We start from the raw sequence: 70,176 nt of genomic DNA, 5'->3' as shown, positions 1-70,176 counted from the left end.
TGTACATTTTTTTTCCAGTAGAGCCTCTTTACATCTTAAACATAGTTATGTTATGTCGTCTGTTAATTCCAAAATTGTTGTCATATTTGAGTCTGTTAATTCTAACATATGTGTCCTATTTGAATCTAGTTGTGATGCTTATATTGTCTGTCCAAATCTATATGTTCTTGCTTTTTGGTGTGTCTTGTAATTTTTGGTTTAGAGTTGAATGTGTTGTGTGGAGTAACAGTAACACAGATAATTATGCCTTGTGTCGTTTTATGTTAATCTAGCTAGGAGTTGGGTGTTATTACTTGTAGCTATAGGTGCCAGAGGCTTTGATTCCTCCAGTGTCCTTGTTTTTGTCTTCTCTCTTGTATTATGACAAATGTACAATAATAACATAAGATGATGACAAGAGGGGAAACTGGATGCAAGGTATGCGAGAGTTCTCTGTACTATCTTTATAATTTTGTAAATTGAAAACGTTTTTAAAATAAAAAATGTAATAAAAGTCACTCATTGGACCCCATTGGAAGTAACAAGGGCAATCACTTCTTCCTCTGAGAATTGACCCTCCAAGGGAAAGAATTAAATTTTTATCTTGCTTTTCTTCTACTAACTGTACTACAGGATAGTGCAATAGCTGTAGTAAATGCAGGAGAGTTCTTACTGGAGGATTCTAGGTGAGGTAAGTGCATGGCATGATAGGAAAAAGTAAATGACCATTTGCAAGCCCAGGAGTGTAACTGGTGTAGTCCATGATAATTGATGGATGCAACCATTTGGGGAGAGGTTGATGAAGCACTCTACAATGGAAGGATGAAGTGTCACCACCTGAATCCTCTGTTCAGTGACACTCTGATCAACAGTGGAAGAACATGAAGTGATATGCCTTCTTTTAGAATGTACTAGGAAGCACACAGTACCACCTAGGAGTAGGTACTTTTCTCCCACAAAAGTTGAACTTGCTTCTGTCCTGGTGCAGGGGTGAACTTGCAATGACAGGAAATACAGCTCTCTGTTAAAGTGACAATGACTCTCCATGAAGGCACAGGGCCTGTTCTGTCACAAGAGCTCTAGGCATCAGCAGAAAGGTGTTTGCTTTGTTCTGTACCCAGTCTGCTCAAGAAAGGCCCCCTTACCCTGCCTACCATAGTGATGCCACAACAGAGGCCAACAGCCTTGCCTACTCCAAGTCAATATGTCTGCCTTTCCCTTTATCCTGGGAGAATGGTCCCTGGATGTTTAGACCTGCATTTACTCCCTATCCCCTAGGTCAAGTCAGAAACCTAGGATAAAAACCTGAATGCAACAAGCCAGTTCACTGTACCAGTGTCACTGAGCTTGCTGCAAGGTTACCCTTGGCTGGGAGGATCAGGCTGTCGGAACTAGCCTCTCTAGCGCTCTGCCTCTTACTCTGTGTTGCAGGGCCCTGAGCTACTGCATGTGTTGTTCTCCTCTGGGCATTTGCTTTTGTCAGGCTGCCAATATTCCTCCTGAGACATCCTCAAATCTCTCCCTCAATGTCACCTTTTCCATGAGTCCTTCTATGAGTACCTGATCCTAAATTGCAATCCCTCCTCCCACTCCAACCCCAGCACTCCTTATTCAGTTCTGTGGATTCAATTTGTTTCCATAGCATTGATCACTATTCAACCTACTACACCTTTTACTTTATTTCATGGTTCAAGTCTACACCCTTACACACACTAGATTATAAGCACTACAGAGGCAGCGAATTTGTTCAATGCTGTATCCTTAGGGCCTTGAGCAGTGCCTGGCACATAGTACATGCTCACCACTCATTTTGAGAATGAATAAAGAACTGCCAGCTAAAAGGTCCTAGTATTTGGAGCTTCTCTTCCCTAACCCCCCTTGGCATTTCTAACTCCCTCAACTACCCAAACAGGCAAAGTCTGAATGCTTTCCACCATCCTCTAATTATTGGATCATGGACAAGGTAAGCAACTGAGCTTAATGGGGACTCTGGAGACCCCTTGTCCAGTCCCTGATTTGTGCTCCTGGTATTCTGGGGAAGTCAGTGTAGCAGGATTCCAAACACCTATGGCTGACTGAACACTCTCCTGCCAGCAGACAGCTATGGCCTTCACCCCTATGCTCTGCTCCTCTTTCCTGTTGGCTTGGATCTACAAGTTGCTACAGTCAAGGACTCACATATCCTTGGGTTTGGGTTGGGCCACAAAAGGTTTTACAAATAGCTAGTTCACACAGCACATGCCTATTCGTTCCTGGGTATGGTCTGGAGAGCACACTCATATTCACCAATGACCTTGATGAGACTTCCCTAGACAGAGTAGGAAGGGGGTAGCCAAAATGGTTTGCAAGGTTATTTTCAAACCCCAACCACTCCAACCACTAGGATTTCTCCCCATCGCCAGAATACTGATGACTTTCTTGCCTTTGTACATACTGTTCCTTGCATCTCGAGGTGTTGGAGATACTGTACTTGCAACGAGAAGGGCTCTTCCCCTCTGTGCTGTCCTCCATGATAATGCCAAAGGCCAGCCTAATCATGAGAAGACATCAGACACATTCAGACTGAGGGACATTCTACCAAAACTGGACCAGTACTCCTCAGAAATGTCAACGCCATTGATATAAGCAGAACACTGGCCTCCCAGAGATATACACATCCTAATGTCCGGAGCTGGAATATGTTAAGTAACACATCAAAGTGGAATTAAAGTTGAAGATGGAATTAAAATTTCTAATCAATTGACCTTAAGATAAGGAGATTGTTCAAGATAATCCAGGTGGACCCAATGTTAATACAATGGTCCAAATGTGGAAGAGGGAGGCCATGTGAGAAAGCCTCAACTGCCCATTGCTGGCTTTGAAGATGGAGGAAATGTCTATGAGTCAAAGATCATGGTCACCCTCTGGATGCTGAAAAAGTCATGAAAACACATTTCTCCCTAGAGACTTCCAAAAGGATCACAGCCCTACTGACAAGTTGATTTTAGCCCAGTGAGACTATTTTTGGACTTCTGACTTCCAGAACTGTTGCAGAATACATTTGTGTTGTTCCACTAATAAATTTGTGTTGTACCATTAAGTTTGTGGTGATTTGTTAACATTAGCATTAGGGAAGTAATACAGTTTCAATGAAACTGGAATTACTAAGAAACTATCACAGATTGGAGGACATTAAGTGGACATAATGACTGCATGTGATGTGACATCCTGGGTTGGAAATAAAAAGGGCACATCCCTGCCCCTTTGCTCCCAGGGGTCTTGGCCACTCTGTGGTCCCTCCGACTATACCACCCCTCAGGACAATTGCAGGTGCCCAAATGGGTCATACACAGAGCCTGCAGCTGAGTTGCAAAGACAAGACCACTCATGAGGACAGTGTACACCTCTCCCCACTTTCCTCCTTGTAGGTTCAAGCATCATTTCCACCCCAGTAAGAAAAAATGAGTGACAAGGATGGAGAACTGGGTCCTGACAGTTGGAGAATGTTGACCATGAAGTTGGGGGCATAAGAAGCTGCATGCGGCTGTTTCTGTAGAAAAAGCCTCAGGAGCCATGGGTTTCATTACCACACCATGAGATCACAGAGCACAGTCCACTCTGTTCAAATACTCAGGGACTTAAGTCATGCACATATGCTTTTTAGGTGTGAGACTCCAGATTCTGCACCCTTAAGGTGCAAGGCAGGGGGGAGGTGTTCAAAAAAGAAGCTGCTCCACAGGAAGCTGCCTGCAGGAATTGGTGGGATACTATCCATACTCTCTAGGGACCAGAGCTGCACCCATCAGTCTCCTGAGAACCATAATGTCCAGCAAGGCTCAGGACAGGCATCCAAGTGGCCATGCTGGAAAGGGGGTGTCCTCCACCTGGGGCCCAGCTGGCAGCCCCCATCTCCCTTGCTGCCCACACTGCCCAGTCTCTCCTGAACCTTGCTTCAGTCTGCAAAGCTTCGCGCTTTGTCCTCCTCTCTCCCCACTGCCAACCTCTCAGTCCCCAGTGCTGATGTTCATAAGCAATTACCTTCACTTGACAATGTAGGGGGGAAAGGCCCTTGCACTATTGCTGTGGTTCACGTAGAGCTGGCATGACTTGATGTAGCATCTTGGTGAGTCTCCTAGAAGTTGGTAAATAATAATCATTGCCATGTGACTGTGTGACAAATCACTATGATTATGAGTTATTTTCTAATAATTCCCCATGTAATACTAAATGTTTGATTAAACTGATGGCCTTGTGAAGGTGACTCTGAGGCTTCGCTTCCTCAGACAGAGCCAGAGAGGGGGTGTGTACCTGTCACCCATCCCCAGAGCCAGCTGGAACCCCGGTGTCTGCAATCGGGCCGTTGGAGCAGAGGAGAGACTAGCAGAGGGCACCGGTGGTCCCTGGGACACTCCCACACACACCCCAGACACCCCCAGACTCAAATGAGGAGTTTGAAAGCAGCCGAGCAGGAGGGGGCTTTGGGTTCCCAGGCGGCAGGCTGTGCAGAGGGTCGGCCGCCCCAGGAGATGTGGAAGGAGGCGCACGCCCACCAGATCCCATCTGGACAGCCCTGGCCGGAGCAGGGGAGGCTCATAGGAGTGCAGACGAGACCGAGGTGAGCTGGAGCCTGGGCGACATCATGAGCCGGGTGCTCCTGGCCCACGTCCCAGGACGAGAGCCCCTGGGGCACTCCAGGATGGAAGCAGGGACACTGCATGCTGTCCTTGGAGGGAACGGACTTGGAGGGTGTGAGATGAGGTTTGATCCAGGCCCTCATGGACTGCTGGGATGTAGCCCTCAGGTCGCCCCCAGCCCCAGCACAAGGGACCCTCAGGGAGGCATGTCCAGGGTGCAAGGTTCTCTGCGTGGTGTCTGTGCTGCCACACATCACCCAGGTCCCCGGCAGTTGTGGCCAGGGTGGGGCAGACCAGACAGGAGATCCTCTGACCATTAGCAGGAAGATCTGATGTTCTCTAGATGCCTTGAGCCTGCCCCCAACAGACTGGTGTGAGGCATCTCAGCCATGGTCTTGCTTCTCTGAGAAGTCCCCATCCCTCAGCCATGACAAAGCCTGCTCTGAACTTCAGCCTCCTTGGCAAGGGGCTGACTTCCTGCCTGGCTCTTGCCTGCCCTCTTCTCTGGCAGATATCACTGGCAGCTGCCATAGGGCTCTTCATGAACAAGTATGGGGTGTGACACCAAGGGACATCCACAAGACAGCATCCAGGGGCAAAGTCACACCTACCTAGCACTCAGATAAAGGGTCTTCTCCAAGACCCCTTCAGAAACTCTCCTTGTAGGGATGCAGTGAGAGTCCTTAGACCCAGTGGGTGTGTGTTTTGAACTGCTGGCCTGCTGTGTGCCTCACGTCCAGCCTGCCCGGGGGAGTGAGCCTACAGGAGAACTTTGGGTTACCCAGCCGGCTGGGAGGGAAGGGGACCAGACTGGACAGGTGAATGGGAGAGCAGGGGCCATGCCTGAACCCCAGAGCAGCCTTCAGTGGCCATAGTTCCAACACTCACCTCCAGGTGGAAAGTTTATCCTTATACCCTCTGTCTTAGAGCCCACTGCTCCTCATCTCCATTTCAGGATAGATGGTGACCCAGTGGGGTTGGGAAATGACACATGAGCTGGTCCAGTATCTGGCTTTCAGTTTCCTCTTCTGTAAAATGGGGAAGATAAAACGGTACAGCCTCTGCGCCTTGATGTGAGATCGTACTCATTTCCTAGGACTGCCTACCAAGGTACCACAAAGTGGATGTGGGGGGATTTCTTCTTTCACATTTATGGATGCTCATAGTCCACAATCAAGATGTTGGTAGGTCCATGCTCCCTCTGAAGGCTCTGGAGGAGGTTCTATTCTTGCCTCTTCCAGTATCTGGTGTCCCCAAGTTTTCCTTGGCTGGTGGTCACATCACCCCAGTCTCTTCCTTCTCACATGGCTGTTTTCCCTCTGTATATGTGTATGTCCAACTTTCCCTCTTCCGTTTTTTAAGATTTTATTTATTTATTTGACAGAGAGAGAGACACCCAGCAAGAGAGGGAACACAAGCAAGGGGGAGTGGGAGAGGAAGAAGCAGGCTCCCAGTGGGGCAGGGAGACTGATGCGGGGCTCGATCCCAGGACCCTGGGATCACGCCCTGAGCCGAAGGCAGATGCTTAACGAATGAGCCACATAGGCACCCCAAACTTTCCCTCTTTTTATGAGGACACCAGTCAGATTCATTATGGACCACTCTAATGACCTCATCTGAACTTGAGTACATCTGCAAGGATCCTATTTCCAAATAAGGTCATAATCCCTGGTCCTAGGGATTAGTAGTTTAGCATAATTTTAGGCAGAGCATAATTCAACCCCTAACAAAGTTTATACAAGGTGTCATCTGTATATAAAATGACTGGCTCAAAGTAGGTAGTCAGTAAGAAGGAGCTATTATTACTAAGCATCTAAGATGTACGTTCTTCCCCACATTTTAATGTTGTTGAATCAGTTTATGTCTTACAATCCACATGTAAATTGATTGATGCAGTGTTTTTTTCCTTTGACAATCAGTTAGCAAATGGATGGCCCATCTCAAATGGATGGTCATGTGCAAACATGGTATAACTTACTCTATAACAAGACTCTAAAACCCTCAGCGTGTCAATGACCTGGAGAATGTGGTAGGAAAAAGGGAGAGTGGGAGTATATAGATCATGCCTGCAGTTACTACAAACTGAAGAATAATAAATCATTGCTCTGGCAGATGTTAGGGGCCCAGTTTGAGGCATGGGGGAGGGAGGCCTGCTTTTTTGGAAGGGATCTTGGGACGGTCTGACTCATGCATTCATTTCATGAGCACTCCCTGAGCAGGCTTCTTGAGCTGAGTCCTCACTGCCCATAGGCCTAAGCTTGCAAGTAGGCCTGGGTGGGGGGAGCGTGCTGTACATTGAGCCAGAGAAAACAATCATTTTAGGAGGCCACAGGATCCCAGGATAGATTGGAGACTGAGACAAAGCAATCTACCTGTATTAGAAATGTATGGAACAATCTCACTGAGATGCTGTTTCACATTGCCTGGTTCTGTATGCTGTGTTTATACACAGAATCTAGCACGGCCTCAGTTCTGTTCCAGGAGTCAGTCTGGGGAAAACATTTTTGCGATGAGCTCTCAGAGCCCAGATTAGAGGGCGTACCTGAAGGGAGGGTGTTCCAGAGACTCCACAGAGAATGAACATAGAGGACATTTTTCTCCTGAAAGGTCCACCTGCCTCCACTTGCTGACTTCTGTGCCTTTGCAAGCATTGTTCCTTCTGCCTGCAATCCCCTTTCTTCTCTTCCTGGCTGGAAATCTTCTGTGTCCTTTCAGGTTCAGCTCAGCGGTTCTCCTGTCCTGGAAGCTTATCACATACAACACTATGTGTTAGCAGTGTTTCCCACAGCACCTGACACAAAGTGGATGCTTCAGAGAAGACGTTAGCTGAGGGTGACAGAAGGAGCAAAGAAGGTTGCAGGCTGCCCCAGCCAAAGGGGTGCATCAGGAGAAGACATGGGGAAGGAGGGGCATCTTATTAGTAAGGGCAGAGGGTGCCAGAGAAAAGTGATAGAAAGTCAATGTGGAAGCACAAAGGACAAAAGACAAGCAGTGAGTGGAGATGCAGGAATGAGAACAGGACACAGGGAAGGAGAGAAGGGAATTGTGTGGACAGCTGGCTGGTGACCTTCACAGGCATGTTTCTTCTGTCTGTCCAAGAGGCCTGGCCACATGTACTTGACCTGGGCTTTCCAGGCACATCTCACTGGAGGAGGGGATCCCAGGAGCCTCCCTGCCCTCCTGGGAAGCCTTCCTGGAGCCCCTGGCGACAGCAGAGCTCCAGGAAGGATAGCACAGGGATATTGTGGTGGTTCTGTGGGCTCAGACACAGTCTGCCCACTCCATCGTCCAATAGGAAATAGTCCCTTCTTCCTTCACTGGGAAGCTTGCTCTAGAAAGGATGCTGACTCACTTGTTTCCAGGACCACCCTTTGTGACAAGGGGGCCAGTGGAGCTTTGGGACTGCCTTCCCTTCCTCTTATCTCTCTGTAGGTGCAGTTTGCAAGTCCTCAGGGACACCTCCATGATGAAGAGGGGCTCCTTCTGGGCTCTTGAAGAAGACCAGGGGCAGCTGCAAATCCAAGCAGAACCATATATATTACCTTCTTGGTTTCTTCCATTGCTCATAACCTCCACCCCAAGTTCCTCGAGCCCCCAAATCCAGCTATGTATTCTACTGCACCCCTGTCCAGACTCCAACCACCTCCCGGGGAGATCTCAGGAACAGAAAGACTACACACTTACCCAGGTCAACTTAAAGTACCCAGAAACAAAGGGCCCTATCAGGAAGCAAGGGGTGCATTTTGCAAGTGGAGTCCTGGGGACTCCAGTGGTTTTCTAATTGGTGGAATTCAGGGTGTGGACTTCGGGGAACTTAGAGTGGAGAATTTTGGGTTGAGAGAGTGTCAGCCTTCAGCTGGCACCTTGCGTCCCCTGGCTGAAGAAGTTGCCAAGTTGGTCATGGAGCACCCCTAACCCAGGCACTCCATGACCAAAGTGTCTGAATGTACCAGGATTCTTTCCTTCACAGCCCTGCTCTTCAGAAGCCTGCCCTCCACCCCATCACATTGGAGCCAATGTGAATGTTGAATTGGACAAGAGGCCAACTCAACAGAAGGGTGTTACAAATCCAAGGTAGTCTTCAAAACCATACACTGATGCTTCTGGGGCACTGTAACATGTACCCACTCCAAAGCCACATGGGTGTGCTTTCTGGCTTATTTGGGGTCATGCTTTCTCAATCCTGAGCCATTCCATGCCTTTGTGTAAGGAATGTTGAGAGTCTATAATAAGATGGCCCTGAAATTTGGTGGCAAGTCAAAGTTTGCTAGGGGAGATGATGAGGGCATCAACCTGTCTATGGCCCAGAGTCTTTCCTCAATGTCTGGGTCACTCATGGGTCTGTACATCAGGCCAGTGAAGCTGTGGGCCTTTGCTAGGAGTGGGACCCGGAGCGAGGGTCTGAGATTGGCAGCAGATTGGCAGCAGTGTCTTCTGCACTTGCTGGAGAGAGGACAAGGGGGACACCTGGATATTCTGATGTTTTTTAAAGATTTTATTTACTAATTCAACACAGAGAGAGCATGTGCACAAGCAGGGGGAGCGGCAGACAGAGGGAGAGGGAGAAGCAGGCTCCCCGCTTAGGTGGGAGCCTGACACAGGGCTCAGTCCCAGGATCCTGGGATCATGACCTGAGCCAAAGGCAGGCGCTCAACCAACTGAGCCACCCAGGTGCCCCTGGATATTTTGATATTGATTTCCATAAGAGTACCAGTAGCATACAGGCCTGAGCCTCCAGGGAAGCTGAGGCAGTCTGGATACACCCACTTCATGAAGAGTGGTGAGATGAGGCCTTGGGGTAGTCCAGTTCTTCTCTTATATTCCCATGGACAGGCTTATAAGCTCCCCTCGGCAATTTGGCTTGTCAGAGCAAAAGATTACATTGACAATTGGTTTGTGTATTGGTGTTCTGTTCCCTGGGCTGGGCAGGCCTCATGACCTGGTGGGTCAGCAGTGGGTCAGCTCTGGGACTCATTGGGGCCTCACCAAAGTAGCACATGCTCTCAAGACTCTGGACTCTGAGCAACCTGCCTGGTCTCTGTAGGTGAAGTTTTTGAAAGGGCAACAGTATCTGTTGTTGAACTATCTTAACTGACAAATGATCTCAGTCTTAATGCCTGTTTATGGGGAGGTCACCAGTAATTAAGATGGTGCTAGCAGTCTGGCCACTGACAAGTCCCTCTTCTTCGCAGTGTGTGGGCTGCAGTTTCAGTAGGACCCCCAGTTGCCTCTTTGTTCCTGTACCTCTACTAGCTGGGTAGCTCAGGGAACATCAGACAAGCTTCTCTTGCCTCAGCTTTCCCTTCTGGATCCAAATGTTCACTGGGAACCTCCTCAGGGGTAGACATTGGACTCTACCCAGAGGATGGACAAGGGAATGGGACCAAAAACTCTGGGACTAGGGTCTGGTGCTTCAGCAGCTGTCAAAGCTGATTCAGGTTACTCATCCTTAAAAGCAGCTCCTATAATAATATCCATCCTCGTGTGGGGTTGGAAGCCTAATTACCACTTGTAAAATGTTTTCAACTTCTCAGAAGAAAGGTGATACAGCACGGCAAGGTATGACTATCATAATAATCGTGATCTTCTCAAGCTGCCCCCAGGGCTAACCCATAGAAAAACTGCCATTCATGGAACTGTTATTGTAACAAAGTACAACTATTATCCATAATGATACTAGACTAATGTCCAAGGTATTGCTGTGCTCATGGAAAATTCTTAAAAAAGCCAAAGTGAAGAAGGTGGACTAGATCACCTGTTGTGAACTTGTCCAGCTAATTCCAAAAGTAAATAGACTTCTAAGGAGATAGGAACTCGAAAGAGCACCAGAGAGCAAGAGCATTCTCTGAGCATTTGGTGTGAACCAAGCAGTGTTACGCACACTATCTTATCCAAGTTTAGGAAGTCGGTTTTATCTTCTCCATTTTGCAGAGGAGAAAAATTGAGTCCAAAGATGTTGACTTGTCCAAGGGAGATGAACCTTGTAGTTATAAATAGGATGTCCTGGAGTGGAGGAAGAGGCCAGGTGGGAAGTGACCACAAAATCTAGGCAGGGGCCAAGGAGTCTCTGAACTAGGTTAGCAAATGGGAGGATGACTACCAGATTTCCAGTTGGGCATGCCCCCGTGAATAGGTCTGCTACCAAGGGAGAGGGCAACCCAGGAGGGGAAGGCAGTTTGGAGGAAAGACGACTGTGGCGCAGGGTAACCCTAGTGTGGGACCGCCAGCATGTACCCATATGCAGGCCTGGGCCTTGGGAGGGAAATTGAGATGCAGGCTTGGGAGTCACCGACGGATCCAACAGGTGAAGCCTGGGATAAGAACGCCAAAATGCAACGAGTCACCGTGGTCACTATCCCCCTTCCCGCCCAGGCTCAGGGGAAATTTCCCGAAGGGCAGAGCGGCCTAAGGTGACAGGTGTCTGTGAAGATCTCCCTGAGGGATTCTTGGGTGGTGCGCTCCCTTCCCGCAGGCCTGCGCCCAGTCAGCTTCCCTTTTCGTCTCTCCCCCGTCTCCCCAGGATCCCCGTCTCTCCCAAACTCCACGCCCCCCGCCGTCCGCAGGGCGGCCGCCGCGCGGGGAACCCAGGGCCGCGGCCCGGAGAGCCGCCAGCCAAGACGGCGGCGTCGCACGCGGCTCGCCTCGCTTCCCCGGCCGGCGGGGCGGGGCTAGGGCGCATGCGCCGCCGTCGTACGGAAGCCCGGAAGGACGGGTGGGAGGCGGTAGCTCAGGTTTCTCCGGGCGGCGGCGGGGATTACGCGGCTCGCGCCGGCACCATGAACCCGCTGTAACGCGCAGGCTGCGCGGCGCGGGGGGAGGGGGGAGGAGGAGGCCGCCGCGGCGAAGTTCTCCGCCATGAACCTGAGGGGCCTCTTCCAGGACTTCAACCCGAGGTGAGGCGCCGCCGGGGGAGGCGCGGCGGGCGTGAGGATGCGGCGGGCGGCGGGGCAGCCCCCCGTGGTGCGAGCGGCTCTCCGGGCAGCGCTTCCCGCTCCCGCGCCCGGTGCCTTCATTGCCCCCCCCCCCTCCCCCCGCCGACTTCGGCCCCGCGGGAGCCGCGTTCCTCTCGGCCGGCCCACCCTGGTTGCTGGCCCAACGCCCCCTTCCTGTCCCCTGTTCCCGCACCCCGCTGCCTGCCCTCCGCTCCCCTCGCAGGGGCCGTTTCGCTTGACCCAACACTCCTACCCCCCCACCCCCACCCCAGCTGTTTCCTCCAGTTCCTCCGAGCCCTTGAGGTTTTCCTTGGATGTGTGCCCACCCCTCGCTCGTTTGCTGCTTTGTCGAGTGATATCTGAAACGACCGTTGAATCTTCGGAGTTGGTGTCAGGGTATGGCAATACCTTACATAATGCCTCTGGGGGTGAACCTGACGATTTTCCATACGCGGTTTCTCTTCAGTCTTCACTGTAAGTTTATTTGCAGGAAGCGGATACTGTTGTCCTGTTTCCCAGCTGGGGAATATCCAGTGGACAGTGTGGAGAGAACACTGATTAAGGAATCAGGCGCCTGTCCTTGCACTTGCCCAAGTGTTCTGTAACTCTGTTGCCTCCCCCAGGCTGGGTGCTTCCTGAAGCAGAGACTGTCTCCTGCACATCTCACTATCCCCAGCACCTCCCACGGTGTCTGAAACAGAGCAGGCCCTTATAAAATGTTTGTGGAACTAAACTGAGCCGAAAGATCTGGATTGGGGACCGGGCCCCATGTGACTGAGTTACATATTCTCTGCTCATCTGAAAAATGAGTTGGCCTAATTGATCTTCCAAGTCCACTAGTCTGTGAAGGGAGTACCTGTTTCCCTTAGTTGCTGGTGCGAAGCTGTGCCCTCAATCAACCTTTTGTATGCTAGGTCCAATGCGAGGTGCTTCAGATGCTGGGAGGTCCCAGCTTGTGGATGGAGAAAGAGATGTAAATAGATGATTTACAGCACTGTTTAGTGTTGGTCTGTGGGAGCCCAGTGGAGACCACTGCACTGCCTGGGCTGCTTGTGGGGGATGAAGAGAAGTCTTGGGAGAGATGGAGAGAGAGTATTGGGAGTGCAGTCTTCCTGGGGACAGTGACATTTTAAGCTGTAAGCCACTGTGACTTCCTAGGTGTTCTATTCCTCTTTGAGCACTACTGAGTTCATATTCTAGTCTGGAGTGCCAATGTTAAAATCACAGTGCGGTCGTTATCATTGTTGGCCTTGAAAGCATTCTGCATCGAGGAGCGTGTTGAGAGGAGGTAAAGGAGAAGGGACTGCAGCACCTTCCTCTGCTGCTCCTAGGGGTGAGGACTGATCTACAGGGTAGCAAGATTGGCACTGGAGTTGGAAGGGCCTTGTGTGTCTACGTTGTTTGGGGAGGGTGGTAAGAAAGATAAGTAGAACCTGAATTGTTTTGTATCCTTGGGCTACTCGCTTATCTGTTTTATCTGTAGAATGAGTATAATCTCAGCAGGATGGGAAGCCAAATGAATGATTGGTTGCAAAGTGCTTTACAAATAGATAGTTCAGGACTGTTTTGCCAGGTGACAGATATTTCAGAACCCAAGAACTGCCTAACAGTTCTAACTGGCTAACAGTTGCCAAAGCACAATAGTGCTGCACAGATAACATCCTTAACCATTTTCTTTTCCTATAGCTTCTCCCCCAGCCCCAAAAAATTGGTATATGAAAATTAAGATGAAATATTAGGTATCTAAACAGATTTATAGTAATCATCAATATATTTATCAACACTTTAATTCTACTGGATTGAAATGCATGTCTAAGTTTAAAGACCTTTTATAGGGCATCAGTTTCCTGATACAGTGTTGCTTCAGTGGGAGTGAGCAGTGTTGCCTCACAGTGGTGACTGCTAAGACAGTGGTCAGGTAATATTGGCAAGTCTGATTTTTTAGCTAGTGATGTGTCATGTTTCGTGGGCACACCTAGTTGTTGACATTGTTCTTTAGTCTTGTTCCATGCTGAGGAGGGCCTTCTGGACAGCTGGAGTGCAAACCAAGGGGTGTAGACAGGAAGATACCTTGTGCCAGGGCCTCTAACCTTGGTGCTGCTGCCTTTCTCCCTGCCTCTAATTTGGAGCCAGTTCAACATCTCCCTCCTACCCCAGGACCTTGGCACATGCTGTTCTCGTTGCCAGGGATGTTTCCCTCTCCTCTCCTCCTGACCTAGTTAACTCTTATTTATCCTTGAGATCTCAGCTCACTAGTTACTTGCTGAGGAAAGCCTTTCTGACTCACCTAAGTCCACTGATATCTGTTTATAGGATCTCTGTAGCATGCTGAATTCTTCCATCATAGCATTTATTTGTACCCTTATATCTGTGTGCTTATTTGATTAATGCCTGTCTCCCCTACTAAACTATAAGCTCCATGGGGCCAGAACCATGATTCTGTCCATAATGGTATCCTGTATACCTGGAATAGTACCTGACTCATTAAATATTTGTGGAATGAATGGATGAATGAATGAATGAATGAATGACTCTCCAAAGCCTATAGGAGAAATCTAAAGTGGCTTCTTCCAGTCACTGCTTGCTTGGTGGTCTGTGGCCTGGTCCTCTTTCTTCTCATCTTCTTTCCTCCTTCAGAATGCAGCCATTCCATTAGAGAGACAGGAAGGACCATGACACTAAGGCAGAATGTGGCTGCCTTTACTTTGTGGATTATGTGTGTCACAAAAATAGTCACTGTCATGGTTTTGTGGGTCCCAAGGCATGGGCCATGGCTCCAGCTCTCCTTTCCAACCTTTTGATCTTGGTGAGTCTGAACCCACTGCTGTATTGCCAACGCTCTGGAAAACTGCAGTAATAGAATGATTCACAAATGTCAGCACTCAGATGCACAGGGCTGCCAGCTGACCCTCTGCCTATTTCCATCTGGCACAGAACTAGTTGATTGTGAACTTTTTAGTTACACAGGTTAAGACTCACTGAAACAGGCACACTGGACCCACCAAGTCCTTGTTGGAATGCCTGAGGCTTCCTAACATAACACCGAGGGCCTTATTCATTGAATGGGCAACTATTAGCAGTATACAGGATTGGCAGACTGATTCTGAGGTGCTTGTAGGAGGCGGGGATCTGGGAGTAGGTGGCATTAAGCCAGCACCCTGGCCACACCACGGAGCCTTCGGATTTTCTGCTAACTTGCTGGAGTTGCTGGCTTGGAGAAGGCCCTTCAGCCCTGGGAGCCAGCAGTGCTGGAAGGCTGTGAGAACTCTGCAAGACCCTCTGAGTCATCTGCAGTGAGCTCCTGACAGTGAGGTGCAGCCCACGGGTGTGCTGGACTGGGACGAAGGCTGAGGGATGCTGCTCTGAGTGTTCTGTCATGGGAGCATGGAGTACTAAGGAGGTCAGTAGCATTTAGAAAGTTCCATATGCTGCAACTTCTAAAGCCATTCTGTAGTCTATGTAAGTTATCTTGTCTCTTCTTTGAATTTAGGAAAAATGGATGTGATTTTTGGTAGTTGTTAACAAAAGACAGCTACCTGGCCTTTACCAGGCATTTGTGAAGTGTTTATATTTAAAGCATTCATTCATGAGACATCTCCCGAGTTCCTACTGTGTGCCAAGAGATATGCTAGGTGCTCTAAGTACAAAAATAAGTGAGATATAATTCCTCTCTATGCTCAAGCCTGGCAGAAGTAGAAATGGGAAGAGAAATTAAAATTCAACACAGGATGAGGCATTCCAGAGACAGGAACCAAATGCTGTGGTAGCGCAAGGGGCAGAGCCACCAATTGTCAGAGCAGTCAGGGAAGATTCCACAGCTCAGTCTGGAAGGATATAATTGTAGGGTTTTTTCAGACCAGAGGGCAGGAAAGGCAAGTTAGGAGGGACAGAGGATGCAGAGGCACAGGGTTCATGAGAGGGCCTAGTATGCTCAGACAGTGGTGAAAGGTCAGTGTGGTGGCAGCGCTGCAGGTGGCACATGTCATATGATTTAAAAATAGTACCTGTAGTGTGAATGATTACTACAAATATCATTTGCATATTACTGGGTTTTTTTTTTTAAGCCGGCTCCAGATCCATTGGTAGTGAATGTATGTTGGTACTGTTCATGAACTACTCACCCACCACCCAAATGTCTGCTTATCTGTCGTTCTGTCCTCTTAAGCCACCTAGAGTAAGAAAAACCTCCTGATTATACTGAGGTTATTATTAATAATAGGTGTGACTCATGGGGCACCTAGCACCGGTTGGGCACAGTGTCGGTGCTTTTGGCGTTATCTCAGATCTTCGCAACAACCCTGCAAGTTAGATGATCAGCCTTGTTTCACAGGGTCTTAGCGAGCTTCTGACTTCCCTGAAGTCGCACAGGTGGCAAGGGGCCAGGTCAGGATTCTAACGTGAGTCAGTCGGTCTCCTTCTGAAGCCTGTGCTCATTCCTGCATGCCATGCGACCTCTCTAATTTAGTGACAGGCCCGCCTGTGACACAGTGGGTCCAGTATCCCAAAGAGCCTTCTATTTATGAGTTGTGATTACACAAAGCAAACCTTATATCTGAGCTTACACATCCAAATGCGTGTTACCCCTCAAAGAAGTTACTTAGGAAAAAGAGGAATATGTATATTCCTATTCCACTGCTTGTATTCCTTGTTACTCATCTGAAATTTCCTTTGGAGTCAGATTACAAATCATATAAGGAAATCCGTCTCATTGCTTTATTTATAATCATGGATCATTTCTGAACCAAAATAGTGCCACCTAGTTTGATCGTACATCTTATTCACTAAACTTGGCTCTCACTGACTTTTGGCCATTTCCAGAAATCGAATTCACTCTCAGTGAAGAGTTGGCACCATTGAGGATATTCAAAAAGACAGACTGCAGGCTCTCAAGGTGATTCCAGGAGGAAAGCTCCAAAGGTGGTTTGAGCAATGAAGTGGAATTAGCTCATGGCCTCCCCGGGACTGTTGAAAGGAGACAAGTCCCATTCGAATGCATAATTTTGGGTTTTAAAAATATTCCCATTTGATAATTACACACACACAATATTTTTCTTGTCTGTGAGCTCTTTGAAGTCCAGGTTGTTGAGGCATTCGATAAATGTGCTGAGTGAGCGGATGCTGAGTACAAATAGACGTGTACATTGGAGACTCTGTTGTAGGGGAGAGACAGTGGGTGTGAGGAGTTTTAGATGGTTTCCTAGGACTCTAGGAGTATTGAGCTTGGGGTTTCTAATTGCCTTGCCTGATCATAGGTCATACCTGTACTAGAATTCAAGATGAAAGCCTTGAAATGAACTTGAGATAGGCTCTTTATATCTAATGATTCGTACTTTGTCCGCTATGGCCTAGTAGTGAGAAAAACGATTGCTAAATGAAATTGTTACAGCTTTTCTCTTGTAGAATAGTAGTAGCAGCAAAAAAATAGGTAAAATTGATCATTTACACAGGGCTTCCACATCCCTCAATCTTAGTGAATTAATATGTGAGCAAACCCAGGAGGAGATAGGCTTAGGGAGAGAGTGACACCCCCACCCCTCGCAGTTGCATAGCTGATAAACTTCCAGCCTGGCCTCATTCTAGTCCTCCTTAAGAGTGATTTTTTTTATTGGGCTTTTGTGCTTTCTTACATCTTCTGGTTAGATGCCCTTAAACATTATTCGTCTTAATATAACCAGTTAAAATTGCCACTAAAAGAATTTAAATTTTGTCAGTAAGGTTCTGCTCAGTGTAAGAGATACAGTCCCTTTAACAGTTTGGGAGAGTGTCACTTAGCAGTTTGTCAGTTGGAGCCATTCTCTGAAGTTGTAGACAGAGAGGCGCCCACAGGGATGTGTCACCCAGAGCGTGTGTACGCCACGCATGTGTGCACACGTGTACCTGCATGTGTGTGCGTTTGTGCCTGCTGCATTTAACTGGAAAAGACTGATGGATCTAAAATGAGTCCAGTTGCATTCTTTTGGGTTTTTTTTTTGTTTTTTGTTTTTAAAGATTTTATTTATTTGAGAGAGAATGAGCAGAGAGGAGGGGCAGAGGGAGAGAGAGAGAAAGAAGCAGACTCCCTGCTGAGCAGGGAGCCTGACCCAGGGTCGATCCCAGGACCAGGAGATCATGACCTGAGCCAAAGGCAGACGCTTAACCGACTGAGCTGCCCCAGCGCCCCAAGTTGCATTCTTTTAATTTGCAGAAAACAGATACTAAAACTTTTACACCCAGAGTCATCTCTTTCCTAGGTATGTTCTCTCTCCCCTCGGTCCCTTTCTCTTCCCAGCAAAGTGGGGAGAGGGAATTTGAGCCTCAAGCAAGAAAGCTCCATATACATTTCAGAGAGGACGCTAGCTTTGTAGTTTGACCCCGGTGACACTATTCAGTGATCCTGTGCTAGCACTGCAGATTCATAGAGCGGAGTACATCCATTTTAAAGGTGTAATTGGAAAAGTGAAATCGAGGAAGTAGTGGTTGATGCCACAATATCCAGCGGAACCTCCATTTGCTGGTTCGTAGAGAATTAAGCGAAGTCTATTTTTATACTTGGACTCTGGTCTAAATATTTCTTGAAAAGTGACTCAAAGTAGTTTAGGCTTGCGACTTTTTTTAAAATAAATTTTGTCACTGTGTTATTGCTGCGTCATCTTCTCTGCTTGCCAATCAGGTTTGGAATTCCCTCTCTGATAGGCAGTTATCTTTTTTACTTGGCTCTCAGATGTGTTGGTATAGTTGACATACTGTTCCTTCTTCCCCCAATTTCAAATGTGTGTATAAATTACATCTTCTAAAATTTCTGAGTATATTGATTTATTTGACTAACTTTGTAGTTTATTTTTTTCAAAGAACCAGCTATTGGTGTTACTGATTGGTTCTGCTTTTGTATCTACATTTCTGCTTTTAGTTTTATTATTTATATATTTTGGCTCCTTTGGTATTTTTCCCCGTAAATTTCTTAGATAGAAACTTAGTTCACTAGTTTTCCCTTTGCCTTTTTTTTTCTTTCTTTTCTTTTTTGCTTTTAGTTGCACTTTTGGAGTGGATACGTTTTCTGTGAGTCTTGCTTTGGCAGCAGCCTGGATGTTTCGGTATTTTAGTTGGGTTTTAGTAGTATTTTAAATATTCTTCCCTAGTGTTCTGTTTCATCATGGATTTAGTCATTACTTAAGGAGGGAAACGAACATTTATTATTACCTGCAAGCCTGTGGCACCAAGCCTTGCAATAGGTGCTTTCTGATAGGTTACTTAATTCTTACCTCAGCACTGCCTGGTAGAGGTAGTATTATCTGCATTTTGCTCCTGAAGAACCCAAAGTTCAGAGTTGCACAAATGATCTCTTCCGCTCTGCTGCACTGCTTCACAAGTGAACATTGAAAAAGATCCATATGGTTAAGCAATGTTAAATCTATTGTTTTGGTTTATTATGAATTGTATAGAATTTCAGCTTCCAGTCTCTGCCAATTATAATTTAATTTACACATTCTTCTATGCTTTCTATACCTTTCTTTTACTCAGAAAATCTTCAGTGGCTCCCATTGCCTATTAATAAATTCCAAGGACTTTATCTTAATACTCAAAAACCCCTACCTTGTTACCCCAGCATACTTTCCCTTTATTTTCTCTGGTGCCTTTCCTCCTGTCTGTCTAGCTCCCCACCCCCCACGATTTACAGGATTTACTCTGTGTGTTCCAGTCCCCTGGGATACAACAAAACTGTTTCAAAACTGTTTCATACTTTAAACAGTCTTATCCCTTTGTCTGGAATTCCCTGTCCCCAACTTACTGCCCAGATCCTACCTCCCTTCCCATCTCTCCCAGAGAAACCGATTTTCTGTGTACTGGCTTAGAGCAACTTCAGGGCAGAGACTTCCTTTCTCATTTTTATACATTCCATACATTGAAGGCATTCAAACAGTTTTTTAAATTTTATTTTATTTTTTAAAGATTTTATTTAAATTGGAGTTAGTTAACATAGAGTATATTACCAGTTTTGGGGGTAGAATTTAGTGAGTCATCAGCTGCATACAACATCCAGTGCTCATTACATCGTGTGCCCCCCTTAGATTTGTGTTTATCGTGAATCAGTGCCCATGATCCTTTTCCTCCCCCATCTGGAAAAATCTGTATGTATGTAAAGAAAGCGTAATTTTTGTCCTGCTATTTGACTCTCTCTATAGAACCATGCTATTTTTTGTCTACTGTAGTGTTCATTTCCATAGTTTCCTTAGGAATTTTGTCTACTTTATCTGTGATTATTTAATAGTAGCATGTAGAAGCCCACAATGAAAATATCTCTGTGTATTCTTAAAAGAAAAATGATCAGATTATTGCCGTCTTCTATGGCCATGTTGCTAGTCTTTCATTGTTTACATTTTCATTGTTAGTCATTTTAGTATTTTAATAGTTTATCTTTGAAATCTACCAAATTACTGTATTCTCTTCTGCTTCTCTTGTCCTTACCCAAACATGATAAACCTTTGTCTTTTCCTTTCTTGTAGTTGGTTTGACTTTTGATATCGGTTGCAAATGTGACTCTTGAATGCAACAGATTTAGATTTTATTTGTTAATCCAGTAAGAGAACTTTTTAATTATAGGTCTGTGGTAGGCAAAATAATGATCCCCCAAATATACCCACATCCTAATTCTGGGAACCTGGGAATATATTCCATTATATGGCAAAGAGGAATTAATGTAGCGGATGGAATTAAGGTTGCTAATCAGCTGACCTGAAAATAGGGAGATTGTTCTGGATTCCCTGGCAAGGCCGATAATCACAATTCTTAACTGTAGAAGAGGGAGGGCAGAAGTGGAGGTCAGAGTGAGTTGCTGTAAGGAGGACTGGACTCTCCCCTGCTGGCTTTGAAACTGGAGCAAGGGACCATGAGCCAAGGGGCTACAAGGCAGCCTCTAGAAGCTGGTCAGGCAGGGAAACCGTCTCTCCTAGAGTCTCTGGAAGGATCACAGCTCTGGTGGCGCCTTGATTTTAGCCCAATGAGAGAACCATTTCAGACGCTTGATGTTTGGAACAGTAAAGATAATGAGTTTATGCTTTTTAAGCCACAAGGTTGGTGGTATCTTTGTATGACAGCAATAGGAGAGTAATACAAGAACGTTTCATCCTATTTATAATTTTTCAACCCCAGTATTTGAAGTAGGAATTTTATTTTTGTATTATTATTTGTCCTCTTATAAGTTCATCTTGTTTCTGTTTTTCATTTTTCATGTAATAGACCCAGAACTCTTAATTTCCTTTTAAATTATATAAAAAATTATAAAGTAATCACTTTCCAACATTTTAAACGTTTTAGTACTTCTATTTTCATTATTTCTGCTATTTTCTTCAATTAAATAAAAAAACCCTCTCTTTTAAGGAAGATAATGAATTTAGCTCAGAGGGTTTGCTCTCCCTGCACCTCATCTATTTTTTGTTTATAGTTTGAAAATCCTTTAGAAAAATTTTACCTCTATATATTATTTAATCTACCTATGAATCCTATGTTTACCATTGTCCTTGCATTTGTTAATATTTTATTCACTTATTTTTTTTTAATTGTCTGTTTTCAAGTCTGTTGTTTCTGGTAATGATATGTGTTGCCATAGGCTTTGGTTGACAGGTTGGTTCTGGTTTCTAGTTTTTGCACTGTCCCCCTGGGCTTTCAGAGAGGAAAAAGTCGCTTCTGCTAATTCCTTTCTCTGTGGTGATCACTCCATTTCTATTAGCTTGTGCGTCCCCTTCAAGCCTTTTTCTTCTCCAGAGTCTAGTGGTGAGGTCATTGGTACCTTGGCGTCTTTCACTGGTAGCTCTCTGTCTTTGTAGCAGCTCGTAAAAGCCTCCCTTGGTTTTGAGCATTAATAGTCCTAACTAACATGTACTCAGTGCAGCAGTTATCAAACCATTTTTCACAGACCCCTTGTGGGGGGAGCTTGAGAACCTTTCGAGGGGTCTGCAAAGGCCACGACTATTTTCATAATACTAAGATGTTCTTGCCCCTCTCTGGGTTGACATTTGCACTGACGGTACAAAAGTAGTGCTGGGTAAACTGCTGCCACCTGAGCACGAATCCAGCCGGTGACACCGAACTGTACTCACAGTCACTGGATTCTTCACTGCAGCACGCTTGCAGTTAAAAAAAAAAAAAAGCCAGCTTCACATAAGGATGTCCTTAATAAAACATAAAAGATACCAGTCTCACTAAATATTGACCCTTGAGTATACATCCATTTTAATATTCTGTGTGACCGATAAGGTACAGTCGTTGACTCAAGGGAAAACACTTGTGGGGGCGCCTGGTTGGCTCACTCAGTAGAGTGTGCAATTCTTGATCTCAGAGTTGTAAGTTCAAGCCCTACTTGGGGTGTAGAGATTACTCCAACAACAAAAAACCCCACTTGTGTGCCTGGGCTGCAGGCTGCCTTTTTTCCTGGAACACCATTTTTACCTGGGAGGACAGCTCACAGACAAGACTGGGGCTGTTTGTCTTAGAGCACTTGGCAGACATTTTTCTTGAAAATCCAAGTGAACCTGTGACTTGGAAATAGCAGCACTGATACGCAGTAAGCACAAATCTAACTTAAAATTTAAAAAATCGTTGGAGTGTCTTCAATGTTTTCAACAAGGAAAACAACTGATGGTGTTTTTGCAAACAGTAAAATTTGAGCTTTCAAGGGAAGATAAGAATTTTTGAAAAGTTTTATCTACCCCCATGAACTTGACAGCCTCCCAATACTTACATATTTCTGATGAAATGGGTTGTGACAATAACTAATGTGATTTTTTGCCTTTGTTTAATGAAATGTGTCAACATTTGAAAGATCTTTATTACTCAGTGAACTAGTATTTTTCAATCAACCTACACAGTATTATGCAGGGATAAAACTTTCATTCATTTGAAGTGCCAGAGAGACCAATGGATTTTAACGTAGCAGACTACAAAAAGTTTAGTGATAGAGTTTTGGATTCCACATCACACTTAACCTTCAGGAAGCTACTACCACTGGTTGACTTTTGGTATCCTGTCAAAGAAGAAAATCCACCATTATCTGAAAGAGCTATTAAAATACTCAGTTCTTTTCCAACTACAAATCTCTGTGAAGCCAGATTTTCTTCATATGCTTGAAACAAAACAACATATTGCAACAGAACGAATGCAGATGTAGATATTAAAACCTAGGTGTCTTTTATGAAGCCAGACATTTAAAAAATTTTCAAAACTGTGTCAATTTTGGAAAATGATCTTTTTTCATTAAAATTATGTTAACATATAATGCCTTTATTGTTATTTTTAAATGAATTAATAAATATTTCAAAATACCAGTTTCAAAATCTGATATAGTAAATAATAATAGGTATAACCCATATAAACAAAGCTCTTTGGGTTCCTCAGTACTTTTAAGAGTGTAAAGGAGTCCTGATACAAAAAAATTTGAGAACCACTAATATAGTGCTTTACACAAAGCACTTTTCGTATTCATTATCTTGTACTCACAACCACCTTATGAGGTACGTATTACTCTCATTTTATAGACGAGAATACTATGGTACAAAAAGGCAGTATATATATATTCTAGTTAGCAACCTTTCCAAATCTTTTGGTCCGTTAGCTGTGGTTTACATTCTTGGAGGTTTACTTCTGAGTTGAGTTTTGTAGGTCCCATCTCCTTACAACCTCCCCCTGTTTTCCAATTGAAGTTTCTTACATTGTTTTTCATAATGGAAGTGCAGTACGTGTACCTTGAAAAGAAGTCAGTCATGAGAATGTAAAGACTGTCCTTAATCCTCCCCACTGGAGACTGTTGTTAATTCTCAGTGCCTGTCTTTCCAGATGCTTTTCCGAGAATGTTGAATTATCAGTATAATGGCAGTATTAAAAGGACTTTGGGGTCAAATGTCAAATCGATCTTAGTGTGAATCCCAGCTCTGTGAACTGCTAGCTGCTTGGACAAGATATTTAACATCTAAGCCTTTGTTCCTCATCTGTAAAATGAGAATAGCCAAGGTACCTCCTTCGCAAGGGTTGCTGTGAGGCTGAAGTGAGATAGTGCATGAAAAGCAGCACAGTATTGACCTGTCATAAACGTCCTGTAAATGTCAACTACTGAGGTAGTTGTGTACGCACAGGTAGATCAATAGATATGCCAGGTTTATTGAAGTAATTTTCCATGCAGTAAAATTTACCTTTTTTTTAGGGCACAGTCGTCGGCGTTTTGATAAATCCATCTCTTTGTGTGACCACCACCCAAAGATCTAGATTCAGCACAGTTCGGCACTGCAGAAACAACTCCCTCCTGTTCTTTTGTAGTCAGCTTTTTCCTCCTACACAGCCACTGGTAACCACACTGATGTACTTTCTGTATCTACACTTTTGTCTTTTCCAAAACATCATCTAAATGGAGTGATACGGTATGTTGTGTTTTCAGTTTGAGTTATTTTACTTAGCATAGAGCATTTGAGGTTTATGCATCTTGTCGCATGCATCCCTGCTTTGTTCCTTTTTACTGCTGATGAGTATTCCATTGAACAGATATACCACAATTGGTTTAACTGTTCACCAATTGATGGACATTTGGGTTGGTGCCAGTGGCTATAAAAAATAAAGCTGCTTTGAACATTTGAATACAAGTCTTTGTATGGACATAAACTTCTCATTTTCTTGAGTAAATACCTAGGCATGGGATTGCTGGACCATAGAGTAAGTATGTACTTTATAGAAACTGCCCTAGTGTTTTTGAAAGTGGCTCTACTGTTTTGCATTCTTAGCGGCAGTATGTGAGGGACCAGTTGTTCCACATCCTTAGCAATAGTTGTCTAAGTTGATCATTTTAATTTTAGCCATTGTGGTGAGTGTGTAGTTTTATCTTGTTTTATTGCATTGATATTATATTTCCTTAATGCCAAAAAATATTGATTATCTTCTCATGTGCTTATTTGCCTTTTATATAACTTCTCTGATGGAGTGTCTGTTCTTATTTTTTTGGCAATTTTTTTTTAAAGATTTTATTTTATTTTATTCGACAGAGAGAGAGACAGCCAGCGAGAGAGGGAACACAAGCAGAGGGAGTGGGAGAGGAAGAAGCAGGCTCCCAGTGGAGGAGCCTGATGTGGGGCTCGATCCCATAACGCCGGGATCACACCCTGAGCCGAAGGCAGACGCTTAACCGCTGTGCCACCCAGGAGCCCCTTTTTGGCCATTTTTAAATTAGATTGTTTTGCCATTTTTTAGTTGTAAAAGTCCTTTATGTGTGCTGGATACAGGTACTGTTTTCAGAATGTGTTCTCCCAGTTGTGGCTTGGGTTTTCATTTTTTTAATTGTCTTTTTTGGAGATTAAGAGTTTTCAATTTTGAAGAAGTCCAGTTTTGTATCCCATCTAAGAAATCTTTTCCTAACACTAGGTGGCAAGTGTTTTTCCCTCCTATGTTTTCTAGATGTTTTATAGTTTGGGCTATTACATGCAGGTCTGTGATCAATTTCACACAAATGTTTGTGTATGCCATGAGGTTAAGAGTCTAGGTGCATTTCCCTCATCTGTCCATCTGTTTCAGCACCATTTGTTGAAGCACAATCCTTTCTCCATTGAATTGCCTTGGCGCCTTTGTCAAAAATTAACTGACCATATATGTATGAGTCTATTTTTGGATTCTATTCCGTTCTCTGTGTCTCTCCTAATGTTAATACCACATTGTCTTGATTGTTGTAACTTTATAATAAGCCTTGAAAGTATAGATTCTCCAACTTTATTCTTTCTCACAATTATTTTGCCCATTATGGGTCCTTTCATTTTCACATAACTTTTAGAATCACTATGTCAATTTCTACAGAGAAATTTTCATTGGGATTATGTTGAATCTTTAAATAATTTGATGAATGTGGTAGGCTAAATAATGGCCGTCAAAGATAACCACTTCCTAGTCCATGGAACTTGTGAATATTACCTTCTGTGGCAAAAAGGTGAATATTAGCTTATGTCATAAAATATGTGATTAAGTTAAAGATCTTGAGATGGGGACAGTATCTAGCGTTATCTAGGTGGGTCCTAAATCAATCATGGGTTTCCATGTAAGAAGGAGGCAGAAGGACGTACTATTAACACAAGAAGGCAATGTGATGTGAGCAAAGAAAAAGATTTAAAGATGCTGCACTACTGGTTTTGATGATAGAGGAAGGGGTCTAAGGAGTGTAAGGAATATAGTTATAGAAATTGAAAAAGGCAAGGAATGGATTCTCCCCCAGGTCTCCAGAGGGAGTGGGCCCTGCTGACACCTTAGTGAAAATAGTGAAACCTATTTTGGACCTCTGGCCTCCAAAACTGTAAGAGAATAAATGTCTATTATTTTAAGCCACCAAGTTGGTGGTAATTTGTTATAACAACCATAGGAAATTAATACACAGAGTATGTAAATCTTAACAATATTGAATTTTTAAATCTATAAACGTGGTATACCTCTCCGTTTATTTAGATCTTTAATTTTTCTCGGTAGTGTTTGGTAGGTTTCAATGTACAAGTCTTGCACATATTTTGTTACATTTATTTCAGTATTTCATATTTTAATGATGTTTGTAAATGGCAGTTTTTTCATGAACTTTTAATTTTAGAATAGTTTTAGATTTATAGGAAAGTTGCAGTAAATGATAGTTTTTTTTTTTTAAAATCTCAGTGTCCAATTTTTCATTGCTAGCTTAAAGAAATACAGTAATATTTTTTGTACATTTACCTTGTATCCTGCAATTTTGCTAAATTCACTTATTTGATTTGGAAGTGGTTTTTTTGGGTAGATTAGCTAGGATTTTCTACATAGATAGTCATGTTGTCTGCAAATAATCAGATTTACTCCTTCCTTTCAACTCTTTATTGCTTTTATTTCTTTTTCTTGTATTAACTGTTACGCCTACGACCTCCAGTACAAGGTTGAATAGATGTATTGAAGTGGAGGTACTTGCGTTGTTTCTATAGGGAAAGTATTTTAGTCTTGCATCATTAAACATTATTTTCATAGATACCCTTCTATTCCTAATTTGTTTAGAGCTTTTATCTTGAATGGATAGTGAATTATGTCAAATGTTTTTTTCTGAAACTGTTGAGATAGTCATGTTTTTTTTTTTCATTCTATTAATACAGTGAATTACATTATTGGTTTCAGATGGTAAGCCAAGCTTGCAATCTTGACTGACCCACACTTGGTCGTACTGTAATATCCATTTTATATATTGCTGGATTCAATTTGATAATTTTTAAAGGGTTTTTGCATCTATGTTCATGAAGGGTATTGGTTTATAGTTTTCTTTCTTGGTTAGGTTTTGGTATCAGAGTAATGCTGCCCTCGTAAAATAAATTGGAAAATATCACCCTCCCATCTTTTTCTGTAAGAATTTGTACAAAGTTGCTACTATTTCTTCTTTATGTATTTGATGTAGATTTTTTCAGAGCCTGACCTTTTCTTCGTTAGAAAGATTTTAACTACAATTTTAATTTATTTAATAGGTATAGAGATGTGAAAGTATTTCTTCTTGTCTGAACTTTGATAATGTTTCTTTCAAGAAATTTACTTGCATAAAGTTGTTCATAATATCCCTGTAAAGTTTGTAGGATTTGTAGTAATGTCCCTGCTTTCATTTCGCTGATATTGGTGATTTTTGTCTACTATTTTTTTCTGATTACTCTGGCTATAGGTTTACTATTTTTCTTTATCTTTTCAAAGAACCAGCTTTTAGTTTCATTGATTTTTTTTCCTGCACTTACATTTATCATTTCCTTCCTTCCACTTACTTTTTAAAATTTCCTTCTCTTCCTAGTTTCTTTTTTTTTTTTTAAGATTTTATTTATTTATTTGAGAGAGAGGGAGTGAGAGAGCGCACAAGCAGGGGAAGGGGCAGAGGGAGAGGCAGAAGCTGACCTCCCCACTGAGCAGGGATCCCGACGTGGGTCTCGATTCCAGGACCCTGGAATCATGACCTGAGCCAAAGGCCGATGCCCAACCAACTGGGCCACCCAGGCGCCCCTCTTCCTAGTTTCTTAAGGTGCATCTTAGATCATTGACTTTAGATCTTTTCTAACAAAAGCATTTGATGCTATAAAGTTCCCTTAGGTACTGCTTTAGCTGGAGCTCACAAATTTTAGTAAGCTGTGTTTCCATTTTCATTTAGTCTGGAATTTTTCAAATTCTCCTTGTGTTTTTTTCTTTTACCTATGGATTATTTAGAATAATGTTGTTTAATCTGCAAGCATTTTGAGAATTTTCCAGATATCTTTCTGTTGTTGATTTTTAGTTCCGTTGTGTATAGAGATTTACTTTGTATGATTTTGATCCTTCTAAAGTTGCTGAGTCTTATTTTATGACCCAGATTTCAGTCTGTCTTGGTGAATATTCCATGTGCATTTGGAAGGAATTTATATTCTTCTGTTGTAGGAGGAGTGCTTTATCAATATCAATTCGGTCATGTTGGTTGATAAAGGGTTATTACAATCTTGTGTTTCCTTAGTAATTTCAATGCATTCTATCCGTTACTGAGAGAGAAGTGTTAATTTTCAATAGTAATTATGGATTTTTTCCGTTTTTCCTTATTATTTTCTACGTGTATTGTGAAGCTTTGTCATTAGGTACACAAATATGTACAGTTGTTAGATCTTCTTCGACAAATTGACCTCTTTTCATTATGAACTGCCCCCATTTGTCCCTGGTAATATTTCTTGTTCAAAAACGTACCTTGTCTTATATTGTGGCAGGCAGAGTGGCCCCCCAAAGAGATTCAGGCCCTAAGCCCTGGAACCTCTGACTGTTCTGTTACATGGTAAGGGAGACTTTGCAAAAGTATCTAAGGTTATAGTACTAGTTTCTGTTGTTTCCATGACAAATTACCACAGATTTAGTGTCTTAAAACTACACAGAACTTATTATCTCACATTTCTGTGGGTCAGAAGTACAGGTGTACCAGGGCTAATTTGGATTTTCTGTTTAGAGTCTCACAAGGCCAAAATCAAGGTGTGGGCAGGGCTGCATTCCTTTCTGGGGCTCCGGGGCTTAATCTGTTTCCAGACTCTTCTGGGTTGTTGTCAGAATTTAGTTCCTTGCAGTTGTAGGCCTGAGACCCCATTTTTCTTGCTGGCTGTCAGCAGGAATCATCCTCAACTTCTAGAATCTGCTTGCATTTCTTGGCTCATGACTCCTTTCCTCCATCTTCAAACCGAGCAAAAGTAAGTTGAATCCTTCTAATGTTTAGAATTTTTCTGACTTCCCCTTCTGCCCCGTCTCTCCTCCTTTGCTACATCTCTCTGACTCACTCATAGGCCTCCTTTTTCTGCTTTTAGGGATTCATATGATTACATTGGGCTCACCTGGAAAATCTGGGCTAATCTCCCTATTTTAAGGTCACCTGATTAGTAACCTTAACTCTGTCTACAAAGTCCTTTCATGGTAGTACCTAGATTAGTGTTTGATTGAATAACCAGGGGACAGGAATTTGGGGGAACATCTTTAGAATTCTGCCTACCACAGTTATGGACATGATAGGAATAGTATCCTGGATTATCCAGGTGGACCCAATCACATGAGCTCTTAGGCAGAGAACTTTCGCTGGAAGCAGGAGCAATGTGGCAGAAGGAGAAGTCAGAAGAATTCTAAGTGTGAGAAAGATTCAATATGCTGTTGCTGGCTTTTAGATGTAAAGGCTTATGTGCAGGGATCAGAGAGAGACCTCTAGGATCCAAGGGCCAGCCGCAAGCTGACAGTCAGTGAAGAAACCGGGATCTCAGTGCTATAGACACAAGAAACCAAATTGCCAGCAACCTGAATGAACTTGGAAGCAGATTCTTCCCAGAATCCCGTGATAAGAGCCCAGCCAACTGACATCTTTATTGCAGCCTTATAAGCATCTGAGCAGCAAAACCAACCAAGCTTGTCTGGACTTCTCACATATACAACTGTAAGATAATAGATTTGTATTGTTTTAATCCGCTACGTTTGTGGTGATTGTTAGAGCAACAATAGAAGACCAAAACAGGTATTAGCATGGCACTCCAGCTTTCTTTTGGTTAGTGTTTGCTTGGTATAACTTTTTCTGTCCTTTTAGTTTTAATCTGTGATTTTATAGCTAGACGAAGTGGGTTTCTTACAGATAGCATATAGTTGTCCTGCTTTTTAATCCGGTCTGACAATCTTTGTCTTTTAACTGGTAAGCCGTTTACATTTCGTGCAATGGTCAGTAGGGTTGGGCTTTAACTACCTTCTTGCTGCATGCTGGGAACCACGTCTAGGCAGTAAGCCGGAGCCGTAATGAAATTTACCTCCTTTCTTTTCATTCCTTCTTCCCTTCCTGTCATTACAGTCCTTTGCTGGACACAGCCTTTGTTGTCCAGTATATGAAAACTCTTGTTTCATATATTCTGTCCAGTTTATTGTTTAAGGTGGGAAGAAAAACCCCATTCCTCTTACTTCATCAAAGCTGGAACTAGAAGTCCTCAACAGTGTAATTTCCCATTAATATTTTAAGGACATCCTCTTTGGGAAGTTCCTTTTATGTGAAATGTGAGTGTGTGTGTGTGTGTGTGTGTGTGATCTGTTCAGTCACAGAAAGTATAATACATGTACCAAAATGTGACTATATCTGAATACAGCAGATTAAAAATGCCATACCTTTTTACAAATAGAATCAAATAATTAACCACTGACAAAACTTAACCATATCCTAAACATGTCAGCCTTTTTCAGCCTCCAGGTTTTGGTACATCTAGTTCCTTCTGCTTGGAATGCTTCCGAATCTCACAGTCCTTCTTGCCTGACAGCTTTCCACATATCTTCTGGAACCAGCTCCAGGGGCATCACTTCTCTGCTTCCTAGTGCCCCCAGACAGAATCCAGATTTCCTCTTCTGGGTTCCCGTCACACTCTACCCTTGCACCATTCCAGCACACACCATGCTATATTATAGTTCTGTGTTTCTGTGTGGCCACCCTCCTACCAGGAAGCCCTGGAAAGCAAGGAACTTATTTTAGTCTCTTTTATGTTTTCCTAATCCCCTAACATGGTGTGTCTACTACACAGAACCTTTCAGTATATGATTGTTGAATTAGTAACTCTTCACATGTGCTCAAAAATACTGCTGTTATGACTTCCCTTTCAGTATCACATATTTGTAAAAGAGAGTCTCTTTAATCATTTTACTTTTCTCCTAGTAAATTCCTCATCTATGCCTGTCTCCTGCTGTTCTCTGTGCTGCTGGCCCTTCGTCTGGATGGCGTCATTCAGTGGAGTTACTGGGCTGTCTTTGCTCCAATATGGCTGTGGAAGTTGATGGTCATTGTTGGAGCCTCAGTTGGAACGGGAGTCTGGGCACGAAATCCCCAATATCGGTAATACTGCTTTATAAAACCCATTGGTCTCTACCCTGAGGGAGCAGTATCTTGTTTTTCACTTTTTGGGGGTTTTATAAGAACTATAATACAGGGAAACTGAGTTCTGTTCTAAGTTTTTTAAAAATTAGGGGTTTGATATGTGTTTTTAAATAAAAGTCGTGTGGTTTGGGGTACTTAAGATCCTAGCCAGCCCGCAAAAGGCAGTGTAATCTAAAATGCTTCCAAAATATCGAACTGTTATACCATGCTAGACTAGGGACTATAAAACTATCATGTTTGCGGAGCAGTTCTGTAAAACAGAAGCCTGGCTTTCGTCATCAGGGATATATCTGTCTCCAGTTCAGTCCTGGAATTGGGGTTCCCCTGGTCCCAATCTCCTAGCCCTGGGGTTTTAGGACTGTTAGCGCTGTGGGTGGGGGTGGGGGAGGGTAGCTTGGCCAGGAAACAGTGAGTCGCTGAGACAGGGAAAGATGAGGCCCAGATGCTGTGAAGGAGAGCAGAGCCTTTGTGGCCCAGGCAGAGGGGTAAGCTTTACCTTCAACCCCCCGCCCCGTGCCTTTCTTCTCGGCTGCCTCAGCTCGTTCAGGTTCCTGGAGTTGGCTCAGCTCCGGTGTGCAGCCTAGTGCTGCTGGGACCCGAAGAGTCTCTTCTCCCTCTCAGAGACTGGCACTCCGGAAAGGGAAAAGGGGGACTTGAGGGGCTATTCTCAACCTTCACCAGGAAGACGGGCAGGGAAGGAATGCCCGGTGGACAGGCGGGACATGTGCGGCTGCTCGTGTGGTAGAAGTGCAGGTGTTTCAATCTTGATTAACTTTAAAAATAAGATTTAGCCCGTGTCACGTACATTGCCACATGCATATCTAAGAACTTTAAAGTCGTCATGCAGAGAGCCTTGGCAGATGGGAGACGTTTGTGTGTAGCTGTTTTAAAGTCCTTAGACTTCCTTTTTCCTTTTTAAGATTACCTGTGCCGCTGGCAAATCTTTTCTTTTTTTATGAGATATTTTCAGATATCTAATATTTATGACTCAAAGTATGAAAAGTTAAGTAACTAAACATTTTAGGTTCCACTAATTGATATTGAGAAGCTATTTGAGCTTTGCCCTGTTGGTTTAATTTAAGATTTTTAGAGCGAGGAAAGGAATTGTAGGTGTATAGTCAAATGTAGTGAGTGTGCAGGTGTGGTCATTCAGTGTTAACATTATCCAGCGGAATGTTGTTGGGTCCTGTAGAAGTAACCACTGGCTTCACTTTCTCTGTGTCCTAACCTCAGGTGTATTTATCATCAAGAAGGTACATCATAAATGTGTGTCTGTATTTTGAATGGAACACTGTACGCCTTCCAAATTCATTTTTAAGCATTTTCCTGATTAGCAGCCTAATTATTTTTCAGTTGTTAATATAAGTTCCTGCATGATATTTAAACAGCTAATTAACCTGATTTTGTTTAAAAACAGTTTTAACTGCTCTTCCTTCTCTTTCATCTGCAGGTGTTAATTTATCCTAATGGAATAGAAAGGAAAATAAATAGATGTTCATAATTTTATCGGCATTTTTAAATAGCACCTAATAATAGTTACTATATTTTCTTGAAATATAACCACACTCATTCATAGTTATTTTTATAGTATTGCATGAAATGTGATTTACATGGTTTTTAATTCATTGAGAGATGAGGGTCATGAGATTTAAGGGATATTTGTCCATTTTTAGTAGTAGAAGCAGTCAACTTGAATAATCTTGGAAGTAGCTGAATTTAAAGTTATGAACAAAAGCATTTATAATGTTTACTGTCAGGGAAATAATAACTCTGGCTGTTACTTCTGAGAATGTCATTACCCAGTTAAAACTTTGTCTGGTTTGATTGTAATGTTCATTTATCGTCATGTAGTAGTTCTTTGGCGTTTGAAAGATTGCCTATTAAAGATTAAGTTCGTTTTCTACCTAACTTCCTCTGCTTTTTGTCAAATTCCTAAATATCGTTTGTAGTATCAACATAGGTTGGCATTTTCCCTTGGACTGCCTGCCTGTTGTGGAGATTCTGAACTTAGTCTTTTTCTTCTTCTTCTTCCAATGTCCCTTTTTAGAGCAGAAGGAGAAACGTGTGTGGAGTTTAAAGCCATGTTAATTGCAGTGGGCATCCACTTGCTCCTGTTGATGTTTGAAGTTCTGGTCTGTGACAGGATTGAAAGAGGAAGCCATTTCTGGCTTCTGGTCTTCATGCCGCTGTTCTTTGTCTCTCCGGTGTCCGTTGCCGCTTGTGTTTGGGGCTTTCGACATGATAGGTCACTGGAGGTGAGATTTCATATATCTAATTTAGAATGTTTTAAAAAGTGAAATCTTTTGGTCCATTATCATAATATAGATTTCTTGCCCTTTGTTAGGAAGAGATTAGTCATTAACTCTAGATTATGGTAAGTAAGGAAACAAAAGCTGATGAAAATAATCATGGTATTCTTTCTTGACTTAGAACGCAGGCTTTTCACCCAGGCCTTCAGGCTCCATCCAGCTCCAAGACTTTCCCTAGCCACCTGTACCTGTGTTGGTCAGGCTTCTCCTGAGAAACAGAGCCAATAGGAGAGGTGGGGAAAGGGGGAAGGGAGGGAGGAACGAAGAGAGGGAAGGGGAGCGCGATTGAGTAATTCTAAGGAGCTGGCTCATGCGCTTGTGGGGCTGACAAGTCACCGGTAGGCTGAAGACGCAGCCCAAGTTGAATCTGCCGTCTTGAGGCAGAATTTCTTCCTCTCCAGGACACCTCAGGGCCTCTAACTCGTTCAGTGAAACCACCCACAGGATCGAGGATAGTCTTCTGTACTGAAAGGCAGTCCTTTCACAGCAATACCTAGACTCGTGCCTGATTGAATAAGCGGTCCCGTGTAGCCCAGGCAAATGGATACCTCAGAGCGAGCACCACGCCACGCCACACCACCGCAGACCCCGGGGTCTAGCCCTTCAGCGGCTCTCCCGCTCGCGTCAAGCCCTTTGTGCCCTGACATAGGGGAGACACAGCCGAATAAAAAAGCCATGTGAGCAGTACTAATAGTAGTATCGAAAATGATCGCAGGTCACATTTATTGAGCACTTACTGTGCGCCAGGCCCGGGGCTGGCGGTGTCTTAGTAAAGAGGCACAACAACCCCGTGAAGTAGATGCAGCAGTTGCCCCTGCTCTGTGATCAGGGAGGGGGGTTTATTCCTGGCCACTCGTTAAGGGCAGGGCCGGGGCCAGAATCCCACGCCAGTCGGCCTGACTCCAGAGCCTGCACACCGAACTGCGCGGAAGCTGAGGGCTCAAAGCCCCCCACAGATGGGGCGAGGGAGAACCAGACGCGAGGGAGGCTTGGTTTTGAGCTGGGTAAGTAACAGGCAGAGGAAGGAGCGTGGCAGTGGGGCTGGAAGGCTCCCATAGAGAGGGTGGGTGAGGGAGCAAGGCTCTTGGGAACCCAGCAGAACAGGACCCTGAGTGCCAGGACGCTGGGTCTGCACCGGGAACGGGGGGTGTGGCTGGTCCTCTGCAGCGACCGTGAAGGGAGAGCCCTCCAAGGGCCCACTTTCCCCTCCCTGCGCTTCCCCCAGCCTTCCACAACCCAGCCACTTCTCTGCAAGGCCCCTCTGGCTGCTTGCCAGCGGGACAAGTACTTCATGAGGGAGTACAATTAGGAAAAAGATGTCTGAAAGCATCTTACCCCCAAGCAGCCTGGTACCTGTGCGGCCTCTGGCCTCTGCCCAGTGCCCCTCCCTGCTGCAGGTAGACCCTCGCCCCTTCTGGTTCCTCTGAGCATTTGCTCCTGAGTTTATCTACGCTCTGTCTGGTAACTTTGGGCTCTCTCATCTGAAAGAGAAAACAAAACGACAGCAGCAAAGGCTTTTTAGTCCTCTCTTCGGCTCTCGTGCCTTTCTTCTCCTTCACAGAAAGGCTCCCTCCAACAGAGCCCTTCTGACCTTGGGCTCCCTGCTCAGCCCCACACTCTCCAGACACTGGCCAGATCCAGTGGGCCCTTCCAGTCCTTTTTTTCTAGCCACCAGCCATGCTGTGGCTCCTGCCACTACTGGGCCTTTGACTAGACTGGCCCCTCTGCTTTGGCTCCATTGTTGCGGCTCAGGATTCTAGGCTTGGGCGCTTTCTGTCCTCTCCGTGTGTACTTGTGACCCACAATGCGGATGATCTTGCTTACACTTCCTGTCTCTGCTGCCACTTTCGTGCTGTTGCCTCCTGAATTCACATGCTTGAACTCAGATTTTGATGCCAGCTCCAGACTCCTTTTCCAGCATCGCCGAAATCTGTACTCTGTGCTGGTTAAAGGCACCATTTCCACCCAGTCATCCTCACTGTTCTCCTTTATGCCCCTGTTGCTTTGCATGTTTTCTGTATTACCTGAGCAGATGAAGCAAAACCGAGCTTTAAAAATCATTTGCAAAAGCTTACATTAAACTGAATCACTGAGATCACACCTTCCAGATAATTCCCTATTCGGCTCAGTGTTTCTTGGTCGGGGTGGGGGGAGGGACATATGATGTTGGCCTTTTGGATGGGAAATGTTTCGTTGAACAGGACTGTCTTATGCGTTGCAGGGAGCTTCTGCCTGACCTCTGCCCACCAAATGCCGGTGGAGAGGCTCTCCCCACAAGTGTGTGTGAGACCCAGGGGCACCCTGCACCATTCCTAGCCTCTTCCTGGGGCAGGGGCCGTGTCTCGCCCAGGTAGAAAAGCACCGAGAGAGCCATCTAAATGTAGTTGGATAGGGACTGAGGAGGAAGTTTAAGATACATGTAAAAATTTGGCACTTTGTTTCTTAGAAAATAAAAGTACAAGAGCTAGCACTGCATCGGGCATGAAGCCATATTTTCCTGATGCAGAGTACAAAAAATAAGACATTCATGGAGTCACACTGGGTGCTCCTACCTAGAGGAAGAAACGCCATGTCAGGAATTGAGTGCCTCTTTGTGCTTGTGTCCCAGGAGGAAGAGTACTACATTTGCTAGGGGGTGATGGGGATAGGCTTGCACAGAGACATGAAGGAAGAGTGGGGTTTGCCGGGGCCCCCTATGTAGGTGGGGAAGGGGATGGTATTTTCCAGGCGGAGGGACTCACACATACGAAGTCATAGAGGCAGGAGAAAATCTGTCACACTGAGTGAACTCTGGTGACTCTGGTGTGACTGGAGCACGGTTTTGCAAGATGCAAAGACTCCTGGAGGTGGATGTTGGTGAGAGTCGCACAATAGTGTGAATGTACTTAGTGCCGCTGGGCTGTACAGCTCAACATGGTTAAGACGGTAAGTTTTTCTGTTGTGTGTATTTTACCACAATAAGAGAAGAATTGCCTGGAGCCTGAAGTGGAAAGGAGAGAGCGGTGGGAGTTGGGGGAAAGGAAGGCTGTAGAGAGGAACGGGGCTTGAGTAGGGGCCAGATCCTCAGTCCTCAGAGGACGCGCTGATCTGCCCCAGGGCGCCATGGGATATTGGACATTTTTGAGGGAAAAGCAATGATAACCAGCTGTGAGGATACCTCCAAGTAGTTTACAGGTTTATTATTAGATCATCCTACATTAGTTCTGATGATATCAGAGAAGAAGCTAGGTTGTTGGCAGTTGCTGTGAGGAGAAGGTAGTGCTGTGCTGAACTCTGTCTGGAGAATAGCTAATGAGGGTGGCAGTGTCTTAAGAAATGGTGCAGCACCCGACAGGCACACACATCCTCATAGGAATTCGTTGTGGTTATTTAGGAATGAAATAAAAATCATATTTTTCTTTTGATTTATAGGAGGTTTTTTTTTTTTTAGGTGGCTACTTAGGACATAAATACTTCGCACATTTAGATCCGATTACTTAACCCAGTGGAACTGTTAAGGATCTCTTTCAGCCCAGAGGCCTAGGAAAGAATTGCTCTCTCACTAAATGTCCTGTGAACGGAGAACTTTGGGGAAGCTCTGGGCCAGATCAGACGGCTTCCAGTGATTTTCATTTTGTAGGCAGTGGCAAGCTGTTGAAGAGCAGTGAGTGCCGCGGCCAGAAGAAAGACGGCCCCGGGGGTATTTGGGAGCAGAGAGCCTTCCAGACCGAAGGCTGGGAGCCTAGTCAGGGGGCTATTGGAAGCATTGGGGGGTGGCTGGTGAGGAGAAAGGCCTGATGAGGCAGTGGTCATCGGGGTGGTAGAGAGGACAGGACGTGGTGACTGAGCATGCAAGAGCGGGAAAAGCAGCCTAGGGTGCTTGCTGGTGGTGTGGCTTGGGTCATTGGGCCACCATGCCATGCCTTACAGCAAGGCGGGAGGCTCTGGAAGGGAGGGGGCAGGGTAAAGGTGTGAGGCGATAAAGGACTCAGTGTGGGACTGGCTCTGGCCAAGGCACCTCCAGGAGAGCTGCGTCTGGGCCAGAGCAGGAAGGCTAGGTCAGAGACAGAGGTGGGTGAAGCAGCCAGCAGGAGATCGCGCAAGCCGGGGCTGGGGACGGCAGGGCGAGCGAGTGAAAGCCTGCGTGTCTGTGTCCGTGTCTCTCTAGTGGGGACAGGAGACCAAGTTGAAGGCTCTGGGGGGCATCGGGGTTCAGGGAGAGGAGGAGACTGAAAAGGAGCTGCAAGAGCACCAGGAGGAGGGCGAGACTACGCTGGGCTCCCGGAAAGAGATGCCGCACAGACGCCCCATAGGACGCTCGGACTTAGGTGGTCTGATGCTGTAGAAGTTACTGACGACCTTGACAGAGCAGTGGCCAGTGGTCGGGGCTGGAGGCTGGATCGCAGTGCTGGGAGCTCAGAATGGCAGGGGAGGCTGCAGGGGCTGGCACATGGACGCTGTCTCACAAAGCTTGATGGTAACAAAGTGCTAGGGCTGGGAAGGGATGCTGGCTCCAGGGAGGGATGGGCTCATTTGGTTGTGGGGTTCTTTTGTGTTTAATGGGCATGAGTTGAACTTGTTTCTGTGCTTCTGGGAGGGATCAGTGGAACAGGCAGGGTTAGAGGTGCAATAAATAATCTGAAATTGATGTCCTGATGTGACCAGGTCCCCAAGGAGCCAGAAAGGAAGGGGTGGGATCCGGAGCTGAGCCTGGGGTACGAGAAGGAAGTGCAGGTATGGAATAGAGAGGTCTGCGGGTAGGGGCAGGAAGGACACTTGAGGTGTCTGCCATAGATTGCCTCTACCGGGTGAGCCTGGAAACAAGGTTATTGTGTGGTAGAGTATAAAGGAAGGGCGGGGCAGCCGCTAAGCAGAGGGGACGGGGCAGGGGACCACAGGCAGCTTTCTTGCTGCCACTGTGCTGCTTCGTTCCTCTGGAAAATCAGGAGGTCCCAGTATAACTTCATAAAACTTTTACCGTGTTATAATTTGCATTGCCTTTTAGTGTATTAACCAAATAATTGCAGTATTGAATACAACTTTTACTTTGTTTAACTGATTCTTCTCTTCATTTTTAGTTAGAAATACTGTGTTCGGTCAACATCCTGCAGTTTATATTCATTGCCTTAAGACTGGACAAGATCATCCACTGGCCCTGGCTTGTATGTAACTTTTTAAATCCTTAAATAAACTTTTCTTTTTTTAATTATAAAAGTAATTTGTGTTCATTGTAGAAAACTTGGAAAAGACAGGCAAGCTTAGGTAAGAGAATGATAATCACCCGTAACCCACTGGGAGAGAGCATGGCTAGTGTTCGGGGTTTCCTGTGCCAGACGTTACTGCTTCGTGAAGGTAGCTGAGCCCGTGCTGTGCACACGGTTTTGTGTGCTGCTCTCTCATCCTAACACGTCATGAGCATTTTCCCCTGGCAATAAAAGGTCTTTATAAGCATAATTTTAAAAATTTAATTGATAGCAATATCCTTCAAATGCATTTACCAAACCATCCCCTTCGAATATTGAAGTTGATACCAGTGTGATGATAAATCATGATGTAACATATATTTTTGTGCCTAAAAAATCTTTGCCTGATTTTTTCATTGTTTTCTTAGGAAGGACTCCAGAGACAATACTACTGGGCCAGAGGGTGGGAACTTTTTGAGATTTTGAAAGACAGACTGCACTGCCAACTTGCTTTTCAAAAAAAGTTGTTGTGCCAGTGTACAGTCCTGCCGGGGTGAGGCCTAAGTCCTGCTTAGAACCTGTGGCTTCAGTTCCTGGGTGTGTGGTTGGAACTGACTCCGTAGGTGGATAGAAGGGTGGGGGGCAGGGGTGGGTATAGGTACGTACACATGTCATTATATATACATGGCAAGCTACAAATAGAGAAGCCAGTAGGACTTGCACTTCCCTCTATGAATGTCTAGAAGGCAGGGGAGAACCGAGTGGGAGGCTCGTGGCCTCTGGGAGGTGAGGTCGTGCTGGGGTTTAGCGTTCCTCCCCCCACTGCTTGATGTGTACTTTTGCATATAAGACATTTTCTGTTATGAACATGGTTTACCTTTAAAAAAAGTACCAAGTATAGCAAAAAAAGAAAATATTCATTTGTTGACAGGGAAGAAAATAAGGGAACATAGTCAACTCCATAATGAATGAAGGCGGAACTGATCACCTCTGCCCAAAATCTTTGATAAAACAGTCAGAATACAAAATGTTCAGGTACCTGTCCTCCATCTTTAGGGTGGTGTATCTGGAGAATGGTAATTGGGGTCAGGATTTTCTGTTGTGATGTAGAGAAAACGAATTGAATAAGACCAACATTTTAGTATAAGGTGCAATCAGAAAAAAAAGATGAGGAATTGTGAATATTTTTTGTAGGTAAGTGGGGAGATTTTTCCAGCCCCAGGTCTGGGCAGGTCCCAGCAGATGGAATAGTCTAGTGGCGTGCTTCGTGCAGTGATCAGGAAGGATGGAGGGAGGCCGCTATGATGGCTAGCATTCCACCTGTGGGCAGGGTGGGGGGCTAAGTGAGCGTGGCTAAATGAGGAGGGGCACGGGGAGGAGACCCTCTGTAGACTTTACAGCGGAACCTACCATCAGGAGCTCCAAGCTACTTGAGAGGATTAAAAATCACACACCAACTCAAGTCGTAGGTCTAAAAACAAAAGGAAAACCAAAGAACTGTCTGAAGAAATCATAGAAGATCTTTGGGAACCTGGGGTTAGACGAGGAGTCCCTACAAGTGGCACTAACAACAAGATCCATACAAGAAGCTCAGATTTGAAATGAATGAAAAGACAGGCCACAGAGCAAGAGAAAATATTCGCAAAGCACATGTCCAACCGATGACTTGTATCTAAAACATCTAAACTCTCAAAACTCAAAAAACAAACCACCTAATTTTAAAATTGACAAAAGGCTTGGAAAGACAATTCACAAAGAGGATATGCATATGGCAAATAAGCACAGGGACAGAACATCCTTACCCAGTAGGAAAAGGCAAATCAAGGTCAGGAGGAGGTCCCACCATACACTCCTCAGAAGGGCAGAGCTAAAACACGCCGCAGAGCGCAGGGGAGGGCGGGGAGGGACGGGGACACTCGCACGTCGCTGCTGTTGATGCTGAGTTGCAGACGCACTCAGAGAAGCAGTTTGGCCATTTCACAGAAAGCGGAGCATGGAGTTAACATACGATTTAGCAGTGCCAACCCGGGGTATCCCTTCGAGGAATGACACCGCACGGCCACACAAAAGCCCAGGCCCGCGTGTTGGTAGCAGCTTTATTTGAGACAGCCCAAAGCGGGCAAGCACCCAGATTTCCTTCCGCGGGGGCTGGCCGCAAGGCGGTGGTGCATCCGTCCTCTGGAGCGCCACTGGGCAGTACACAGAAACAGCCCGTCATTCCGCGCAGCGAGGGAGAGGAGCTCACGGACCTTCCGTGGATGGGGAGAGGGCGGTCTCGGGAGGCCGCGCCGGGCGGCGCTCTTGAAACGACCCAAGCGCGGCGAGAGGGACTGGGTCAGTGGGTGCCAGGCGCTGGGGGTGGTGCGGGGGTACGACACCGTGAAGGACCGCACGAGGGAGGCCTGTGTCCTGCCCAGGGATACACAGCTCTGCACGTGCATGTGTGAAAAGTCGTAGAGCCGCACACCAGGAGAAACCAGTGTACCGTTGGCTAGCGAGGCAGAGGGTGCCAGAAGGATCCAAGGGGCGGGGCGGGAGGGAGGATGAGCACACGCGGGCTCATGTGCGGGTGAAGCAAGGGGTCTCCGGTGCGATGGCAGCAGGCGGGGAAGCCGTCATGGCGAGGCGGCAGGGACCTCTCGGCGTCTGTGCGCGTGTGAGCAGAGGGCAGCCTCGGGCGGAGCGGGCAAACAGCTGTGAAGATGGGGTGTCGGGAAGGGGGGCGTGTGTGCGGGGCGCAGGGCAGGCGCCCTGCTTCCCTCAGGGCAGAGCCAGGTGCGGGCTGAGTGAGGTCCTGTCTTAGGGCAGCTGCTGGGCTCTCCACCCCGAGAGTGGCCCGCGGAGAGCGTGTCCCGGAGCGGGCCACAGCCCCAGGCCGTCCTCAGCGCAGTCGCTGGCTGCGGGTCCCCATTGCCGGCGGCACTGTCTCAGCCGCAGACGTGCACCAAGCGGCTGGCTCTGCCTGCCTTCAGGTGCTGGACAAACCCTACAGACTCCGTTCTCTCCTTCCCTCAGGTCGTGTGTGTCCCCCTGTGGATTCTCATGTCCTTTCTGTGCCTGGTGGTCCTCTATTACATTGTGTGGTCTGTCTTGTTCCTGCGTTCCATGGATGTGATCGCAGAACAGCGAAGGACACACATAACGATGGCACTGAGCTGGATGACCATCGTCGTGCCTCTCCTTACTTTCGAGGTAAGCTTTCGACAACAGAACACTTCGGGCCCTGAACCCCACCCTTCCCTGGGCTGGCCCTCCTGGTGCCTGGAAAGCACGGTGGAGGGTGGCGGGAGGAAGAGGGTGATGGTAGAATTAGAGCACCCTTTCTTTCCAGGAGTGAGAAGTGAGTCTCTGTAGCCAGGATGCGCATCAGCCTGTTGATGTGTCCACATCTGGGAAGAGGCAGTTGGTGGTTTTTCGTATTTGAGTTCCGTGCAGAATTTGAGACTGGGCACTGTTGACTCTTTAGAACAAACACCAGCAGAGGCTTCCCATCACAATCCTGGTGTTGGAAACTTCCCAACTGGACAGATTTTGCATCGTCCTGAAGAGGGATAAGTTTATTTCGTGCTTCCCCCAGAATGGAGGGTTTCTCTAGTCTCCTGTGGAGTGGACCTTCCCCCTTATGAGACCCGACAAGGGAGGGTGGACGGGCCTCAGACATTGTCCGTCCTCAGATGCTTTATCAATAGAACCTCAACTATTTCTCTTTCCTTAGATCCTGTTGGTTCACAAACTGGACGGCCACAACGCGTTCTCTTGCATCCCGATATTTGTCCCTCTTTGGCTTTCCTTGATCACTCTGATGGCAACCACATTTGGACAGAAGGGAGGAAACCACTGTATGTACTCCGCACTTCAGAAGCCCTTGCCCTCTGTGTGTACGTGCGTGCGTGTGGCCCCACTCTATGAAAGGATGAGCCTGAGGGCCCCAGTTAAGGAGGTCGCCTGAGGAAGGCCTGGAAGCTTCCAAGGGAAGGGTGTGCTGTCAGCCTTGCTCTCCATGCCCTGCACCATGACCTCCCCAGTGGTGTTCTCTGCCGTCTGAGGTAGGGCTGACTGTAGCAGGCAGCCTCTCGGCTCTGTCCCCTCTGCTGCAGTACGAGGACCAAGATCCCCACTTCCCAGGGGCTCCCAAGGATGAGATAAAAATCCATGTCGCCCACCAAACCCTGGGAGTCCTCTTAGGTTCTGTGTCCTCCTTGCTCTCCCCAGTGACATTCCTGACCTCACTGTGGCTTGTCAGTGGTGCCCTGCTTGCCCTCTCTTCTCTCCACCTGCATGATGGCGCATTCAGGTTTGAAGTGATCTTTGACAACGGTTCCTTCCTCACTAGACTGTAAGCTCCTTTGCAGGTAGCCCCAGAGCATGCCATTCTGGAAGCCGGGGGATGGGGGGGGGTTGTGCCCTGGGAGAGCCAGCTGATGGTTCCGTGGTACAGACGGCAAGAGCAGGCCTCGGAGAAGTAGCTTTGAGGGGGCCCTGTGAGCTCAGGCTGCCTGCCGGTCTGGACCAACGTGCCTGCCACAAGCCGACAGAAGTCCCTTTTTGGGTTGATGTTCTTGCCATTCTTTGTCCTATGTGAGCATATCCCAGGTGGGGAAGACGAGAGGATGCTGACGTAGTCTTGATGCCGCAGGCATCTGTCCCAGACTCGCCAGAGCAGGTCCTATCCCTGCAGCCCCCACCACAGTGCCCAGGAGGCCTGCGCCAGCAGACGCCACCACCTCACCCACTGTCTGATCTCTGACAAGGTCACAGCGCTACGTGTGGTCGCTGCCAGTCTGGGAAGCCCACTTGGAGAGCCAGGGAGCCACAGGCCTTTCTTCTTGCCCTCAGTGAGGATTCAGGTCTTGCTCGATCTTCATTTCTAAGGCATCAGGACAAAGCATTACGTTGTACGAGTAAATCTTCGTGTTCAGGAAAGTAAAGTGACAGGAGATTCAGTAGAGGCCAGTGTTTGAAAGAGTACATCCTTCTTTTTCAGGGTGGTTTGGTATTCGCAAGGATTTCTGTCAGTTTCTGCTTGAAATCTTCCCATTTTTGAGAGAATATGGAAACATTTCCTACGACCTCCATCATGAAGATAATGAGGAAATGGAAGAAACGCCAGTTCCAGAACCTCCTAAAATTGCTCCAATGTTTCGGAAGAAGACCAGGGTGGTAATCACCCAGAGCCCTGGGAAATATGTCCTCCCGCCTCCCAAATTAAATATTGAAATGCCAGATTAGACACCACTCCCTGGAACAGAATGCAGGTGGACCAGGACGCACGCTGTCTTCTACCCTCCTCTGCCTCTTTGTTTACCCCACCCAGAACTGGAGCTGGGGCCCCGGGGACTTCCATCTCATGCCTTGTTTGCACTCAATGCCTACCAGTGACTCACCGTGATGGGATGCACACATGGCAGGGGACGGGCATGCGCAGTGTGGGCTGGGGGGGTGTCAGTGCTGTGGGTGTGATGGAGGGAGCATGTGTGAGAAGAAGAAAGCAACCCCTACTCCGGGCAGGTGCCTCGGGAGCTGGCTTGGCTCTGTTAGGGACTGCTGATGAGGCCAGAGAAGGAACTGGTTTTCAAAGTGCTAAAATTCCCATCAAAGGGGTTCTTTGAAAATGTTTTTTAAACCAGGCTGGCCTCACCATGTAGCTTAGAGTCTGCTGTTGTGGCGTAGTCCCTAGGAACTGTAGATACGCCTCTGTGGCACCGCACACACCCACACCACCGTTACTGTTTGTGTTCCTGCCGTGGGAGTAGTTTCTCTTCGGGCAGTGCTGACAGCAGTTGTTAATGGCCCCATTGGTGAGCCCTTTCTAATGGAGTGACTCTGTGCCTGTATAGTATTTATACAAATATTTTAGCATTGTAATATACCGTGTCAAATCCTAGTTCTGTACAGTATATTCTGTTAAAGTATTTTTTTACAAGCTTGTATTGGAGACATACGTGTTCTGTTGCAAAGTAGAAGCTGCTGGCACACCCGTCCTGCCCGGGGGGGGGGGTGTCACTGCTCAGGGGACACCATCATCTCCGCTGTGGAACCCTCCACACACAGTACGGCTACGTCCAGAACAGCCAGAAAAGGCAAACGGCTTGGGCTCTTCCTGCGTTCTGGGAAGCCTGGCTGTCAGACAGCTCTCAAGCATGACCTGAAACTAGAAATCCAGGACAAAGTGGCTGAGACTGGACACAGCCACTGGAATGGTGGATTTGTTCAGGGCCGAGGCCTTGTGTCTGCCTCCACCGAAAACCCCTCTGGCTGGCCCGGGTGTGTAACGAGGAGTGTGGTGGCTCCAAGAGTGGCTGCTGGGGACAGGAGTCAAAGCAGAAGCAAGCCGACCCTCCAGGCTAAGAGCCTTCTGCCTGAGAACAAGCCACCATTTGTTCTGGGAGGGAAAAGGAGCCCTGACATCCTCACCCAGGAGAAGAGGGAAGGCTTTAACAGGGGCAGCCGTTGCCATGTCGAAACTGGGCTCAGCTGCTGTCCAGCACAGACGAGACCACCTGGCGCAGGCTCCCGCGAGCCTGCGGTCTCTGGGGGAGACGGGAACATTCAGGATGGCAAAGCCTTGCCTGCTTGGTGTGTCACAAATGTAGCGCAATCCGCTATTTTTGCTCCTGCAGCTGTTCAATAAACTGGGTCCTCCTTTTCCATGGTACTGTGTGCAGCTCAATTTAGCTGTAGTCCAGGCCCCTGCAATTCTCTCCGCCAGCATAAAAACACCCTCTAGTTGCCCTGGTCCGCAAGACGCATGGGGGTGGGTGAACATCTGTAACGAGTCTTCAGGGACAGCCTGAACGTACAGAGTGTAGACGGAAAGATGGACACCCTGGAGACCCGACCAGTGGCTGGGGAATGCCCTGCCACCACCATGACAGCTTGGGAGCCTTATGAGAGTATTCTTGAGCCCCGAGCCAGTCTGAAGCTGCCATGGTCATTGTAGTGGGCCTGAGGCATTGCCCGGTGCCACCAGCGGCTGAGCGCTCCTTATGTTTGCATAAATTGCCCTGTGACTTCTGTCTAGCTCGCCCTGGCTGTCTCTGTATTTTACCGGGCACTCAACTCAGGGGGCGTTTCGGCCTGTGGTTTGTACCTGCGGGTGATGGAATGAGGCCCTGCGGGGAGCCAAAGGCCACAGACTATTTCAGACACAATAGCCTCCGGCTTGGAGGCATTTCTGCTTCATGGAAATCTCTGGAAGATCATCGAGTTCCACGCCCAGAATCGAGGTGGGGAGGGGGGTGCTTGGGGGGACGTGGCCCTGCACTTGGGGGAGAATGTGCTAGACGGGCTTCTCTGCATGGCCGCCTCTTGCTGATTCTCCCAGCCCCACAGCCCCAGGGAGGATCGCGGAGCTCGAACCCTGGGCACGAACCAGGACGACGAGCGTCCCTGCAGACGTCGGTCAAGGAAAGGAAAGGAAGCCGGTGTGAGGCCCGCGGCTCCTGCCCGTCCCGGCGGGCCCGGGACTCTGCCTGGCAGGCGGTGGCGGGGTGCGGAGGGGGACGCGTGTAGGCTGAGGGGAGGCAAGGAGAAGGCCGCCTCCTCCTCCTCAGTCGGCCAGGTGGCAGTGGGACACCTGGCGAACCCTTCACCTAAGCGGCACTGGGCCCTGTGGCCTCTGGTGACCCACAGCGTGGGTGAACTAGGAGGGTCTCCGGGGAGGACCTCGGCACCCTGGCCGTGACAACGCTAAAAGGACCCCGTGGCCCGCACCCTTGACCGTGGACACCCGTCCCGGCCTTTGCTCGGTGCTTGAAAGCGTGCCTCTTGTTCAGGGCTCTCGAGGCCCAGGGGCTCAGAGAATGACCTCTGACCTCCTCTAGGCAGCGCGTCAGCGTGGGTCAGCCAGGCCCCCGGGAGACAGACGCAGGACGCAAAGACGGTGTGGGGTTTGCCCCGCGTGTTTGGCGGGTTACTCGAAAGCCTAGGCGAGGGTCCCCTTTCCCGGCGAGGGACTGTGTGTGCCCAGAATGTTGGTGAGCTGACAGGTCACTCATGTGGCTGGCCCTTTATCAGGTCACCGGCTGGCTGTGTTGTGATGTCACCCCCAAGTCACTGAGCCCCTTTGTGATGTCCTGTGCTGCACTGTTATGAAGGGGCACTGCCAGCCGCGCAGCACTGTCCGGTCCCCAGAAGGCAGGATGGCTAGCGAGGAGGAGAGCGGGCCGCCGCCCTTCCCTCCAGAAGCCCTGGCTCCGGCCTCCGCCGCTGGCTCCCAGCACAGCGCTCCTCCGGCAGACCCTCCCCTCAGCCTGGCCCAGCCCGTGTCGGCCAGGGACCCCGGCTGCAGGCTGCTGCTGCTGGAGGAGAATGGTTTCCAGGCCCTGACCCAAGAGCCTTTGTTCAAAAGGCCCCGCACCACCCGGGACGCCCCATCCCCGGGAGAAGGCGATCTGCTCCACCTGCCCTTTCCCAAGAAGCTGTGGAAGCTCGTCAACAGCAGCCAGTTTGCATCCATTTGGTGGGACAACGATGGCACGTGTATAGGCATCAATGAGAAGCTGTTTCAGGAGGAGGTTTTGGAGAGGGAGGGCCCCAACAAAGTGTTTGAGACAGACTGTATGAAGAGTTTTGTCCGGCAGCTCAACCTCTATGGGTTCAGCAAACTGCAGCAGGACATTCACACATCCACGTGCCTCACCAACTTGCTCCCCGGAGGGGCGCCCGTCTGTGTCCCGAGCAAGGTAACAGCGGACGCCCCCGCCCCTGCCAGGGGCCCAGCCGCCAGGCTCTGGGGGTGGCGGTGGGGTTGGGGGGGGGCGTGAGGTCGGGGGTGGGGTGGGAGCTGGAGCCCCCAGGACCGCCTCTTGGGATTCGGGTGCCTGCGTCCCCCTCTGCGCGGTGGTGACAGCGACTGAGACTGAAGGTGGGGAAAGGGCTAGGGATGGTGTCCAGTGTGTCGGGGGGGGGTGGTACTTTCTTCAAGGACACACGTGGTGCACCCCATGCTCACCAGAGCTGACACTGGGGGGGGGCACTGGGAATTGCTCAGAGAGTAGATCCCAAGAGTTCTCCTCACCAGGAAGAAACGGTCTTTTCCCTTTTTCCTTTCTTTCTTCCGCCCCCACCCCCCACCCCCGGCTGTTTTCCTGTTTCTTTGTGTTTGTTTCTTTGGCTCCGGTGTCTCTGTGAGAGGATGGGCACCAACTAAACTTACCGTGCTCGTCATTCCCAGCACATGTCAGGGAAGGTGTTGTTCTGCACACCCCCAACCAAGTGCTGCCTGTCCAGCCCGGCTCCATAGCACTCGGGACACACTGGACCTCGCACCCGGCTGCCCTTGGGGGGGGGGAACCCACGTCACCAGGGGCTGTGTGTGCGCGCACAGGACTCCCGCGGCTCTAAGCCGGCAGCGAGGCGGGTGGACAGGTCCCTTTTTGCGAATAGCCTTGTCCCCTGGCTCCGCTGGGGGCAGCGCTCGCCCCAAAGCCCTCCTGGGAGCCTGAGGCGGGTTGAATGGATGGGCGTGCTTCCCGAGCTCAGCCGGGCCCCTGGAGGCCGCGATCCAGGGACCCCCAGCCCCGGGGGCGATCCTGCGGCCGGCCCACGCTTGCTCAGAAAGCCGCCCAGTCTCCTGCCCCGTGGGCAAACTCCAAGCCCCCCACCCCCCACCCTTCTTTGGACTTGGATGCTGACCCCAGTCGGCCACTTGTAGCCCTTGCCCAAGGGTGACGTGGGAGTCCCTTGTGAGCGAGCCTTGAGGACGCGAAAGCTAGCGCCCGGCTTCCTCTCCGGACTGTGACCTGCTCCCCAGAGGCCTGGGGCGGGACCGCTGGGTTAGAGCGTGGAGGGGCCTTGACTGTTGTTGGCCTGGGCGATCAGCTCTGTTGTGACTTGGGCGCTCTTCTCCCCTTTACGTTTTGCACCGCAGTTACGGTTCTACAGGAGCCCCTTCTTTAAGAGAGACTGCCCTCACCTGCTCCTGAGGATGAAGAGGAGAGTCGGCGTTAAATCCGCATTGAGGCAGATGGAGAGCAAGCCTGAAGCCCTGGGCGTTGCCCCGGCGGCACCTACAGCCAGCCTGCGACCGGAGGGAGTCCTGTCCTCTGCTGGGGACCAGCTGGAGCCAGTGAGCGGCCGACAGCCGGACGTCCCCGCCGCCTGGGTCAGGAGCCAGTCAGCCCCTCCGGTCATTCTCGGGGCGGCGGCCAGGCCCACCGTGACAGATGCCCACGCCGCAGTAGGCCGGCCGGCAGACGGCCAGCCCCAGGGTGTCCAGGCGCCCGTCCCCCTCGCGGCGGACGTGGCCGGGCCTGCAGCCTTCCCCTGGGTCTGTCTCACCTTGCCCTCTGTGCACATGCATCCTTACGGGCCGGTGCTGGGCCTTGCCGCCGGGCCCCCCGTGTTCCTCCACGTGCCCGCCACACCGCTCCCCGTGGCCGGGCTGCTGCCTCTGTGCCACCCCTGGGTGCCTGGCGTGCCTCCTGGACCTGCCACCTCCCTGACTGTGATTCCCCATCCCCCAAACCCCTTCCACTGCTGTCCGGGCTGCCGCTCTTTCCCCACGTACCTGCCACCTACCGATGGGCCCCCAGAATACCCCGGCTGGGCACACCACAGCAGCTAGGGGCGGTCATGTTGACGGAAATCAGGCAGGTCAATAAAACGCTTCCGAAAGGGAGCCCTTTTCTGAGGAACCCAAGCGCTCGTGGCCTCCGTGATGTTTCTTTCTTAGCAGTTGGCTAGCTCTCAGCTCTCTTCCTGCTTGCGTGGTAAAGAGTTGAGCAGAATACCACTCCTGGCAGAATGCAGGGGCCCGGGAGACCCTCAGTCAGGCCCCTCGGAGGTTCCGCATCCACTCATTAAAAGGGCTCTTTGTGGCGCTTGACGGGTACGAGAACCTAGCTTTGCTGGCCTAGTGAGCGGCATGGCAGCGCTTTTCGGGCCATGCAGGCCCATTTCCCCGCTATGCTGGGGCCCTTGTGTGGGTCCCCGAGAGTCACCATATGAAACACGCATCACCGGGGCCACAGAGACCGACTGGGTGCTCTGGGCCGTCGCCCCAAAGGAGGGCATGGGCTGTCACGTGGTTCCGTGACAGCTCATGAAGCAGCGACCCGAGAGAGGGCTTTCTGCGAGAGGCACCAAGAGCTGAGACCTTGTTCCCTGGCCAAGCCTTAGAAATCCCCAGCCCAGTCCCCGAGAAGAGCGGTTCTCACCCAGGGCAACCCCTCACAGCAGGGCGATCCCCAGCGGGGCACACACAGGCAGCAAGGGCCGGCGAGATTTCGGTGGTCCCCACTGGGGAGCGGGGCGGACGGGGAGGGGACGCTCCTGCCTTCCGGAGCGCAGAGACCAGGGATGTGGCGGAACGGCCTGCAGCGGTGAGCACAGCCCCCCACGCGAAGGAGTTCCCAGCCCCCGGCGCCCACAGTGCCGCCTGCCACCGGAGCACAGACCTTGCCCGGAGCGCGGCCCGCCCACCCCATTGCCTCCTGTTTCCCCTAGATACCTTGAGGCTCAGGACGCCTCAGTTTGCAAGGCAGGGTCCAGAGGGAGGACTTGACCCCCCCGCTTCCCAAATATACAAAGCAGCTGAAAAGGTCCGCTCCACATGATGGCAGTTCAGGTGAACACGTGGTAAGTGCGGGTCGCCATGACGACAGAAGCAAGGCCACTGTTCGGAATGCCCTTTCGGAGACACTGGGGTGCCTACAAATACAGGAGGACGCTATTTCAAAGTGTGAGGGCCCAACAGCTCTTAGGAAACGGCCGCATGGCACGGGTCAGGGAAACCTTGGTTTCTTTGTTCTTTGCTCAACTGCAGAGGTTCAGGACCCCTGACATTCTTGGTCTTCAGGTGACTTTAAAAGCTGAACTTGCAGTCAAGCCCTGTCCGGCTTTTGGACCAAACGGGGCTCAGCCTGTGGTGACTGACACTGGCCGGTGCTTCGGCGCCGAGCTCTCGGGGGAGGAAAGCTGTTGGGCTTTGGCGTGAACCTTTATGAGCCAAGACGCCTAAATGAATCACGCTCTACAGACTGGCAGGTAAGGCTGGTTAGAGGCCACAGCCAGAGTCTGGTCCACACGTCCACACAAGCAGGGTCTCTGGCATGGTCGCAAGGCACAGACACGTGTCCCGGGCTACCGCTTTGGCCTGGGACAGGATGTCAGAAATGGGCAGGGGTGGTCCACGTTGCCACTCGCAGACTGGCCCCCAAGGGTCCAGGCGCAGTGTGCTCTCCCGCCTCCCCCGCCCGTCCCCGGGACCCTTTACACATACGCCCCTACCCACCCGGCAGAGGAGCTCCTTTCCCCCCAGAGCGGTCCTGGCAAAGAAGTCCAATCAGCTCTTCGGGAGACCCCCAGCTTCTCCAGTACCTCAGACATCCGTGATGGCACTGGGGTGCAGCTAGGGCAGTGGGGACCCAGGCCAGCATGAGGATGGGATCCGTGGGGTTCGTCCCGGATATGGCCTAGTGGCGGCCCCAGCCTCCTGGAACCTCCCCGTGGATGGGCACAGGGCAGCCAGGAGCCCACCTCCTCGGTCTCCTGCCTTCTCAATGGGGAGAGCCGGACAAACGGGGACCTGGAACCAGGCTGCTCACCAGTTCTTACACCCCCTCCCCCACGCTTGAGCCCACCTCAGGCCATCATGGACGAGAGGGGCCAGGAAAACCGTCTCTCCAGACCATTAGGGAAGGAGGCACTCAGGGGACTCACCCTTTCATTCTTCCCAAGTGAGGCGAGAGAGTCAGGGGCCACTCGGAGCACTCGGGGCATAGCCTGGCGTTCTCTTGCTGACTCAGGCTGATGCGCGCCTGCACTTCCGTCCCTCTTACTGACCACCTTGTCACCTACTGGGGACCCTGTCCTCCTGCCTGAGCACAAGGGAGGCAGGATGCACCGGGGAGAGGGACGTGGAGTGGGTTACCGAGCGCCATTGGGGGAGAGCGGGCGGAAGCTGCACTTCTGTGGACGGCGGCGTCTGACTGCACCCCGGAGGGGGTCCTGCTGTCCAGCCACTCGGAGCTGATACCGTCCGCCTCTTTGCTCCTTAGCAGACAGGCAGATAGCACGGTCCCTCGCTGGCATTCTCGGGTAGGGCCAAAGCCGATAGTCACCGGGAGCACCGCGCCGAAGATTGTCGTGCTTACGTCTTGCCGAAAGGTTTGCACACCTTCTTGCTGTCATAAGCAGGGGCGACGGTCCCCAAGCGCTCTCCCCTGCATGGTGGGCGCCCTCACTCAAAAGAAATGCTCCGTTAGTTTGGGGCACGATGGTTGGGCAATCCCCGCAGCAGTCACCCAACGACATGTCAGGCTCAGCTTGTCACCCCGATGGTCGCCCCAGATGCCAGGCCTTTCCTTCAGTGCTGTCACCCTTCCCTTGGGGGCTGTGGTGCTCACACAAGATAGGACAAGGCCCCCGAGCACTCAGCACGAGGTCTCCACAGCCCCAACTAACCGAACTCCCCACGTTCAACGGCCAAGTTCTAGCAAAGTGCTGGGTCCCAGGTGAGCAGGACAGTCCCGAGCCTGCCTGCTCGGTGAGGGCAACGAGCAGCAGAATGGCTCGCTGCACGGGGGATGTTTCAAGAGCACCAAAGGAGTGGGCCCTCCGACAGCTACGGACATGCTGCCTCCCGAGTGCACAGAGGGAAGGGGAAGACCTGGGCGGGACTCCTTGGTTTTCCCGGGGATCGGGGGACAGCGAGGGCCCTTTCCCAAACACCGCTGGAGCAGGGCTGGGGGGACAGTGGAGCCTAGGTACAAGGGCGTCTATGTGCACACCGAGCCAGAGAAGCCCTGAGTCTCTCCTGGTGGCAGCTCCCATGCCTGCTGGTCACCATCCAACAGCTTGTGGAGGCCAGGGGGATCTCCTGAGAACCCAGAGAGCCCCAAAGCGAACAATGCAAAGACAGACAGAACTGCAGGAAGAAACAGACAGTTCTACAATCAAAGTCGGAGACTTCACTATCCCGTGTGGTGGACTGAATTGTGTGTCCTCCTCCATATTCATACGCTGCCACTGATGTCACTGTGTTTGGAGAGAGGGCCCTTAGGGAGGGGACTAAGGGTAAACAACGTCATAAGGGTCATAAGCCCCAATCTGATGGCACCAGTGTCCTTGTAAGAAGAGGAAGACACAGTGCAGAGCTCTCCCTCTCTCCCCGACCTACCTACGAACAAAAAAGAGTCTGTGGGAGGGGCACGGCGAGAAGAAGGTCTCCTACAAGCCAGGAAGAGAGGCTTTCCGTCACCGGGGACCAAATTTTCCGGCACGTGGGTCTTGGACCTCTAGCCTCCAGAACTGTGCGAACAGGAAGGCCTGCTGGGTAAGCCGCCCAGAGCGCGGCCTTTCGTGAAGCAGCCCGAGCCGGCGGACATAGCCCGCTGTCAATGAAGGAGAGACTGACCAGCCAGAAGCTCGGTTAGGGAATCAAAGACTCGAATGGCACTCGAAGCAACGGGATGTAAGGGCAGCTCTGGAGAAGTCCCCCCAACGACAGACTGAATATGCTTCTCCAGTGCACTTTCTCCAGGAAAGCCCACGTACCCGACCACAACACATCCCTCCAGAAACCGAAGAGAGTTCCAAAGGACTGACATCAAACAAGGTGTGTTCTCTGGCCAAAAGGGAAGGAGAGTAGTCCCCCGTCGCAGAAGGAAATGGGGGAAACTTGCAAATAGATGGAGGTCAAGCAGCGCATTCCCAGGTAAGCGTGTTAGTAGGCCACGCCTGCCACAACAGAAGACCACACACTGCGTGGCCCGAACAACAGACGTTGATTCCCTCACAGTTCTGAAGTCGGGAGTCCAAGATCCAGGTGCTGGCAGGCGTGGGCTCTTCTCACAGCCTCTCTCCTTGGCTCGCAGGTGGCCGCCCTCCTGCTGCCTCTTCCCATGGTCCCCCCTGCGAGCATGCACGCCCCACCCCTGGTGTCTCCTTCCATATGCCCTAACCTACTCCTGCCCCGAGGACACATTGGATGAGAGCTCATTTTAACGGGCTTCCTTTGAACTCGGTTGCCACTTGAAAGGCCCTGTCTCCAGCAACGGCCACACTCTGAGATGCCAGCGGTCTGGCGGCAACGTATGACTTTGGGGCGGACCGCAATTCCGGCCAAACAATGACCAATGCATCACACCGGGAAACAACGGGAAACCAGAAAAGGCTTTGAAACGAACAAACACTATACAAGCGTGCCCAAGCTTGTGGGGCGGGGCAAAAGCAGCCCTGTGGTATTACAGCTGTAAATGCCCGCGAACCACAAAGAAACAAAAACGCCAACATCTAACCCACACCGTCGGCACACTAGAGAAAGAGCAAAGCGAACGCAAAGCAAGCACGAGGAAGGCAGGGAGACAGAACGGAGAGCGAGGAGATGAACTAGAGAACAGAGAAACAACAGGGGCCCTGGCCGGCTCAGTCGGAGGAGCGTGCGACTCTCGATCTCGGAGCTGTGAGTTGCAGCCTCTCGCTGGGTGTAGAGACGACCTACGAATAAAATCCTTACAAGAAAAAAGAAAAACAATAGGGAGAATTGATGCAAACAAAAGTGTGTTCTTTGAAAAGATGAGGAGAAGTGACCAACCTTTAGCTTGACTCACTGACAGAAAAAGACAGAGGATTCAAAAGATTACAAATCAGGGGCGCCTGGGTGGCTCAGTCCTTAAGCATCTGCCTTCCGCTCAGGGCGTGATCCCGGCGTTCTGGGATCGATCCCCATGTCAGGCTCCTCTGCTGGGAGCCTGCTTCTTCCTCTCCCACTCCCCCCGCTTCTGTTCCCTCTCTCGCTGGCTCTCTCTCTCTCTGTCAAATAAATAAATAAAATCTTAAAAAAAAAACAAAAACAAAAGATTACAAATCATTCTGAAAGGCCGCATACTGTATATGAATCCAGGTCTACGGCGTCTGGAAAAGGCAAACTTCTAGAACCGGTTCAAAAGATTGGCGACTGCCACGGGTTTGGGAGAAGGGAGGAAGGACCAACTAGGTGAAGGCAGGGGATAGTTGACGACAGTGAAACCGTTCTGTGTAATACCGTCCTTGTGACTATATGGTATGATGGGTTTGTCAAAACCCATTGACCTTTACGGCACGAGAGCGAACCTTCACGTATGCAAATGGCACACATGCACGAAATCACATCGGCGGTCCGGGGAATGCCAGGCAGGAACGCAGCTGTCCGAGGACTCCAACTCTGGCAAATGTATTACAAACGTATGAAACACCCTTACAGGCGGGTGTGGGGGGAAGGTGCTCACCTCAGTCACTCTGGAAGTGAGGGAGTCTGTAAGACTCGAGGCCCAGGGCATGTCATAACCACCGCGTTCTAGTGCATGGAGCTGTTTCCCGAGGCGGTACGTCCGCGTTAACAATTCTGATAGTGCTACAAAAGTCCACTTGAATTGAACACACACGCGAATGGCTGGCCAATAGTGGGAGCCACGCTTCTCACTGTTGAAAGGGGCGTTTACTTATAAACAAGGGCAGGAGGCTAGAATGATCCAGGGGGTACTAGATTAGAGGTGGAGTCAGCAGCACGAGGCCACGTTTAGCTTCCTACAGAAACAGACGATTACCCACGGCAACGTTTATAGGTACATGTGGACACAGGGGTCAGCGCACCTGTATATGATTCCTCGCTCCATCAGCAGAGAGGGCCTTAAACTAGTAACACCCCAGCAGCATGGGCACAGCTAGCACGCAGATCTTGGCTTCTAAATCCATTCCTCAAGGAAAGGAAGCAGGGCTCCTTAAATGTACGGACGATTCCAGGACTGGGGCAGGAAATATGCAACGTGAGCGACTAACAAAATCTCAGTCTTCCTGCTACGTGTTTGACCTTTACTCCCACACTGCTACCACACTCACAACACTTCTGACACTTCTGTGGGCTCCCCCTGCCCTCGCACCAAGCGATTCTCTGCCACACCAGCTGGGTATCCCGATTCAATTACTGATTCACTTCCGACACTCTCTACCCGGAGAAAGCACCAGATCCCACGGGGTAAGGGCCCAGTCCCACAAGACTGCCTCCCACTTTAGATGCTGGTCACAAGTAGGAGGTCCCCAGGTTACCCACAGCTCTGAGTGGGCTACAAATCGGAAGTTCCCTTGGCCTTCCCACCGCGGAGCCGACGATTTGCTAGGACAGCTCGCGGAACTCAGGGAAACACTTATGCTTACCACTTCATTAAAGGGCAGGAAAGGCCAGATGGAGGCATCCACCAGGGGAGGTCTGGGAGGGACCCGGGCACAGGACCATCTGTCCCTGTGGACTTGGGCGGCATCACTGTCCCGGGACGTGGATGTGTTCACCCACCTCGAAGGTCCCCACGCCCCTATACTACTGGGATTTGATGGAGGCTTCCTCATGTTGGCACAATGGATTATTCAGGCCACGTCCGGCCCCTCTCCCCACTCTGGAGAATGGGGGAATGGGGCTGAACATTCCAAGCTTCTAATCATGGCTTGGCCTCTCTGGTGAGCAGCCCCCCATCCAGGAGTCATCCAGGAGCCCACCCAGGGTCACCTGCTTAGAACAAAAATGCTCCTGGTGCTCTTATCTCTTGGGAAATGACAAGGGTTTTAGGAGCCCTGTGTCAAACATGGCATCAAAGGCCTACATGTTAGGACAAGAGATTCTCCCAGCTCCCCTGTGTACAAGGGCTTTCAGAGCCCTGTGTCAGGAACCGGAGCCGGAGACCTGTATACTACAGGTAAGGACAGAGACAGAGAGAGAGACAAGTCCGAGAGACAAAACATAGAGCTACAGATAGAGAGATATAGAGATCAACATCGCATTATTTCACAAAGAGCCTGGAGCATCTTGTAGTGCCAGACAGTAGGGATGTGGTAAGGAAAAAAAAAAACAAACAAACCCAAAGAAACAGCTCTGTACATCAGAGAGACTCAGAAGGCAACTGAGACGCTTTCCGACGACCACATTGCTGGAACAATCTGAGCAACCAAATAAAGGAAAATCGCAACGTGCCCTAAACTGTGAAAGAAAACATCCTCGAGTCCACAGTGAGAGAAATACACGGGCGAATGGGAAAGGCACAAACGCACGAGAGTCGACAAAGGTCCCCCGCAGTAGAATGCCAAAGCACCAAAGTACACAGTGCTCTCTCAAAGAGGGGAAGCATGGTCCCTCGCCCCGGAGGTCAGGGCTGTGCAGAGTGACTTCCTCCCAAACAGGACAACGCAGGACGGGCAAAGAAAAGAGTCTCTTTACCGTGGGGACACCTGATGGCCTCGACCTCAGCCACATGCTCAAGGTCAACATCAACAGTGACAAACCGTCCTCCTAATCCGTATCCACCCTCCATACGATGTGGTAAGAATCCCTTTGCTCAGTGGTCTTCCTCTCAGAAACCTGTAGCTCCGGTCTAAGCCTGAGAAATCTGTCAGACAAACCCCAACGGACAGACATCCTACAGTGTATCTGACCGGGACTTCTCAAAACTGTCAAGGGCATCAACAACCACGTCTGAGAAGCTCCCAAGGCCAGCAGGAGTCCTAGGAAGACGCGACAATGCGACGGAATGGGGCGTCGCGGGTGGGATGCTGGAATGGGAAAAGGGACATCAAGCAGAGGACTAAGGAGACCCGAGTGCACGGTGAACTTTAGTTAATAATATCGCATCGACGTGAGCTCCCCAGGCGCAACTCACATACCCTCCTGATCTGAGAGGTTCGTCACAGGGGTAGTCACAGGGGAAACTGGGGCAGCGGTGTATGGGGCCTCTCTCAACGAGGCGTGCAAGTTTCGGCCAATCTGAAACTCCCAACCTCCAGTCCATGGAAATTTGGAAAAATTAAATGGATGACGAACCTGTTTTAAAAAGCAAAGAAATCAAGCAAACACAGGCACACACAACCAGGCAGTGGGAAGGATAACCTTCCCCCTGAAGACTCCAGCCCTTTGCCCTCCATGAGCCCCCAAGCTCGATTCGTCCACCACTCTGGCCTCTTCTGCCTCACTTGCAACTCGGGACCCCGTCCCTCCTCTCCAGCCCCCGGCCAGGCCTAAAACGTCCTGGCATTCATCTCATCTGGACAACGGCAGGATCCCCTCAGGGCCCAGCTCCACTGGCAGCCCCCACATCGGTCACCTGAGCGACCTTCCCAGAACACAAGTGCGATGGCCTCCTGCCTCCACACAAGGTTTTCGGCGTCCTACCCCGTCGAAGGGGCACCTCCATGCCTGGGCCTGGCCTCTAAGGCCTTGTGGGCCCAGCCCCGTGGACAGCATGGTCTCCTCCGCCCCTGCCCTGGCCTCCTTGAGGTCAGCGGGTGCTCGCCCAGGCCCCTGTGCCGTGAGGAGCCCGCTCAGGACCCCGTGAGCGGGTGCGAGGTACCCGCGCCACTGCGGCCTGCTGTAACATAGATGCTCGGGAGGCGTCCATCACACGGGGGGGGGGGTCAGACCGTCCGTAGGGGTGTCCATTCAAGCAGTTCTCACGCACACAGCCTCAAACTGGGCACCAAGCAACGCTCGCAGAGCTCTGGGCTGCGACGGGCACAGCAGGAGAGGAGGCCCGGGGAGGTTAGATGCCTTCCCCAGCGCCCTGCACGCTCCGTGCCCAGTCTAGCAGCCCTGACCGTCACGCCAGCCGCCTCCAGAACAACCTAGACCGTGTTTGCTCGGTTCTGACACGTGAGAGGAGCTAGCCTGGGTCACAGATGTTCAGCGGGAAGGAAAGACTCCATCAGCCCACATACACGGGGATCGGAAGACAGACACGGACTGCTTCAGAATCTTCATGGCACGGGGCAAAGGGACACCGTAGACAGACAGCAGCGAAAGCTAAGTCTCTGGACACCTAATCTGGGCCGAGCACCTTAGGTACGGGTGGCAGCGTGTACAACGCACAGCAAGGCCTGGAACTTGCACTGAGACTATGCCCGCTTTACCCAGCCAGAAGCTGAGCCCTAGGGAGCTTACCCGCCGGGTCAGCGTGTGAGCGGCGGAACTCACGTTCACACTGAGCTGCCTCCGGGAGCAGAGCCCGGGCCGTGCACTGGCCTGAGGGGTCTTCCCCACAACCAGCGGGGTTCCAGCTGCCCTGCGTGGGGACGTCAGGCCCGATGCTTCACGCACGTCCCATGACTCAGGGGGGGGGACCCCAGGAAAGCCAGGCAACGATGCCGTCGAGAGCCTGACACTGGACGCTGCCCACGTGGCCTCTCCCAGCACCTTGGGGTCACCATCTGTCCGAAATCGATTCCATGCTCTGGAGGCTAAGTGGGGCCCGGACGCAGTATGTAAGGATGGAGAAGGCCCGCTCGCACGTGGCTGTAGGAGCGATGGCCCACCGAAGGCTGCCCTGGGCTTCAGGCACGGCCTCTGCTCTCCCATGCCCCTGCCCAGTCTGGTCCCCTTCTATCCCAGCCGACCGGGTGGCCCAACGTTGTCCTGCAGGCTCACTCCCCTGGGCAGGCTGAAGGTCAGGCACACAGCAGCCAGCAGTTCAAAACACCCATGCACCGGGGTCTAGGGCCTCTCACTGCTTCCCCACGGGGCTGAGTGTCTGGGGGGACACTTGGCACAGACCCTCTGTCCGGGTGCTCGGCAAACGTGACTCTGCCACCTCACACGGTCCTGCGGATGCCCCCCGTCTCACACCTCACCTCCCGCCATCGGCCCAGCCCTAACCCTGTGCTCAGCCCCAGCTCAGCACCTGAGTACAGGCCCAGAGGCCCGCCACTTGCTCATGAAGGGCCCCAGGGAAGGTGCCCGCGATATTCGCCCCAGAGGAGGGCAGGTGGGTGGGAGCCAGATTGAAGGTCAGACCCCTGCCGAGGAGGCTGGTGTCAGAGCAGGCTTGGCCTCGGCAGGGCAATGGGGGCTTCTGAGAGAAGCAGGACCGGGGCTGACACACCTCAAACCAGCCCCTCCCGGGGGTAGGCTCAGGCCATCTGGAGATCATCACATCGTCCGGCTGACGGGCAAGGGGGCTGGTGCCTGGTCTGCCCCACCCTGGCCACAACTGCCGGGGACCTGGGCGATGTGTGGCAGCACAGACACCACGCAGAGAACCTTGCACCCTGGACATGCCTCCCTGAGGGTCCCTTGTGCTGGGGCTGGGGGCGACCTGAGGGCTACATCCCAGCAGTCCATGAGGGCCTGGATCAAACACCATCTCACACCCTCCAAGTCCGTTCCCTCCAAGGACAGCATGCAGTGTCCCTGCTTCCATCCTGGAGTGCCCCAGGGGCTCTGGTCCTGGGACGTGGGCCAGGAGCACCCGGCTCATGATGTCGCCCAGGCTCCAGCTCACCTCGGTCTCGTTTGCGCTCCCATGAGCCTCCCCTGCTCCGGCCAGGGCTGTCCAGATGGGATCTGGTGGGCGTGCGCCTCCTTCCACATCTCCTGGGGCGGCCGACCCTCTGCACAGCCTGCCGCCTGGGAACCCGAAGCCCCCTCCTGCTCGGCTGCTTTCAAACTCCTCGTTTGAGTCTAGGGGTGTATGGGGTGTGTGGGGGAGCGTCCTGGCGACCACCGCCGCCCTCTGCTAGTCTCTCCTCTGCTCCAACGGCCCGATTGCAGACACCGGGGTCCCAGCTGGCTCTGGGGTTGGCTGACAGGTGCACACCCCCCTCTCTGGCTCTGCCTGGGGAAGCGAAGCCTCAGCGTCAGCTTCACAAGGCCACCGGCTTCACGAAACGGTTGGTGGTACACAGGAGTCCTCTGAAAATAACTCATCATGGTACACAGTCTCACAGTCACATGGCGATGACCGTCCTTTACGGGCCCCTAGGACTCTCCCCACCGGGCTGTCCAGCCAGCTCTTTAGGAAGCACAGCCACGATGAGAGGGGACTCCTGTCTGGGGACTCCCCAGGCAAGATGAGTGCAAGAGAACCCCGCACTGGGGAGTGAGCACTTGGCAGTGGGGAGAGAGGAGGACAACAGCCCAGACACTGCAGACTGAGGCCAGGCTCAGCACAGACGGGGTAGTGCATGCAGCAGGGGACATGGGGGCTGTGGGCCGGACCCCAGGAGGAGGACCCTCCAATCCCAGCACGGCCAATGGGGAGCTGGCTGCTGGGCTCCCCAAAGGGATGCATCACGGCCCTGAGGCGACTGCCGGGCTAGCTCAGAGACCTGACAGCGCAGGGGGCACGAAGGGTTCCTGCAGCCCCTTTCCTGAGCGGTGGCTCCTCTGGGGAACGCCGCCCGCCCTGCCCAGGGCAGTAAGGCACACACGGCAGGCATGTCCCATCTAGGGGTAAATCCGCCTGCCACCGGGGTCCAGCTGAGGAGACAGAGCGCTCTGTTCTGTGTCGTCATGGCTAAAGAATGAATCCATGGCCCCTGGGGCGCCTCCTGTAGAACTGCCTGTGACAAACGTGATTCTGCCACATGAGCCTTCTTAAGCGCACGAGGACTGGCAACGCAGCGTCCCCCTGAGGCTGGGGACAGGAGGAAGAGGGGCCCGAGCACTGCACGTCTCTCTGATTCACTCCTGTGTACTACATACTCAACCCAAAGCACCTTTCCTACTTCGTGGTGGCAAACCCCCCTCATTTCTGAGAGGGCTGCCTGGGAAAGTCTAATTTACTTGAAATTCTCACCTTTTCCAAGTGCCCACCTACCAAGGGGCATGGGCTTCAAGGGCAGGATTGCATCTAACTTTCCCGAATTTGCACAGTCACGTGGCTGTGGTTCACTGCACCTCAGTGGGGGTGATCGCCCTCCTCACGTCCTAGCCCCTTTCTGCACTTCCCATGGTAATAACCTCCCAAATCTCAGGAGGCTGAGAATGTTCTCTTTCCTCTGATGAAAGGTCGGAACCCTAACCTGGGAGTCTCTGTTGCTGTCCCATTTCGGGAGAGGTCCGAACACGCGCACACTGGCGGACGTGGAGCCGTGGTGCTTGGGAGATCTGCCCCGTGTTACTTTGACCTCCACCCACCACACCCCCTCCTCCAAACATTCTCCCTTGCCGTGACGTATCACGGAATTGGAGTTCAAGTGGCACCTCAGAGAACAAAGCGGATCGTGCTCTCTGCATATGTGCCTCCAGGGGGACAGATCATTCCATTAGGGTGAGGGTGGGGCAGGGGTTCTTGCCCAGCTCAGTGCAACTAACTCATAGGACCCCCAGTAACAGGAGAAGACCAACTCGGTTCCTCTTTTGAGCTCCTCTTCCATTCAGACCTCTGGTGTTCCATCATTCCTTCCCACTAACACCCAGCCACTGTTTAGGACTGGCCATGGAGAACTCCAGGAAACCCGAAGGAACTCTCATGGCCTAGGAGACAGCGAGGGGTCCCCCAGCCCAGAGACAGAAGGGCTGTAAGTGACTTCTCCATTCCCCCATGGAAAGAGAGTGTCATTCACAGAACATTCCTGGAGAGGACAGGGATAAAGCCACTAAATCATCACTGACTTCAAAAGCAACGGGACAGCGGCCCAGCACACTGACCCTTCTTGCCGCAGGACAGTACTCGGCCCTCTCCAGAATCCAATGCAAACTGCTCAGACCATTTATCCATTTCAGACATGGCTCTCTCCCCAAAGGACCCCATATCCAAATACCGTCACTGTCACATACCAACTTCCTGGTGACCAGCTGCACAGAAGCCATCATGGCGCCCCTCTGGTCTCCCCAGCCACCCAGGCCGGGCCAGGGGCATTTGCACTGCAGTGCTCGCCCCAGGAGCCACACCCCCTCACCCTGCTTCCCCTTCTTCTACAGGGCTCAGGGCATCCTTCCCCTCCTTCCTGCCAGCAACGCGGCTGCTGGACACAGTCCCCTATGCCTGGGACGGGTCCTGCTTCTCCTGGTGTTCTCACTGCTCACCCACAGGGCCTTCCAGAGAGCAGAGCTCAGCCCTATCTGGGAATCAAGGAGCCAGCGAGCAGGGCTCCCTCTGTGCTGAGAGGACGTTTCTCCTCCTTTCGTGAAGGACCAAGCCAATGCAGGAGCACACATCTGCATGTGCCTTTGGCATTTGCACAGTGACAGACAGGAAAGCATCACAAGCAAGAATCGACAAACTTTCCTTTCGCCAGTCCCTGACCCCCATCCCTTGCCTGCTCTGTTCTTTCGCCTTTCCAACCCCTCCCTAGGCCAATGCCCTGTGAGTTCGGTTGAGCACAATGAGGCAAGGGGCCCAGGCTGGTTTCCAGGATATGACAAAACTCATTTTTTCTTAACAATTTCTATTTATTTATTTGAGAAAGTGAGAGTACAAACAAGAGAGAGGGAGAAACAGAGTCCCTACTGAGTAGGGAGCACAATGTGGGGCTCGATCCCAGCATCCTGAGATCATGGTCTGAGCTGAAGGCAGATGCTTAAACAACAGCCACCCAGGTACCCCGAGAACATGACAAAACTCTTAACTCTTGAACTGGGTAAGAACAAATGCTTTGGGGGGGGTATGTCACTCACACACTCAGCCGCCAAAGCGGATGAAACCTTCTGTACCAAGGAACCCCACTGGAGAGCTTACTCGAGGACACCAAGCTCTGCATGTGGGAGTACAGAGAACAGCCCCCTCCCATCCCCCCCAAGGAGGCTCCTTGCCCCGCTTTCTTCTCCCAACCCTACCTGGCCCTGCACTCCTTAGAAAGCCCAGGGCTGCTTCTTCACACACACACACACACACACGAACAAACATTAACAGGAAAGAACCAGCAAGCAGCCTCACTTCCAGCCCAGCATCCCACAGGAGAAACTTCCCCTACCACCAAAGCCTGGAAAGGGCCTGGCCACCCCTGGCGCTCAGGCCCCCTCTTCCTCATCACTCACAGACTCTTCACACAGGGCCAGGGACGATGGCTGCTGCCCGCGACTGACCCGCAGCAAATACTCCAGCACTTGGAACTTGCTGGTTTCAGCATAGGCCCTGGGACCCCACAGGAACTCGTAGCGGGCAGGGTCGCTGCCGGGCACCTGCCGGTACTCCACGTACCCTTCCTGCACCCAGACATTGGTGAGGAGCTCCCTGGGCTCCCCGTAGATGATGTGCTCCCTGCTGGCGTATACCCCATGACCCCCAGCACTTCCCACACCTTCTCCTCCGGGGCACAGTCACCCTCCAGGACGATCACCCCCAAGAGCACCACCAGGAGGCCGGTCTTGGGCATGCCCTGCTCACCACTCGGCAACCCACCGCAGGTGAGGCCCAGGACGGTGACCAGGACGTAGGAGTGGTCGCTGGGGTCCACCTCCTTCACATCCACGCCAAAGACCAGCCGCATGCACTCGGACGCTTGGCCGAAGATCACGGGGAAGGCGTCCTGGTAGTCGTTGCCGACCACCTCCAGCATCTCTGCCTGGCTGGTGCGCTGCTGGGTGAGATACTTGAGCACCAGGAACGCCACCAGGTCAGCAGCCTTCCCCTGGACTGTGTCCTGGAGCAGGGGCTGGGCTTCCTCGGGCTCCCCCCAGCCGCTCGACCCCTCCTCATCTGGGCTGCTGGAGCCATGGTGGGGCTGGCCCCATGCAGTGGCTGCCAGGCCAGTGGGGGAGGGGCAGGCACTCTGAGGGCTCTGGGGAGCACTTGGGCCCCCAGCAGCAGACCCCTCCTCCGGAGGGCCCAGAAACAGGGCAGAGCAGGAGATGCGAGAGGGGCTGGACTGGGAGGAGGCAGAGGCTGAGGAGGAGGGACATGGGCCCCCCTCCTCCCCAGCCCCGGACAGCTGTGCCTCCACCAGGCTCTGGGCCGGGACTGGGTCTTCCTCCAGCTGCCAGAGCTCACTCCTCCGACCCAGGGACATGGCGCCTGTCGGGCTGAACCTGAAGACAGAGGTGGGATGGCTCCTCAGAGTCCAGCCGGCCTGCAGAGGCCTGAGGTCCCAGAGCTGACAGTGGGCTGCTTCCTGCTTAGGAGAGGATGGGAAGGGCAAGCCCCTGGGTCCTCACCTTGACCTGTGGCACTCCCCTGCGCCTCCCCTGCTCTGTGACCTTAGGGACTCCTGCCTCAGGCAGAGACCTCGACTCTGAGTTCTTGAAGCCCCTGGAGGAGAAAGGGAGGGGCACCTCAGGGTGCAGACAGGAGGGCTGGGTCGGACTCTGTGAGGTCCCCACCAGTCCAGGCTGGGTGGTCCCCTCCTTGGCCTCTCAAGAGGCGGCTATTTCCCCTGCCAGAGCCTGGGCCCCACCCAACGTGGGACTGAGGCCAAAGGATCACAGCAAGGCCACGCAGCCCTGAGACTCCACAGAAGGTAAGCTAGGAGGCCCACATCTGGCCACAACTGCCAAAGGTCCACAGGGCTTGTCACGGATGTCCAGGGATGGCCAGGCTTGGGGTTCCATCTGTGCTGGGATGGGTGTGCCTCTTGGTCGATACCTTGACCCCACGGAAGGCCTGGGAAAACTCTCACCCGCCCTGTGCTGAGGCCTCATCTCCGGAGGACGCCAGAGGGAAAAATCAGTTAGCCCACCATTTCCTGTGTCCCCATGGCTGAGAGAAGTAGCAGGGCAAGCCTGGTCCCTAGGGATCCTGCTGTGGGAGGCATGCCCTCATTTCTCACCTCCATCCCCACCAGGGCCAGGGCCAAGGTCCCTGCCTCCCCCACTGACTAGAGTCCAGACCCTCAGGCCCAGGCCCAGGCCCTCCCCTCCCTGAGACCAGGGATCTGGAGAGGAGGAGGGGCTCAGCCCAACAGGCTCCACCCAGGGTTCCCAGGGTTCTCAGGTAGGGCCTGGCCAGATTTCTAGGCCATCTCCTCCTTTTCCTGAGGGGTGGGTTCGGACCCAGCCCCTCCTCTCTCAGGGGTCCCCACATGGATTCTTGGCAGTACCAGGGACTCCTGTGTGTCTCCCAGGAGGGCTTCCTCAGATGACCTGACTGAGACCTCTCCCAGCATGGTCCTCTCGTGCCTGAGAGCTGGGAGAGAAGGGTGAGGACGCAGCAATCCACGCCCTCCCCCTGCACCCCACCCAATTCACAAGGAGCTCAGATCGGGGGTTGGTCCCTCTGTCCAGGGGCAGGAGTCCACTCTTTGTCCCTAAGGTGCTCACGTTTACTTTCGGCAGGTGCTGGAACTATCCCTTCTCCTATCCTCAGCATGCATCCTGCAGAACAACGCCACCACCCCGCGGAGACCCAGGGGAGAAAGTGGGGTGCTTACTTTTCTTGACTCCCAGCCTGGCCTCGCAGGACTGACCACCGGGGCAGGACTTCATTTGGGACCCCTATGTCTGCGTGGGGGTCTGCTCAGTCCTCCCTCAGAGTCTTGGGGCTCCACCCTCTGCTGACCTGAGGCCACAATCCTCAGACCAAGGCTCTCACCTCCCTCAGACCCTGGGTGCAGAAGTCAAGAACACTTCAGATGTTCCCCCCAGCTTGGGGGACATCCAAGAAGGAGCCCACAGGCAACAAAATCACTGTCTGTTTTAGGCTCTAAGGTCCTCAACGCTCACCCTGCATCCCTCGGGGACTGCCCTGTGCTGTCCCCAGTCCTTTCCCCTCTGACAGCCCCACGCATCCGTGAGATCCAAGGCCAAATGTGGGGGTGCGACAGCTGCCCTATGGCCTCCCGTCGGTGACTCTGTTCTGGGGTCCAGGGTCCATGCAGTTCTCCCTGAGGGTTCTCGCCTTGACTTCGGGAGGATTTGACCTTCCCTGCTGCTGACCCTGATCTGCCTCTTACCCGAACCCCCAGACACTCTATGACCCGGATGTGGAAGTCTGGACATGCCACTTGTCCTCTTCCCGCTCAGGGGCTTCCCAGGCCTGATGCTGTTCTGGGGTTCAGGGTCGCTCATGTCCTCCCACCGGGTCCTCGCATCCAGTCCCATTAGCCCCTGCCCCTCGTTTTTTAAACCATGGCCCCCGCTTCTGTCAGACCTGGATGCGGACGTCCTGACACACTGCCTGTGGACTTGGCACCAACACGCCTCACAGGGCTGACAGCAGGGGCAGGTTTCAGTGCGCTGTCCCTGTTCTGGAGTCCAGGTCCCTCCCTGAGTCCTCCCTCAGGGATCTTAGCTTGAGCCTCAGCACATCTTGTGTTCCTCTCTCTGCTGTCTCCAGGCCTGTTCCCTCAGACCAAAGCCCTCGCTGCCCTGAGAACCATGGGAAACGATCCTGGATGGCACATCAGGCAACAAAGGCCAGGGATTCCCTGAGATGGGTTCCTTCGGGTCACTTAGGCCTATCCTCTATTGCCCACCTGCACTCCCTGGATGGCCTGTGCCTTCATCCCTGCATCTGAAGGCCGCTCCTTACAACAAGCTCTCAGTGTCTCTGGGACCCAGAGCCGAAGTCAGGACACGCCTCATGTCATGCTTGTCCCACTCAAGGGCCTCCCAGGACTGATTCCCTACTGGGCCCAGGGTCCCTCTGTCCTCCCTCTGGTCCTCACCTTGACTCCCGACAGAAGCTGGGCCCTCCCAGCCTTCCGACCTGAGGCCGTGCTCCTTACCGCACGCCTCCTGACTCCTGAGACCCAGAATCGGATCTGCAGGCTCGCTATGCATCCCCATGGCCCCCAGGGATCTTCCTGGACTGACACTATGGCCCCACCCCTGGGAGATCTCCTCTGTCCTCCCTCAGAGTTCATAGCTTGACTCGGGTTACTGCCTAGGCCCTCTCCTCTGCACACCGGAGGGAGGCCCTGCTCCTTCCACCCAGGCCCCCAGGGTCTCTGACACTGGGGATGCAAAAGTCCTGACTCACCACCTCCAATCCCCCCTGCACGGACCTTCCCTCACTGCCTCTGTGCTGGGGTCCAGCGTCCTTCAGTCTTCCCTCTGCATCCTCAGCATGAAGCCCAGCAGGCCATGGGGTCTCCCCTCTGCCCACCTGAGCATTGGCTCCTTTCACCAGGTCCCCAGTCTCTCGGGAGACCCGGATGCACCAGTCCAGCCACACTGGCCTCGTTTCCCCATCGCGCCCAGGGACCTTCCTGGACTGACACTAGGGCCTGACCTCTGTGAGTTCCCCTCTGTCCTCCCTCAGGGTTCATACCTTGACGCCCATAAGCGCCTGGGCCCTCGCCTCTAAAGACCTGAGATCTGCTCCTTACGACAGGCCCTTTATCACTCGGACACCCAGATGCAGAAGTCAAGACTCACCACGTGTTCCCATCCCGCACCAGGGGCCTTCATAGCAACCCTGTGCTAGGAACCAGGGTCTCTCAGTCCTCCCTCTGCATCCTCACATTGAAGCCCAGCAGGACCTGGGCCCTCCCCTCTGTCCACCGGATGGAAGACAGACTTCTTCCTCCGAGGCCCCCATTCTCTCGGGAGACCACGTTGCCGAAGTCCTGCCCCAGTGGCGGCGTGTTCCCATCCCGCCCGGTAGGCTCCCTAGACTGCCATCCTAGGCGGACTTCTGCCAGGGTCCCCTCTGTCCTCCGTTATGGTTCATCCCTGGTCTCCTCTCGATTCGCGCCAGGACCCTCCCCTCTGCCCACCTGAGCTTTGGCTCCCTCCATCAGGCGTTTAATCTCTCAGAGACCCGTATGCGGAAGTCCAGACTCACCACGTGTTCCCATCCGCGCCCCCCCCCCCCCGCGCATTGCCCCCGCCCCCCCCCCCGCCCGTGTATCTTCTATGACTGACTCTGCTGGGGTCCAGCGACCAGCAGTCCTCCCTCTGCATCCTCACCACGATGCCCAGCAGGACCTGGGTCCTCCCTTCTGCCTACCTGAGCATCCGCTCCTTCCATCAGGCCTTTAGTCTCTCAGAGACCCGTATGTGGAACTCCTGACTCACCACGTGGACCCACCTTCCCCTCCCCCCCCCCGTGGACCTTCCCTGACTGCTGGTGTCTAGTGTCCCGCAGTCCTCCCTCTGTATCCTCACCACGACGCCCAGTAGGACCTGGGTCCTCCCCTTGCCCACCTGAGGGAGTCCCTGGTCCTTCCACCAAGGCCCCCAGTCTCTCCGGAGACCTGGATGCACCAGTCCCGCCCCATCGGCCATGTGTCCCTATCCCTCCCAGGGGCCTTCCCGGTCTGACCCTGGGGCCCGACCGCGCTGAGGTCCCCTCTGTCCCCGGCTTCTATGTCCGTGGGTCCTGCCCCCAATCCGTCCCCACGCGGTCCCTACCTGGACTCCCTGGGCCTGCCTCTGCCCCTGCCCCTGCCCCTTCCCGACCTGGCATCCTTCCCCTCTGACCAAGGTCCTAAGCTCCCTCAGACCCCCGAGGTGCATTTCACCAGACGCCCTCTGTGGCCACCCTCCCTAGGGACCCCCAGGGCCCGGCCGCGCCAGGAACCCAGTGCCTGGACCGAAGCGGGGGAGGGTGGGCCGCACAGTTCTCCCTCAGGTCCCACCACCCGCTCCAGGGAGGGCCTGGGCCGGTCCCTCTGGGGACCTGTGGCCACTGTCCTGGGCCCCGGCGGGAGGGGCGCAGCCGGACGACGCTGCCCCTGCCCGCGGTCTCTCGGGGCTGCCGGCAGGGGCCACCTGGCTCCTGGGCGCCCCACCCCCACCCCCAGTGTGCTCCCTCACGGGTGGGTCTACCTGCACGCCTTGCCTCAGCCAACCTAGATCCCGCCTCCCTCACGTGGAGGTCGTCGCTGCTCTCAGCCCTCCCAGGCGGAAGTCGGAGCTCATCACTTCCGGACCCCTTAGGAAGGGGTCCCCTAGGGCCGCCAGCACGTCGGGCGGCGATGGGTTCCGGCGAGGGCGTAGGTGGGGGAGGAGAGGGGAGCGTGCAGGGCCGGGGTCCCTCGGTCCTCCCTGGTCTCCTTACCTGGGCTCTGGCAGGGCTGGGCCCCTGCCCTCCGCAGACCTGAGTCTGTGCCCCTTAGCCCAAGGCTCTTAGTCTCAGACATCCTTGAGCACTTCAGGGATCGTTTTGGGGGCTCGTGCCTCACCTGCCCACCGGGTCCTCGTCTTTCAGGGCTGCTGGCAGGGACACAGCAGGGCCGGTGACCCCCAGTGTTCTGGGACATGCGATCTCTCTGTCCTCACCCAGGAGGCCCTCCTCTACCCTTGTGTGACACACGCAGTCACGGGACAGATGTCTGATGTGGAGCTGCGGCGCCCATGACCCTGGGGCAGGGTCAGAGGAGAAGCACTGCTTCCCAGGGGTCCCTTCGCCAGCAGCCAGACTTCAGACACATTCTGTTGAAGATTCAGTTTACAGAAGAGGCTTAGCAGCTGCAGGAGGTTTGGGGTTGGGGCCTCCGGTGTCAGGGTTGTCCACTCTTGCAGGGTCCACTGCAGTGAGTTTTCCTTTGTCATGCTCCTTCATGGTAAGAAACACACTGTCCATCTCCACAGAGTGTGTGTACTACATATGTTCCTATATGACGTGTGTACCTTCTATGTGCTTAGCACACATGCACGCACATACCACATAGGTATGGACGTCCACGGACACATAGGCATGTATGTTCTCGATATAGCTGCATCTATATAGGTATGTATTTATACATGTGTGGACTGTGTGTATACTTCCTTTATGAAAGACTAACTTCTCATACTCTCCGCCATTTGTTTTGATACTCACTATTCTATTTCTGGTCTAGTCATTATATCTTCTTCAAACAATATTTTGAAAGGACCATCCTCACCTAGTAAGCTGATGTTAGATAGCTAAAGCGCAGAATCCACAACCATCTGCCTCCATCAATGCCGTGTTCTCTGCTGTCCTGATACTTCCCCAGGGCTACCGGCATGTGTCCTCTGAGGTCCTGCATCAGATTTGTGCAAGGAAGTAGGGGCAGAAGTTGAAAATTGTTCCTACTCCCGTGCTGTCGGCTTCATCTAGGCAGCCTACATTCCCTCCGCACAACCCCGCTGCTCCCCACGTCCCCACCCCAGACACAAGGACCAGCTCAGTACTCTGAAGTGTCCCCCCACGGCTTTCTCCTGTGTTGTCACTCAGGTATTGCTGGTCACATTGTGTGTCTTTTAAAAGACTTTACATTTTTTAGTACACATTG

The 70,176-nt window shown here is 51.0% G+C and overlaps 2 protein-coding genes and 1 pseudogene across 11 annotated transcripts; 2 read left to right on the top strand and 1 right to left on the bottom strand.

Moving 5' to 3' along the window:
* The first annotated feature begins 11,279 nt into the window (after positions 1-11,279).
* On the top strand, positions 11,280-45,016 carry TMEM185A (transmembrane protein 185A). Of its 10 annotated transcripts, none has more exons than XM_026479801.4 (9): positions 11,283-11,485; positions 30,672-30,848; positions 32,938-33,145; positions 37,844-37,912; positions 38,257-38,340; positions 41,377-41,553; positions 42,077-42,200; positions 42,574-42,655; positions 43,346-45,016. In XM_026479801.4, exons 1-9 carry the CDS (start codon positions 11,448-11,450, stop codon positions 43,386-43,388), a joined length of 1,002 nt encoding a protein of 333 aa, XP_026335586.1. In that variant the 5' UTR covers positions 11,283-11,447; the 3' UTR covers positions 43,389-45,016. The 10 variants fall into 10 exon arrangements, with proteins under 10 accessions (XP_026335584.1, XP_026335586.1, XP_026335581.1 ...); XM_057314663.1 differs by lacking the exon at positions 37,844-37,912 and adding an exon at positions 43,113-43,196 and having other exon boundaries at positions 11,322-11,485; positions 42,574-42,697; XM_026479800.4 differs by having other exon boundaries at positions 11,322-11,485; positions 42,574-42,697.
* A 571-nt stretch (positions 45,017-45,587) lies between these two features.
* Positions 45,588-48,994, top strand: LOC125281266 (heat shock transcription factor, X-linked-like). The gene is made up of 2 exons (XM_048213810.2): positions 45,588-47,045; positions 48,233-48,994. Exons 1-2 carry the CDS (start codon positions 46,452-46,454, stop codon positions 48,926-48,928), a joined length of 1,290 nt encoding a protein of 429 aa, XP_048069767.2. The 5' UTR covers positions 45,588-46,451; the 3' UTR covers positions 48,929-48,994.
* A 14,055-nt stretch (positions 48,995-63,049) lies between these two features.
* LOC125281775 (melanoma-associated antigen 4-like) lies at positions 63,050-64,047 on the bottom strand (annotated as a pseudogene).
* Between the last annotated feature and the right edge of the window lie 6,129 nt (positions 64,048-70,176).

This window comes from Ursus arctos, chromosome X (genome assembly GCF_023065955.2).
Source record: "Ursus arctos isolate Adak ecotype North America chromosome X, UrsArc2.0, whole genome shotgun sequence".
Classification (NCBI taxonomy): domain Eukaryota; kingdom Metazoa; phylum Chordata; class Mammalia; order Carnivora; family Ursidae; genus Ursus; species Ursus arctos.
This window is presented reverse-complemented; position numbering and strand designations above follow the sequence as displayed.

Bases quoted from the DNA above. Each gene is read 5' to 3' on its own strand.
- TMEM185A (XM_026479796.4), top strand. From the start codon at position 11,448: ATGAACCTGAGGGGCCTCTTCCAGGACTTCAACCCGAG. The intron at 37,913-38,256 runs GTATGGAATAGA...CTTCATTTTTAG, and splicing joins GGTACGAGAAGGAAGTGCAG to TTAGAAATACTGTGTTCGGT. The intron at 38,341-41,376 runs GTATGTAACTTT...TCCTTCCCTCAG, and splicing joins TCATCCACTGGCCCTGGCTT to GTCGTGTGTGTCCCCCTGTG.
- LOC125281266 (XM_048213810.2), top strand. From the start codon at position 46,452: ATGAAGGGGCACTGCCAGCCGCGCAGCACTGTCCGGTCCCCAGAAGGC. The intron at 47,046-48,232 runs GTAACAGCGGAC...TTTGCACCGCAG, and splicing joins CCGTCTGTGTCCCGAGCAAG to TTACGGTTCTACAGGAGCCC.